This window comes from the organism of the source record quoted next, unplaced genomic scaffold (assembly GCF_019419815.1).
Source record: "Pyrus x bretschneideri cultivar Hongxiangsu unplaced genomic scaffold, Pyrus_bretschneideri_v1 Contig64, whole genome shotgun sequence".
Taxonomy (NCBI): Eukaryota; Viridiplantae; Streptophyta; class Magnoliopsida; order Rosales; family Rosaceae; genus Pyrus; species Pyrus x bretschneideri.
In genome coordinates this window covers 677838-749926 of record NW_025999803.1, presented here as the reverse complement: position 1 = coordinate 749926, position 72089 = coordinate 677838, and the positions used below count along the sequence as shown (strand labels likewise).

At 38.1% G+C, this 72089-nt stretch overlaps 3 protein-coding genes across 4 annotated transcripts; 1 reads left to right on the top strand and 2 right to left on the bottom strand.

The window, feature by feature from the left end:
- Nucleotides 1-27253: 27253 nt before the first annotated feature.
- On the bottom strand, nucleotides 27254-30325 carry LOC103942771 (pollen-specific leucine-rich repeat extensin-like protein 4). The gene has a single exon (XM_048573219.1). The coding sequence runs from the start codon at nucleotides 30198-30200 to the stop codon at nucleotides 27510-27512; it is 2691 nt and encodes an 896-aa protein (XP_048429176.1). The 5' UTR covers nucleotides 30201-30325; the 3' UTR covers nucleotides 27254-27509.
- Nucleotides 30326-50410: 20085 nt separating this feature from the next.
- On the top strand, nucleotides 50411-60227 carry LOC125472121. 2 transcript variants are annotated; one of them, XM_048573192.1, is made up of 15 exons: nucleotides 50417-50878; nucleotides 51240-51645; nucleotides 51743-51920; nucleotides 52015-52154; nucleotides 52594-53443; nucleotides 53601-53701; nucleotides 54254-54398; nucleotides 54495-54563; nucleotides 54663-54708; nucleotides 55690-56054; nucleotides 57112-57191; nucleotides 57895-58030; nucleotides 58795-58969; nucleotides 59589-59671; nucleotides 59766-60227. In XM_048573192.1, exons 1-15 carry the CDS (start codon nucleotides 50779-50781, stop codon nucleotides 59889-59891), a joined length of 3000 nt encoding a protein of 999 aa, XP_048429149.1. In that variant the 5' UTR covers nucleotides 50417-50778; the 3' UTR covers nucleotides 59892-60227. The 2 variants fall into 2 exon arrangements, with proteins under 2 accessions (XP_048429151.1, XP_048429149.1); XM_048573194.1 differs by lacking the exons at nucleotides 58795-58969; nucleotides 59589-59671; nucleotides 59766-60227 and adding an exon at nucleotides 56532-56590 and having other exon boundaries at nucleotides 50411-50878.
- A 4969-nt stretch (nucleotides 60228-65196) lies between these two features.
- LOC125472137 lies at nucleotides 65197-67582 on the bottom strand. The gene is made up of 4 exons (XM_048573221.1): nucleotides 67302-67582; nucleotides 66524-66876; nucleotides 65848-65955; nucleotides 65197-65755 (listed from the first exon to the last, which is right to left on the bottom strand). The coding sequence occupies exons 1-4, from the start codon at nucleotides 67309-67311 to the stop codon at nucleotides 65477-65479; spliced, it is 750 nt and encodes a 249-aa protein (XP_048429178.1). The 5' UTR covers nucleotides 67312-67582; the 3' UTR covers nucleotides 65197-65476.
- Between the last annotated feature and the right edge of the window lie 4507 nt (nucleotides 67583-72089).

The window sequence follows — 72089 nt, the reverse complement described above, 5'->3', positions numbered from 1 at the left end:
AGAGAATAAGGAAACCCTGCTGTCAAAATGGCTTCGGTCAAAACCAGTCTTGAAACTATTGTTTAGTGCTTGACGAAGATCATCAGGGACAAAGGAAATATTTGGGCCATGAGTAGCCCACCAATCTGGAAACCATGCTGGGAATATCAATCTAAAACTTTTATCAAAGGTCACGAACCATGAATGACTAAAATCTTCCGTCTGATGAAGAATAATATTAGTCCAAGCTTGAATGTAATCATAATAATTATAATTGTTGTTCGGTATGAGAACATGCTGGGTGTGAAGGGGTTTGGTATGATAAAGTGGGAGACCCCAATCTTGTTCAATGAGAAATTTTCCAATATGAAGTGAATGGTATAAAATTTTATTTTGGTTAGTGGTGCTATAGATTGGCTTAATAGCAATGCTTTCGGTCTCAGAGAGAATGGCCTGGTAGTATTTGAGGCTTTTGTATGGTGCTGCTGGGAGATAATAAGAATTTGGGGGCAGAAGCAATTTAGCAATGCGTTCTGGAGGTTGATTTTTATCAATGTCAAGAGGTATGCAAAAAAGCTTTTCAGTAGTGGGGTTTTGGATATATGGAGAGGTTTTAGCATAGCTAGGTGTTTTGGGTTGTGAAGGTGTTGGAGAGCGTACTGAAGAGTAAGGATCAAAAGGAGTAGCTAAAGCTGTTTGGTAATTTGGTCGGATATTTCCTAGTGTGGATCCTAATGGAGTGAATCTGTTTGTAATGGCGAGGGCCGATGAAGAGTCGGGAATAGACTCTTGTTTTACTAGTGCTGGGGTTTGGGTGAGAGTGGCTGGAAGCCTTCTATGATTAGGATTGGAACCCATTCTTCCCCTGCAAAAATTCTCTGGTCAGAAAATCTGGTATGCAATTCTGGCTGCCTTTAATGTATTCAATTTCAAAATAAAAAATACTTAATATGGCTTGCCAGCGTGCAAAAATTTGTTTTGATGCAATATTTTGAACATCCTTTTGTAAAACATGTTTTGCAGATTTGCAATCAACACGAACTAAAAATTTTTGATTTAATAAATCATCTTGGAATTTGCTAATGCATAATACAATTGATAAAATCTCTTTTTTAATAGTACTATAGTTACTTTGAGCCGGATTCCAAATTCCTGAATGGAAACGAACAATTTGTTCAGGAGATTCGGAAGAAGTTTTTTGTTTGAGGATACCTCCATAACCGATATCAGAAGCATCGGTCTCGACTATTTTGAGAGAGTCGGGAGTTGGAATGCCAAGGCAAGGTAAAGTCTTGACATGATTTTTTATCTGTTTAACAATGGAAGTATGATTTTGAGACCATGATGGAGGATTCTCCTTGAGACGATCAAACAAAGGTTTACATTGTTGACGAAGATGAGGATAAAATTCTGAAACATAATTGAGAGAACCAAGGAATCTCTGAAGCTGGGTTTTATCAATAATTTGATCTGGAAATTTATCAGCAAACTGGATGACTCGATCAATTGGCTGAATGGTAGACCTGTAAATATGGTATCCTAAAAATCTAACTTTGGTTTGAAATAACTTAATCTTAGATGCCGAGACTACTAACCCATTAGACTTAATGATCCTAGCAAATGCATGCAAATGCTTCCAATGCTCATCTATTGATTTTGAGAAAATTAATACATCATCAATATAAACAATCGAAAAATGGCTGTATTGATTAAAAATCTCATTCATGATATTTTGAAATTCACTTGGTGCGTTTTTCAAGCCGAAAGGCATTACATTCCATTCATAGTGTCCGAAAGGAGTTACAAAAGCAGTTTTGTACTTATCAGATTCATGAATTTGAATTTGCCAAAAGCCTGATTTCATGTCAAATTTGGAAAAAAAAGTTGCTTGAGAAAGTCATTTTATCAAATCTCTTTTGTTGGGAATTGGATATCGGATCCATTCTAAAACATCATTCAAAGGTTTGTAGTTAATAACTAATCGTGGAACACCGCGTTCTAATTCTGCATTTTTCTGGACATAAAAAGCAGGGCAAGACCATGGAGATTTGCTTTTACGGATAATTCCCTTTTCTAAAAGTTGATTAATTTCAGTTTTACAAAACTCTAAAACTTCTTGGTTCATTTGAATTGGTCGTGCTTTGGTGGGGATTTTTGATTCAACAAAATCTTTAATATAAGGGAGTTTAACAATATGCTGTTTTCTATGCCAAAAAGCATTTGGAAGATCTGAACAAATTTCTTTGGTAAGCTTATCAGAAAAGTGGCGAATAGAATCTAATAAAGATTTGTTTGTTAACTGTTCTTCAATTCTTTTGTGAAGAATTTCTTCCTGTAAAAAAGCAATTTGTTGGGATTTTACAGTAATCTGGTTGAGAGTTTTTGAAACACTATCCTTTTGTAGTTGTTTTAACTTTTTAAGATCTGTTTCTATGCAAAATTCAAAAGTAATTTTTTGGCCAAAAACCTTTGTTGAAATACAGTTGTGATGAACTTTAAAAGGATAAATTAATGCAATGAAAGGGAGTCCCAAAATAACTGGATCAGAAATATTTTTAATTAAAACGAATGAGTTACTACACGTTACTACACTTAGCAACGTTCTTCTTCAAAGGACCTTGTTTTAAGTTTTTTAGACAAAATTAGAATTAGAAAATGATATTCTAAAATCAAAATAATAATTGACGATTTTTCTTTAGAAACCATCGCTTTAGTTGATTTAGGCGCAGATTTAAATTGCATTCAAGAAGGGTTAATACCTACAAAGTATTATCACAAATCAACTGAGGTACTTAGCGCTGCTAATCAATCCCCAATGAATTTAAAATATGAGATCCCCAAAGCCCATGTTTGTCAACAAAATGTTTGTTTTAAAACTCCATTCGTTTTAGTTAAAAATATTTCTGATCCAGTTATTTTGGGACTCCCTTTCATTGCATTAATTTATCCTTTTAAAGTTCATCACAACTGTATTTCAACAAAGGTTTTTGGCCAAAAAATTACTTTTGAATTTTGCATAGAAACAGATCTTAAAAAGTTAAAACAACTACAAAAGGATAGTGTTTCAAAAACTCTCAACCAGATTACTGCAAAATCCCAACAAATTGCTTTTTTACAGGAAGAAATTCTTCACAAAAGAATTGAAGAACAGTTAACAAACAAATCTTTATTAGATTCTATTCGCCACTTTTCTGATAAGCTTACCAAAGAAATTTGTTCAGATCTTCCAAATGCTTTTTGGCATAGAAAACAGCATATTGTTAAACTCCCTTATATTGAAGATTTTGTTGAATCAAAAATCCCCACCAAAGCACGACCGATTCAAATGAACCAAGAAGTTTTAGAGTTTTGTAAAACTGAAATTAATCAACTTTTAGAAAAGGGAATTATCCGTAAAAGCAAATCTCCATGGTCTTGCCCTGATTTTTATGTCCAGAAAAATGCAGAATTAGAACGCGGTGTTCCACGATTAGTTATTAACTACAAACCTTTGAATGATGTTTTAGAATGGATCCGATATCCAATTCCCAACAAAAGAGATTTGATAAAAAGACTTTCTCAAGCAACTGTTTTTTCCAAATTTGACATGAAATCAGGCTGTTGGCAAATTCAAATTCATGAATCTGATAAGTACAAAACTGCTTTTGTAACTCCTTTCGGACACTATGAATGGAATGTAATGCCTTTCGGCTTGAAAAACGCACCAAGTGAATTTCAAAATATCATGAATGAGATTTTTAATCAATACAGCCATTTTTCGATTGTTTATATTGATGATGTATTAATTTTCTCAAAATCAATAGATGAGCATTGGAAGCATTTGCATGCATTTGCTAGGATCAGTAAGTCTAATGGGTTAGTAGTCTCGGCATCTAAGATTAAGTTATTTCAAACCAAAGTTAGATTTTTAGGATACCATATTTACAGGTTTACCATTCAGCCAATTGATCGAGTCATCCAGTTTGCTGATAAATTTCCAGATCAAATTATTGATAAAACCCAGCTTCAGAGATTCCTTGGTTCTCTCAATTATGTTTCAGAAGATTATTGATCTAGTTCATGCAGAATTTCCCCAGAATTCGTCCCCAGCAATTGCTGCATCTTCTTCGCAGGCCTTGCCAGACACTCAGCAATTCCCTGAACTCCCGAAAGCTCAAGAACCAGTTCAGTCTCTATCAGACATTAGTCCATCCTCCTCCCTCAAAGGAAAGTCCAAGTCAGCCAAATCCTCTAGCTCGAAAAAAGAAAAATCTGCAAAAACTACCCAGCTTCTGGATATGGCCCAACTGCTCATGGCCGAAGCAGCAATGTTCCAGAAAAAGAAAGCTTCCGATTCGGACTCTGACGCTTCTGATGCAGGATCTCAACCTCCCGCCAATTGGGCTGATCAAGTGGACCTTCAAGACGCACAAGATCCGTTTGATTTTTGAAACTGCTTTATTTGCCCATGTGATTGTGTTAGCCCAACAACATCATCAGCAGTAGCTGCTTTCATCTCTTCCGTAAAAGACAAGGCATTATTCTCCAATAGTGAAAAACAAAAATATCACTATTCATCCAGCTTTTGTAAAAGAATCAAAGCATCTTCACTATTCATTTAACTTTTGTAAAAGAATCAAAGCATCTTCACTATTCACTCAACTTTTGGAAGAGAAAGAACGTGACTCTACAGTAAGGATTCTTCAGTCAGCCAGCTTTGCCAGCTTTCTCCTCATGCCAGCGGGATTCCCGGATTAAATTTGCAGTCCTCAATCATTCTCCTCCTTCTATAAAAGAGGAATTCATCTTCAGAAGAAAAACACGAGTTTTTTAACTCAATAGCTCAGTATCATCTCTCTGCTTATCCACAAAGGACAGAGAATATTTTCCAAACACTTGTAATACATATATTATTCAGGATGCCTGCGAGCTCCACCTTGTTTACTTGTTTCATCTGCCATTAGGCAATACCTGTTTGTAATCTGCATTGCAGTAAGTTTTCAATAAAACTTATTTTCAAAAATATATTTGCATCATTACATTTAATTCATTATTTTCTTTATATGCTTTACTTCCGCACTCTAAATTATATGGAAGGCTATGCCTCCTGCTGTTCTTTTTAATTCAATATATTGATATGTTTCTTTGTTTTTATATGCTTTACTTCCGCACTCTGAATTATATGGAAGGCTATGCCTCCTACCTATAGTTCCACCCCATTTGGTATCAGAGCCAAGTGGTTGGTAATTGCATTAGCATCTATTTGATCTATTTCTGATTCATACATTCTTATATTCTATCTGCATTTCTTAATCGTCAGTCCTCAGTTCTTCTTTCTTCCAACCAAACAGTAAGGCGTGGTTCAAACATTAAGTCCCAGGAGAGGCATGAGCGGAGCGCATGAGCGGGGGAAGAGTTTAGACATACGAGGAAGGTGAATCTTTTAAGTGTTGCATATAGCATATTGTTTTTGTGTGCATCATGAGTAGATTATTTAGATCTAATTCAATAGCCAGCACTAGCTCTAGATCCAACTTAGGAACTATACCTGACATTGTCAATGAAGAACAAAAATTGGATTTTCAAACAGACGAAAGTATTGATTTTTCTGAGTGGAACATTCCAAAGGTTTCAACCCAAAATATTTACAAGAAAAAATGGTCTTTGACCTCTTTTAAATCCGAACATCACGTCAAAACAGTTGAGAAGGCTTATGCTCTTAGCAAAGAACATGAGACTTTTCAATTATTTTCTCCGGAACAAATCAAAGCGCATCGCAAAAATGGTCATAATTATCTTCATATTGGTTTAGTTCAGATCGCAGTTAAACCATTAACTCGAAAAGGTCTTAACACTTCTATCCTTTTATGTCTTCGTGACGCTAGATTTACTGATTTCAACGATAGTATACTCGGAATGATCGAATCTAGTCTTTACAACGGACCTATCCATTTTGATTGTTTTCCCGATCTCACAATAAGTCTTTCAGATCCACATGTTTTAAAAGCTCTTACTCTTAATATCAAAACCTCCGGGTACCAAGTCCTGGAAGGAACACAACCTTTGGCACTTATTTTTAGAATTTATTACAAAGTCACTGGCACAAACATGAATTTTCAAGCTTTGAACAAAAGTCCTCGCGACTATACTCTTTTGATCCAAACAACCCAAGAAAGCGCAAACATAAGAGTACCAAGAACCATTAGGTGGTCAGACATCAGTCTCCCTTCAGATTGGTGTTTAATTAATGAAAGTAAGCCGGTTTCCGTCCAAAACAGTCTTGTTAATCTTGACAACATTGAACAATATTTTGACGGCACTGTAAAAATCAATTTTGATAGACCAGCAAGAAAATCTTGTGAATCAGTACATTCACATAAATCTTTTACTCCAAGCAGACAGTCTTTTTCTGGATCCACGTCAACCGATAGACTGGGTCGAGATCAAGATTTAATCAAATCTTTGGTGAACAAAAAGTTAAAAGAGCAGGAAACTGCACAACAAGATTTAATCAATGATTTGCTTAAATTAAAGTCTGTCGACACTTCTTCACAAGTTGCACATCCTGTTTATCATCCTCCAAACCAAGAAGAACCCACTTCTCTAACTGCTTCTGATTTTGAAACAACATCGGTGAATCACCAATTACTTGTTTTAAACAAACCACATAAAATCCGATGGAGGAAGCTTAAAGCTGACATCGCTTCTGAGGAAAACATCCCCAGAAGAAATATTTTTAGAAAAAAAGTATTGTGATGATGAAAAGCTAGCCATTTATGCCGAGTGGAAAGCTTTTGTAGAACAATACCAATTTGAAATATCTTTCTTTGATTTCATTGAAAAACATTATGAGACCAAAAATAAAGTTACGGTTGTTACCAAAGAAAATTGGGTTAAGGAAGACAAAACTTTGGTTTCCTCTAGTCATCCTCCCAAAGAAACTATTTTAATTTCCACTGGTAATACCAACATCCCCGCAACTCCTTTCAAAATTGCAAAAGAAGATTTTGGTTTTAAACCTGTCATCGAACAGAACAATTTTACAAACCAAAGTCTTCACACCATTGGAAAACAGTTAGACAAAATTGAAACCAAAATCGACAATTTGTCTCAACCAATTTCTTCTCCAAAAGAAAAACCTTTAGTAAATTTTACTAATACTTCTTCAAGCTCTACTGCTTTAAAATCTATGACTACTTTACAAAAAATTGATCATATGCTCACTGAGCTCAAAAAAGAGAAAGTTGTCAATGTTTTGCAAAACAATGATGTTTCTGTTGAAGAAGAAAACACATCTGGCCCAGATTCTTCTCAGGACACGGAAACTAGTTCTGCTATCCAAAATATTGAAAATGCTTTTCAAAACATTGATCTTCAGCCAACTTTTGATTTAAAACGCATTCATACTCGTCCTGTCAACCCTACTTCTCTTACAAAAAATTGGTATCCTAGGCCAACTCCCCCTGATCTTCAGTTTGAAGAAAGAAATATCCAAAATCAATTTTCAGTCTCTGTTGACAAACTCTATGAATGGAATATAGATGGATTGTCAGAACAAGAACTTTTGAACAAACTCCAACATATGTCCATGGTTGCTAATAGCTACATTTCAAATCACAATTTTACACAAACACAAATCGTTGATCTTCTCGTCACTGGTTTCACTGGAATGCTTCATTCTTGGTGGGAGAAGCACTTAACTTCTCAGTCCTGAGATGAAATACGTTTTGCGATCAAAAAAGATGAGGAAGGACTTCCCATCTTTGATGAAACGAAAGGACAGGGAATACCCGACGGAGTAAATACTTTACTTTATACGATTATAGAACACTTTATAGGAACACCCAGCAACGTTACTACACGTATTCACGACCAACTGAGTAATTTAAGGTGTCCAACCTTAAGTGATTTCAGATGGTATAAAGATGTTTTCATATCCAGAGTTATGCTTAGGGAAGATAGTAATCAACCTTTTTGGAAAGAAAAATTTATCAATGGTTTACCAAATCTTTTTGCTCACAAAATCTGAAATGTTTTAGTTAACGACGAAGGTGTCATACCTTATCATACCCTTACTTATGGTAGCATAGTTAATGTTATACAAAAGGAAGGATTGAAAATGTGTATTGACATGAAGATTTCAAAACAAGTTAATAAGGATAAATCTATTGCTAAATACGAACTTGGAACATTTTGTGAACAATATGGTTTACCTCCAATAGCTCCTTCAAGTAAAAAGAAAAAAGCCCAACAAACAAGCAGGTTTTCTAAATATCAATCCAGATTTTATAAAAACAAAAGATCTTCCAACAAACCTTTTCAAACAAATAAATTTTATGAAAAACCAGCTCCAAACAAAAACCCTTTTCGAAAACCCAAAAAGCATTTTCAAAATAAAAAGGGAAAATGCTACAAATGTGGCAAATTTGGTCATTATGCAAATAAATGTAGAGTTAAAAAAGTTATTAACCAACTAAAAATCTCTGAAGAAGAGAAGGTTCAACTTATTCAGGCTTTAGAAATTAGAAATACCGACTCTAGTCAATCTGATAAAAATCCCGATTTTTCCGTCTCTGACTCTAGCAGTTCTAGCGACGTCTCCTCGCCAAACATTAAGTTTGGGTGCACGGACACTTGTTGTAATAAAATTTCAGTGCTTAATAAGCAAGAAGAACAAGAAGAGTTTTTAATGGAATTAATTAGTAAAGTCGATGACCCTGATTTAAAATCTTTTTATTTGAAAAAACTCAAAAATTTGATTTCTTCTCATGAACCTGGCACTAGTCAGACTTCTTCTCAAAAGATTTCTCTCAGCACCACTTAGGAACAGTTTAATAAACCAAAAAAGGATTTAACCATCCAGGATTTACAAAAAGAAATTAATCAAATTAAATCAGAAATTAAGTTTTTAAAATCTGAAAATACCGAAATTCGTTCACAACTCAGTAGAACACGTACACAAGCGCTTGTAGAAGAACCAGGTAATTCTTCCTCAAACTCTGATTCCGACGCTCACTCAAAAAAATCTTCTTCTTCAAAGGACCTTGTTTTAAGTCTTTTAGACAAAATTAGAATTAGAAAATGGTATTCTAAAATCAAAATAATAATTGACGATTTTTCTTTAGAAACCATCGCTTTAATTGATTCAGGCGCAGATTTAAATTGCATTCAAGAAGGGTTAATACCTACAAAGTATTATCACAAATCAACTGAGGTACTTAGCGCTGCTAATCAATCCCCAATGAATTTAAAATATGAGATCCCCAAAGCCCATGTTTGTCAACAAAATGTTTGTTTTAAAACTCCATTCGTTTTAATTAAAAATATTTCTGATCCAGTTATTTTGGGACTCCCTTTCATTGCATTAATTTATCCTTTTAAAGTTCATCACAACTGTATTTCAACAAAGGTTTTTGGCCAAAAAATTACTTTTGAATTTTGCATAGAAACAGATCTTAAAAAGTTAAAACAACTACAAAAGGATAGTGTTTCAAAAACTCTCAACCAGATTACTGCAAAATCCCAACAAATTGCTTTTTTACAGGAAGAAATTCTTCACAAAAGAATTGAAGAACAGTTAACAAACAAATCTTTATTAGATTCTATTCGCCACTTTTCTGATAAGCTTACTAAAGAAATTTGTTCAGATCTTCCAAATGCTTTTTGGCATAGAAAATAGCATATTGTCAAACTCCCTTATATTAAAGATTTTGTTGAATCAAAAATCCCCACCAAGGCACAACCGATTCAAATGAACCAAGAAGTTTTAGAGTTTTGTAAAACCGAAATTAATCAACTTTTAGAAAAAGGAATTATCCGTAAAAGCAAATCTCCATGGTCTTGCCCTGCTTTTTATGTCCAGAAAAATGCAGAATTAGAACGCGGCGTTCCACGATTAGTTATTAACTACAAACCTTTGAATGATGTTTTAGAATGGATCCGATATCCAATCCCCAACAAAAGAGATTTGATAAAAAGACTTTCTCAAGCAACTGTTTTTTCCAAATTTGACATGAAATCAGGCTTTTGGCAAATTCAAATTCATGAATCTGATAAGTACAAAACTGCTTTTGTAACTCCTTTCGGACATTATGAATGGAATGTAATGCCTTTCGGCTTGAAAAACGCACCAAGTGAATTTCAAAATATCATGAATGAGATTTTTAATCAATACAGCCATTTTTCGATTGTTTATATTGATGATGTATTAATTTTCTCAAAATCAATAGATGAGCATTGGAAGCATTTGCATGCATTTGCTAGGATCATTAAGTCTAATGGGTTAGTAGTCTCGGCATCTAAGATTAAGTTATTTCAAACCAAAGTTAGATTTTTAGGATACCATATTTACAGGTCTACCATTCAGCCAATTGATCGAGTCATCCAGTTTGCTGATAAATTTCCAGATCAAATTATTGATAAAACCCAGCTTCAGAGATTCCTTGGTTCTCTCAATTATGTTTCAGAATTTTATCCTCATCTTCGTCAACAATGTAAACCTTTGTTTGATCGTCTCAAGGAGAATCCTCCATCCTGGTCTCAAAATCATACTTCCATTGTTAAACAGATAAAAAATCATGTCAAGACTTTACCTTGCCTTGGCATTCCAACTCCTGACTCTCTCAAAATAGTCGAGACCGATGCTTCTGATATCGGTTATGGAGGTATCCTCAAACAAAAAACTTCTTCCGAATCTCCTGAACAAATTGTTTGTTTCCATTCAGGAATTTGGAATCCGGCTCAAAGTAACTATAGTACTATTAAAAAAGAGATTTTATCAATTGTATTATGCATTAGCAAATTCCAAGATGATTTATTAAATCAAAAAATTTTAGTTCGTGTTGATTGCAAATCTACAAAACATGTTTTACAAAAGGATGTTCAAAATATTGCATCAAAACAAATTTTTGCACGCTGGCAAGCCATATTAAGTATTTTTGATTTTGAAATTGAATACATTAAAGGTAGCCAGAATTGCATACCAGATTTCCTGACCAGAGAATTTTTGCAGGGGAAAAATGACTACTAATCCTACTCAGCAACGAAGGCTCCCAGCCACGCTTTCCCAAACCCCAGCACCAGTAAAACAAGAGTCTATTCCTGACTCTTCATCGGCCCTCGCCATTACAAATAGGTTTACTCCCTTAGGATCAACAGTAGGAAATATCCGACCAAATTACCAAACGACCTTAGCCACCCCTTATGATCCTTACTCTTCAGTACGTTCTCCAACACCCTCACAACCTAAAACACCTAGCTATGCTAAAACATCCCCATATGTCCAAAACCCCAATTCAGAAAAGCTTTTTAGCATCCCTCTTCACATCGACAAAAACCAACCCCCAGAGCGCATTGCCAAATTACTCCTTCCACCAAATTTTCATTTCTTACCAACTGAATCCTATAAAAGCCTAAAATATTACCAGGCCATCCTTTCAGAAACAGAAAGCATTGCTATTAAGCCAATTTACAGCACCACTCATCAAAACAAAATATTGTATCATTCACTCCATATTGGAAAATTCCTTACCGAACTCGAATGGGGAATTCCCCTTTATCACACAAAATCCATTCATACTCAGCATGTTCTCATCCCAAACAACCATTACAATTACTATGATTATATCCAAGCATGGACCAACATTTTCCTCCACCAGACAGAAGATTTTAGTCATTCATGGTTCATAACCTTTGATAAGAATTTCAGATTGCGGTTTCCTGCATGGTTTCCAGATTGGTGGGCTTCCCATGGCCCAAGCTCTTCTATCATTCCAGATGACCTTCGTCGTGTGCTCACAAATAATTTCCAACCCAGTTTTGACAGAAGTCGTTTCGACAACAGAGTTACTATTTTTTCACTGCTCATGGCCAAGTACAAGATTCCATGGATTCTCAAATGGAACTTTGAAGTGGACACTGGTGGTATTTACAGAACCCAATGGGTAAAATGGTGGGATAAATTCAACCACCAAAAAATTATTGATCTTGTAAAAATGGAATTTCCCCAGGCACCTTCTCAGGCATTACCAACTAAAGTTTCAACTTCGTCCTCACAAGCTTTGCCAGTTCATCAACAATTTCCTGAGTTGCTAAAAACCCAGGAGCCAATTCAATCCCTTTCAGACATTAGTCCGTCATCTTCCCTCAAAGGAAAACCTTCTAAGTCCTCCAGCTCAAAGAAAAAGGAGAAAGTTGATCAGTCCTCCCAGCTTCTGGACTTGGCTCAACAGCTCATGGCTGAAGCAGCAAGGCCACAGAAAAAGAAAGGTTCCGACTCGGACTCTGACGCTTCTGATGCAGGGTCTCAGCCTCCAGCCAATTGGGCTGATCAAGTGGACCTCCAAGATGCTCAAGATCCGTTTGATTATTGAACTGCATTATTTGCCCATATGATTGTGTCAGCCCAACAACATCATCAGCAGTAGCTGCTATCATCCCTTCCGCAAAAGACAAGGCATTATTCTTCAATAGTGAAAAACAAAAAGGTCACTATTCATTTAACTTTTGTAAAAGAATCAAAGCATCTTCACTATTCATTCAACTTTTGAAAAAGAAACAACGTGATTACACAGCTTTGCCAGCCTTCTTCAGAAGACAGCGGGATTCCCGGATCTATTTGGCAAGCCTCATTCAGTCTCCTCGCTCTATATAAGGAGGACTCGTCTTCAGAGGAAACATATAAGTTTTTAACTCAAGCTTTCCAGTTCAAGAATACATCTCTCTGAGATTATATTCCAAACACCTGTAATACATATATTATTCAGGATGCCTACGAGCTCCACTTTGTTTACTTGTTTCATCTGCCATTAGGCAATACCTGTTTGTAATATGCATTGCAGTAAGTTTTCAATAAAACTTATTTTCCAAATATATTTGCATCATTACGTTTAATTCGTAATTTTGATATGCTACTCTGTTTTTATATGTTTTATTTCTGCACTTTAAATTCTATGGACGGCTATATATATATATATATATATAGGATTGCACAGTCACTACACTACCGTTGCACATGCGGGCCAGTTTCATTTGGGAGACCATTATATATATATATATATATATAGGATTGCATAGTGACCGCACAATCGTTGCACATGCGAACTAGTTTCATTTGCTTCTCTGGAGACCATTACACACACACACACACACATACACACACACACACACACACCATTACATTACTTATTGTCTTGCATCACGACTGCATGCATTGCTTCCTCGTTGGAATTGGTGGTGTAGAGAGTGGCTGCGAGTCCAGGTTTGAAGTATGAAAGTTATAGCTATCCCTGGAGGAGACAATTCGAACCATGCTCGTTCTCGTCGAAGTGGTGCCCTCGGTTTATGCTCTTCGTCCATGCCAAGAAGGAAAGGAGCAGTTGGTGCCATGTCTTCAACCGACGTCTCTGGTGGTCTTTCAGAGGGAGCACAGTCATAACGGCACTGAGCAATGCACAACCAGCCCAGCAAGCTGATTCGCAAGCCCTCTAGTGGGTATTTCTTGTAACATATATTTGTTGTACCTCTCCCACGAAGTTAGAAAATGTTATGGCCTTTAGAAAAGTCTGAACTTTTTGCAGCGGATAAAGACAGCAAAAGTAACTCGTCCTCGTTGTCCTTCCACCTGCGCTGTTCCAGGAACCATTATTCGCTTATGCCGTGATGTCGTGTTAAAGATTCATTCCAAGACATAACGATGACCCTAGCACTACTCTACTACTGCATCTATTTCTCTGAATCAACACAACATGTCCAAGCTGCTTAAGTGCATAAGGAAAAAATAAGGCCCCGGCCCGAAGTTGACGACCCAGTGGCACTATTGTGATGAAGCCCTGAAGTTGCAGTGCGTCACTTTTTACCCTATGGTGCTATGTAAAAGACTGTAACAAGGTTTCGTTATATAATGCCTTTTGGTCACAATTTTCCCTTAGTGGTGCGCTGCCATGTGGTGCTGTGCAAAAGACTGCAGCGGGATTTTCCTGTGTAGTGCCTTTTGGTTATAGTTTTCTCTTGGTGGTGATGTTGTCATGTGGTGCTGTGCAAAAATTGCAGCAAGGTTTAGCTGTGTAATGCCTTATGGTCATAGTTTTCCCTCGATGGTGCGTTACCGGTAGTGCTATGAAAAAGACTGTAGCGGGGTTTTGCAGTGTAGTGCATTTTGGTCACAGTTTTCCCTCGGTGGTGATGTTGTCGTGTGGTGCTGTGCAAACGATTGCAGCGGGGTTTCGCAGAAGCTATCGATGTCGTCTATATTGTGGGGCATGATGTGGTCCGTGAGGAAGTGGGAAGGGAGATGGAAGCATCATAATTTCAAGGTGTTCTCTCGACGTAAGAAGCTACACTTTCTCAACATCAAGAGGAGATTTTACGCATAGAGCAAGGGAAAGGTGCGGCCATGGAAGTGCCCACCTTGTCTCTCACCAATATAGAGACTTTGAAGACTTTGGAAGGCTTGCTTGAAGATTGTCGCCGTATTTTTAGGGACATAGCCTTCAAATGGTCTTTTCCATTTTTTTCTACAAGCCTTCTTTGTTTTTTTTTTTATTTATATTTTGTTTATCATATATATATATATATATTGTTCCTTTTGTAATAAGGCTTTGTAGCCAAATACTACCTTTAAAGAAATAAAGCATTCACATTTCGAATTTGCTCTCTATTCTTCAAAGTGTTTGTGTTTTTTGTTGATGGTGTGACTGTACTTGAAGTTTTGAAGTTTCAAGTTGCCTACGTACCCTCGGTTAAGGAGGGATCAACTCATGACGTAGTTCAAATGAATGATGGATTTTTTTTTATTTATTTATTTTGTCGTGCACAATTTATGCTTTTGCATGCCAAGATCGTGGTGCATTTGTTTTATAGGTAGTAGCGCTTCAAGAATCTACCATTGATGGGGCCAATCTTCAAGTGTTGCTAAGCTTCAAGTCTTCCCTTATCCAGTGCTTCCAGCTCTTGAAGACACAACTTTGCATTCTTTTTATCAGTCAAGCCTTCTTGTATAGCCATCCTTAGTGAGGGGATTTGATTTTTGAGTGGTAAAACAGCTTCCACGCCATATACAAGAGAATAAGGCATAGCTTGGGTAGGAGTCCTATGTGTCGTCCTATATGCCCAAAGTTCTTCACTTATTTTTCGTGCCAGTCTCTCTTTGTTCGGCCAATCACCTTCTTTAGAAGGTTGCACAATGTTTTGTTAAATGCTTCTACAAGATCGTTGGCCAGAGCATGATACATGGAAGATTTATGTTACTTGAACTTGTATTTTTCGCAAAGCTTGTCCACGAGTCGGTTGGGGAACTGTTTTCCGTTCTCGGTGATAATGTAGTGAGGCACACCATATCGGTGGATGATATGCTTCTTGATGAAACGGGCAACAGTTTCCTTCTTGACTCCCCTTTGGGGTATAGCTTCAGCCCACTTGGAGAAGTAATTCGTTACAGCTAGGATGTAAGCTTCTCTTGCAGATAAGTTTGGTGTAGTTGATCCTATGACGTCCAATCCCTTTACATTAAACTGCCATGAAGCAGTTGTAGGTGTAATGGTTCAAGTGGTTGATGTATGAAGTTGGCATGGAATTGGCAGGCTTGGCACCTTTTGGCATGTTCCAGGCAGTTATTCACCATGTTTTGCCAATAGTAACCCATTCTTTTGAGTTGGAAATGTAGCTTCGGTCCAGACTGAGCGGGATCAGCCATCTTTGTCAAACTGGCACATCTGCAGCTTCGTCTTCTCCTAAGTTATACTCAAGGCTAGGTTGGCGGAAACGTTTGCCATTTGATTTTCATTTCTTGGCACATGTTCTAGTGTTACGGCCTCAAACTTTTGCAGCAGTGGAGTTGCCAGCTGAAAATATGAGACGAGATCATCTTTCCTTACCTTATATTCAGTCAAGAGTTGATTGATTATGAGTTTGGAGTCGCCATATACCTCAAAGACTGTGATTTCCATGTTGATCGCCATTTGGAGCCCGATGATCAGTGCTTGGTACTTAGCGGCGTTGTTGAAGCATAATTCACTTAGTTGGAAAGAATAAGGTAGTATTTGCCTTTGTGGCGACATGAATACTACTCTTGCCCGCACTCCGTACTCGTGCGGATCCGTCGAAGAACATTGTCCATGATGGGAAGATGTCGATGTAGAACACCTCCTTGTCAGGCAAGTCGTCTAAGATTTTCCAATCAGCTGGGATTGGGTGATCGACAAGGAAGTCTACTAGTGCTTGTCCCTTAACGACTTTAGCTGGGACGTAGATGATCTCATACTAATTAAGAAGCAATGCCCATTTAGCGAGTCGCCCTGTCAAGACTGGTTTAAACATGAAGTATTTGACCGGGTCAGGCTTAACAACCAGGTGGATGGTGTAAGCATACATGTAATGCCTGAGTTTCTGGATGGCAAACACCAAGGTGAGACACATCTTTTTTATTGGGGAGTAGTTCAACTCAGCCCCGGTGAGAGTTCAACTGAGGTAGTAGAACGCTCATTCCTTCTGGGATTCATTTTCTTGTGCCAAAGATGCTCCAACTGAACTTTCCTAAGTGGCGATGTACAATATGAGCAGCTTCCCGGGCACAGGCACCTCTAGGACAGGTGAACTTGATGAATACTTTTTTGTGCTTTCAAAAGCATTATGACATGCTTCATCCCATATGAACGAAACATCCTTTTTCATGAGTCAACTGAACGGTTGACAACACCCTTCAAGGTTGAAGATGAAGTGTCTGATGAAGGCTAGCTATCCTTGTAGACTTTTCAGCTCGTGCAGGTCTCTTGCCTCAGGCATGCTTTGAATGGCCTTGATCTTTGATTGGTCCACTTCAATGCCATGGTGCATGACAATGAAGTTGAGGAACTTTCTAGAGGTGACGCCAAATGCACACTTTAACGGGTTCATCTTGAGGTTGTATTTTCGCAGCCTTCCGAACATTATTCATAAATCCTTCAAGTGATCTGATCTTTTCTTTGTCTTGACCACCACATCATCTACGTAACATTCTACGTTTTTGTGTAGCCATGTCATTGAAGATTTTTTGCATTGCACGTTGATATGTAGCTTTAGCGTTCTTCAGACCAAAGGGCATCAACTTGTAGCAATAGATACCTTTTGGAGTGCAGAAGGCTGTTAGTTCCTCGTCTTCGAGAGCTATGTGAATTTGATTGTATCCAAAAGAACCGTTCATGAATGACAGTGCCTCGTGGCAAGTGGTTGCGTCCACCATCATTTCGATGATTGGCAAGGGGAAGTTGTCCTTCGGGCAATCATCGTTGAGGTCCTGGAAGTCTACGCAAACACGTATTTATCCATATTTCTTAAGGACAATGACGATGTTGGAGATACACTTGCACCTCTTGAATGAAGCCTGCTTCGATTAGCTTGTCAATCTCGGCCTTAATTTGTGGGATGAGCTTGGATTGATAAGGTCTTTGAGTTTGCTTTATCGGTCACATTCCAGGCTTGACTGCAAGATGATGCACATCGATGATAGGGACAAGGGCGGGAATTTCTTTGTAGTTCCAAGCAAAGATGTCTTTGTACTCTAATAGTATTTGGTAATACTCATTTATCTTGTCCGCACTTAGTAGTGCACTTACAATGATAGGCTTTGGTTCTTCGCTTATGCCTAAGTTGAGTTCCTTGAGATCATTAATCATGGCTTGCCCTTTATCTTCGAGCTGTGGTGGCGCAGCAGTGACATCTTCCTCGGGGATTTCGTCTTCTTTGCCTTCTTGGATCATGATATGGAAGACACCTTGGACCTCTTTTTCAGTGTTGTCTTCTCGAGCTTGTTGGCATAAAGATTGTCCAGTGTGGATGATGGTGTGCTTTCTTACTTTCAGTGGTCTATTTGTGTCAACCTCCAAGATTGTTTGGTGTTTCGTCCTTGAAAAAATCGAGCTTTGAACGTCGCCTTTTTCTGCTAACACTTCAAGTTTTTCTTCCTTTAGCGTTGTCTCCCTTTTTCTAGAAGGTTTTTTATTGTCTTCAAGTATTTCCAAAGCTAACCATCGCGGAGAAGAGCTAGCCGTGTTACTTTGTTTCTTAGGTTTTGACAACCTTTCAAAAACAGAGCTTTGGGATGTTGGCATATTAAGCTTCTTGAAGACGGAGGTTCGGTCTTGACCACTAATACGATCAAGTGCCAAAATTCTGGGTCTTGAAGGATTCATCTTATCGAAAACTGACGTCCGAGGGGTGGGTTTAGGCTTCTCTTGATCTTGTTCAGTGGTCACCCTGATGTGTTGAGCGTTAGCGTTTTTCGCTTTGCTTGAAATCTTCACGAGTGCATTTGGTGTGAAGCCAAGGTCAGCTTTGTTGTTGTCAACTCCATAACTATGCTTCTTCAGCTTCTTTTAAGTCTCGGTGAGGTTACGGTCTTTATTGTTGATGATGTTTGCAACCTTTTTTCCAGGATTTGAAGAGGAAGCGAAGTCGTACCTAGCATTCGATATGAGTTTGTAGGCGTTTGGATCAAAACCTTCTTTGGTCCTTTTGGTTGAAAGAAAGCTTAGTTCCACCCCCTTTGGTAGGAGCGTTTATGGAGCTTTGTGGTGGTCATGCAACCTTAGCGTCGCCTAGCTATGTCAGAGGCAAAACTACATTCGTCTTGAGCAACTTTACATCATTTTTATGACACTGTGTGTCGGCTTTGCTTGCTCCAATTTCGAATAGGGATTGACCATTTGTTCCTCTCAACAACAAGATGTATCGGAAAATGGGTGTGTTCGGTCCTTTTGAAGACGTACTACTCCCTTTGGTTGTTACAAGTTTAGCAGGCTCATCATCATTTTTGCTTGAAGATGGCACGACTTCTCCTTCATGCTTCTTGGGCACGGCTTGCCACTCTTGCTTTTTAGGTGTTGCTTTGCCCGTAGATTTGATTTCTTTTGGAAATGCTTCAAGCACCATGTCTTTCTCCATATAGAACTTAGCATCTACGAAGTGTGATTCGACTTTGGTGAATGGTATCACCTTGGATCACTTTCACTCCTTCCTGGTAGAATGGGTGGATGGCATTACTCCATTCTCGTGGATCCAAGGCCTTCCTAAGAGCAAGCTGTAGGAAGTTCTTGCATCAATCACGTAGAATATTGTGCTTGATTTGAGTTTACCAATAGTCATCTTCATTCAGATCATGCCCATCGTTCTTTGTCCTCCTTAGTTAAAACCCTAGATTAGCAGACGGCTTAGGGATAGTTCATCCACCTTGATGCCGATTATGGTCATTGTTGATTTTGGCATGATGTTTATGGTTGATCCACCATCCACAAGTATTCGATTGACTATGCTCCCTTATGTACCCCGAGACAAAAAGATGACTGCATCATGGGCAGCACAACATGTGGCATATTCATATGGCTAAAGCTTCAAGCCTTCATCCTTGCTTTCTTGTACCTCATGGTCGTCGGGACTCGCCAAGACCGTTATTAGTGCTTTTCGCATCTCTTTGGGCAATCGTAATGCTTCCTCGATGCTAATGTGTGTCGGCAGGCCTTCTTTGGGCGTGAAGGTATTTTCTTCCTCGATAGCGATATCTTTACTTTTTTAGGGTTCTTCCATCTCTATTTTGACCATGTGACATGCAGCGGTAATGCACTATTGGAAGAAGTCCTTCGGGAAGTAGTCATGCAAGGAGACATGAATGCATGGCTCTTGCTCCATAGGTTCCCCAGCGTACATTGGCTTAGCAGCTTTTTAAGTTTCTTTTAGGTTTCCTACTGTTTCAGTTGCGATGCTTTCTCCATTACTCCCCATTTGGCCTTATAGCTTGTGGTCCTGGTTTCCTCGTCTTTTTGTAGGTCACCAATGTCCACCCTTTTTCATTGTCGATAGGTGCATCTTGGTTGCTTGCCCCTAGGGATGGTTATCCAGAAGGTGTCGTGTTACTTGAACATTGGCGGGAATGGTCATGCATCATTCAAAGAAGCACAGGATTGAAGGATCCAAATGCAATCGTAGTAGTGTGTGTTATGGCCGTGTATTCTAGGTCGAGTTCGATTTTCCCTTGTTGTGCCAGCCTCATGATGAGTTCCTTAAGGATGAAGCACTTGCCAACAGGATAACTTACGATAAGACGGTACCTACAGTACCTAGGATCGTTAATGTGATTCATCTCTTCTAGACGTTTGCATTCAGGCAGCTCGATCACCTTTTTCTTTAATAGGTCGTCTAGCATTGCGTCCATGTCAGAGTCCGGAAAAGAGTATGTCTTCTGCTCCAGTTCCCTCAAGATGTTTTTGTACCTATCTTGGGTGTAAGAAGGCTTAACTCTCTTTATCTCCTTTGCTTTGTTCTTGGAGGAGATTTTGACAAGTGCGGATGAGGTCTTGGTAGGGGTAGTGTTATTGGTAAAAACTTCATTAGCAGTTTCTTCCCATGATTTTCCACTTTGGGAGCAAACACCTTGTCCTTCTTGAAGTCAGTGATTGGATCTTTTTTTCCATGATGGGCGATGCTCAACTCTATGTCGTGGGCGTGGGTGGCTAATTCCTCGAAGGTCCGTGGTTTGATGCCTTAAAGGATATAGTGTAATCCCCATTGTATGCCTTGGATGCACATCTCGATCGAGGAGATCTCTAAAAGTCCGTCTTTGCAATCGAGGCTTAGAGTGCACCACTAGTTGATGTAGTTAACGACTGGCTCGTACTTGTCAGCTCTAGCATGCTTACAGTGCGGTGAGTGCTATATAAACGGTTCAAGAAATCACGCTCTAATTGCTCCTAGTTGTTGATGGATTCAGGCTCTAGGTCTGTGTACCAGTCGAATGCATTCCCCTTCAGAGAGCGGACAAACTGCTTCGCGAGGCAGTTTTCTTCCGTCCTTACGTGGTTGCATGTTGTGACGAAATGGGCAACATACTGCTTTGGGTTTTCCTTTCCATCAAATTGTATGAACTTTGGTGGTTGATAACCCCTCAACATCTTGAAGGCGTCAATCTTCTTGGAGTAGGGCTTCGAGTACAACACGGAGGTATGCGAGCTCCCTTCGTACTGCGCCTTGATGGTGTTGGCGATTATCTGCTGCAGCTACTTGATAGAGAGAGATCCCATAAGCGCCGCTGCTTGGTCTAGCTCCAACTTCTCTTCGACTTTTTTCACCAGCAGCTTCTCTTCTTCGTCGGCTTCTCTTTTTAGTAGATCAACCTTTGGGTCGACTTTCTCGTGCTGCACCTCTAGTTGGTTAACGAGTGTGGCGATTTGCAAGTCTTTCTCCTCCACAGTCCGTGTGAGTTTTGGGATCGCTTCATTCATTTGAGCCAGCTACTCCTCGATTGAAGTCGCTCTGATGGTCATGACTTGCATAGCTGTGCTACAATATCGGAAAGTAGGGACTCGGAGTACTTCCTCGGGCTTTCTTCCTTTAGTGCCCTTAGCGAGGCTAGGGTAATCACAGGCTCGTGCCTCGGGTGCTCTTGTTCCTCCGACAGAGTTAATGCAAGGGTAAAAATGTTGTAGAAAGAGCTCTTGCCTTGCTGAGAGTTGTGATGGCCGAAATGCCACAACTTACATCGATGACGCTCTTATTCTTCGCGTTGGTTGTGGGAACAGCTTGAACCTTCATTGATGCCATTTGTGCCTTTTTTTTTGCATATTTGAAGAAAGAGATGAGAGGTAAAGATGGTCCTATTGGGCATGCCAAATTTGTAAACACGAATACTTTTGCAACGAAAGACACAAGAACACGTGTACAAAATAATATTTTGTATTAATTTTGGGGCTACAATCTATTTTACAATTTGATCCTTTGATTTTATCATCGTAAGGTGTAGATTTATGGATGGTTTGTTGATCCAAAGGGTCGTCGGGGCTTGATCTTAGGATAAAAGAGGATGAAAGGATCTTCCAGGGCCTTCAGGGCTTGATCTTGATGAACAATTGTGTGGATTCCTTCAAGGGGCCATTGGGCTTGATCTTGATGAAAGAGCATGAATGGATCTTCAAGGGCCTTCGGGGCTTCATCTTGATGAACAGTTGTGTGGATTTCTTCAAGGTTTGTTAGGCTTGATCTTGATGAACGAGGATGAACGGATCTTCAAGGGCCTTTGAGGCTTGATCTTGATTAACGATGTACAGATCTTCAAGGGCCTTTAGGCTTGATCTTGATGAACGATGTACGGATCTTCAAGGGCCTTTGGGCTTAACCTTGATGAACGAGGATGAACAGATCTTCAAGGGCCTTCGGGGCTTGATCTTGATGAACGATGTACGAATCTTCAAAGGCCTTTGGGCTTGATCTTGATGAACGAGGATGTTCTTCAAGTGCCTTTGAGGCTTGATCTTGATGAACAGTTGTGTGAATTTCTTCAAGGATTTGATGAAGAACGAAGAGAGCTTTCTTGATCCTTCGGGGATTCTTGAGAACTCCCCAAATCCTTGAAGCTATGGAATTTTGGTAAAAGTCAGAATTTATAAATTAACAGGCACCAATTCTCTTGTTTGGATTCATAAGCATAGAAATTTAGAATTTCCGCATGGAAAAAAAACTTGGAATTTGGGACCTCTAAATCCCAAGTTCAAATTCCATGTAAATAGGTGTCATTTCTCAATTTCTATGATTGAGAGTTTAAAAATAACAAATTCTGTATTCAATTCCATTGTTCTTTTAGGTTAACCAAACAAGAAAATTTACAAATTCTAGAAAATAAAATCTCGTCATTTCAATTTCCGTCATTTTTAAATTCCTTAGTAATCTTAAATTTCTTCACCCAAACATAGTGTTAGAGTTTCATAGCTTCAAGGATTTGGGGAATTCTCTTCCAATTTGGAAGTAGAGAAATGTATATGTGAATTGGTCTTTTGAAATGGATGAAATGGCCTTGTATTTATAGAAATTTTCAAGGCCTAATTTTGAATATAATATTCAGATGAAATAATTCATTTATGCCAGGTGTTGACACGTGTCCTATTTGATGATTGTTTTGATTTTTTTTTTATTTTTCGTTGAGTCACACGTTACGTGTAAAATTTACATGACACATGAACGTTGAAATTTTAATACATTGGTCATCATTTATTTCACCGAAATTTCGATGTGTATAATAAAGTCTTCATCTTTGTCACCCCCGCAACTCTCTCATGTACTTCATACAGTACCTCATTCCCATCCCTAAACTGCTCCCTTAAGAAACAAGTCAAACCCTTCAATTCCTTCACTTGAAACTTTTCAAACATAAATCGTGTGTACCATTTGGCCATTTGAGCTTCCACTAGGGTGCAAAGCTGCAATAGAGGGGTACGATTTTCATCATTATGGTCACCAACCACCTCTATTTGACGTTGTTGTCTAAGGACTTGATTAAATCTAATGATGAATTCAATCAAATAGTGCTTTTTATGCACATATTGCTTAAAAAAGGAATGACAACTCTCAGCACTTTGACTATTTGACATTCTGGCTAAAAAAGCGTGCCTGCAAAATGCCGGAACCCAATTTGCATGCAACTCATAAATGTCCTTAAGCCTCGTTTTATCAACCAACTCATGTTCTTCTGCCAACACCTTCCACCTTACCTCACATTCTTCTTTGCTTTCAATATCCCATATGTAATCATGCAAATCCTTGAAAACCCAACCATTGAACTTGTTAATCATGTGTCATATGCAGTACTAATGAAAGGTGGTTGGTACTTTGCTGCCAATAACCTTTGCTATGGCTTCATCTTGATTCATAATTATGACTTTTGGTGGCTCACCCGTCATTGTTTTAAGCATTTCTTCAAATAACCACTCAAAGCTCTCGATTTTTTCATTTTTTATGAATGCACAACCCAATACAATGGTTTGACCGTGGTTATTAAATTCTAACAAATGAGGAAACATTATCCCGTATACATTGGTATTGAAAGTAGTGTCAAGCACAATCACATCACCAAAATGGTCGTAAGCATGTCGTGACTTAGCATCTGCCCAAAAGAAATTCCCTAGTGTTCCACCTTTGTCAATCTCCATCTTGAAATGAAATGAATCTTTTTCTCTTGCTCATCTTAAAATGCTCTTTCAACATTTCCGCATCATGCCCGATTTGATGAGCTTGCAATTGATGTTCGGCGTTATACATCCCCTTGGAGGTGCAACTAATATTTTTAATTCCTCCACTTTGCACCTCTAGTAAACCCACATGTTTACTTATTAAAATATTGGCCTACACACATTGTTCAATCATCATCTTCTTTGACTCTGAAACTCAACAATGTCATCTAAATAAGTATGATGCAATTGACATAGGGTAGTTATGTCCTTCATTGAAAACTATTACAACAAATGTTTCACAACCAATTCCTTTATTCAGCGCAAGTTTTGCCTTACACTTAGTTCTAGCATCTCCCATCTTACCTTTCTTTTTAGGTCTAGGATTAGCATCCACCATCTTCTTCTTATTTGCAATAAACAAATTATTTCCTTAACCAACATTCACCATCACTGGACTACTATGCTCCCGAATCCCAAACCCCACTGTAAGTGCATAATTGTTGTAAAAAGCATACTCTTTATCCAACGGCTCAAACTCCATTTTTAAGTTCTGTTTCAACTTATCATTAATCGTTAGAAAAACTATTCAACCTTCCCTGCACCAGATTAAGCCCCTGTATCTACATCCTCTATTTGCACCATATTTTCGTTTGTTTCTATTCATTCCCCCATCAAATTACACTTCTATGTCTACCTGTTACAAATCTACAAAACTACAACAGAATTTATCACAAGTTTTGCACCTATATATCTAAAGTCCAATTTCACAATTTTAACCAAGTAAAATCCTAGAATTACACATACCGAAATGGAATGGAAATGCATCAGAACAAAGGTTCTGGATTTTTTCGGAGACTCACCTTCACAAACTTAGTTTATTCATAGATTTTGGATGAACGTCCCACTGGGCATGCCAAAATGTTGACCCTAAAACCTACCAAGCCTACATGACATGTAGGCTGAATAGCTAATGAGTTAACTATGTCCTTCGATTGAACGCGGGGCGTGCCAACTTGACAACCGAGCTTGATCGGTAAGTGAATGAATGTGGTGATAGTGGTGTTGAACGTGCTGCTGATTTTTGTCTTATGATCGCGGCCAAGGAAGGAATTCGTCTCAACCTCTAGGTTCCAGAGCTTGAAGATAAGGCTGCTAGTTTCTTTGAAGTTTAAGAATCATCGGCACCGGGCTCGGCCATTGTGATTATATTTGTGCAAATATAAGTGCACTGAATCGCTATCAAATTGTATGGACATAAATACTGAAAAGAGATAAGCGTCTTGATTGTAAATGTGGTTCGGTCATCAGAATGCCGAACTCTGAAATGTACTTATGAATATCCACTCATAAAATAAACTCGGCTTTTGATGTGTTGAGCGATGTAACCTGATAACACCTCACTTCGTCGAGAAGGCTAATGAAGTGACATTTCCCATAAGGACTCAAAAACTCCCTACTGGCCGAGACTTGGATAAATAATCAGTCAATCTCGAAGCAGTGCTATTAAGACTAACTGAAGATGCTCCTCAGTCGCCAGATTCTACGGCTCCAGTATTGTTAAGACTAACTAAAGGTGTTGTCGATTGTTAACCATAGTATTGTTAAGACTAACTAAAGGTGTGCTTGATGAAGTTAGAAAGGTGAATGTTTTCTCAAGAATGAGAGGGTTTACGCAGGGCATATTTGTTTGTATGTTAGAAGGAGCTTTGAATGATTCATTCCCTTCTCTATTTATAGTAATAATTCCCCACATAGCTGAAGTAGAATCCTACTCGGATTATAATTCTTCAATTTCTCCTTCATCCATTCTGAATGGGCTTTGGCCAATCCTAGTGTATTTAGGACTTTGAATCCAGCCTTATTATCATCAAGTTTTAATCCTTGATCCTCAGCATATGCTCCTTGAGTCAAGGCATCACTGATATCTGAAGACTCCTTATAGTATCAAGACTTGGCCAAAATCCTATCCAAGTTTGATGAGAATAACTCCTGGTAAGACAGAACAACTCCTGGTAGGACACGTCCTATCCTCATTGGGCTAGGCTTTCCTTGGGAATATCCCAAGGCACCATTGGCTTTTCCTGTGGGCCGAGCCTATAACTTCTCTCGTCCCAAAATTGTTAATTGGGTCCAAACACCTATACAACTAAAATAGTCAGTACAGTCCAAGGTGTCAAACGAGGCCACATAGTCTTCTTATTGACTAATAACGAGAGAAGAATGTTGAATTTGAAGTTTAACAAAACTATGAAGTTACTGATCCTTAAATCATAATTATATTAGTTATTAAACTACTTTAATAAATTTGAAAATGTTGCCTTGATCCCAATACTCAGATGTTAGATGGTCAGATAGAAAGAAAGATAAATGTCCACTTCTCATAGAAATCCATAACTAAATGAATTGGCAGTGAAGTTTGATGACATGTTGGAAATGTGAAATCCATAACTAAATGAATTGGCAATGAAGTTTGATGACATGTTGGAAATGTGTAGTAAATTATATACACTTTTTTGTTGTTGTAATTGGACTGAGGAAGTTGAAAGAAATGTAAAAGAAAAGGTAATTAGGTTTAGGCCTAAACCACCGGACCATACAGTTGTTTTCTTACCTATTTTTGTCAAATTTGAACCAATTTTGATTGTGAGTTGGAGTAAAGCCGATAAAACTGAATTGTGCCTATCCCTATACACATTTGTACCTCTTTTCTATGTTTGCCCGAATCCTCAGTTTTAGGGGTAAGTGTATGGGAAATTGATTGTATTGATACTTCTACAACTCCTATTGTGTTTTTTAGCATTTAATGAATATAATATTTTCAACTTGTAAAAATGTCGAACTTGTACTTCAATTTGCTTACATCCTCATCTCCTTTCTACCTCCACCCTCACACTATGTTTAACGGATCGATCTATTTTCCTTGAAATCCCACTTTACTCTTGCTCTTTATCCCACAACAGCAACACCCCCCCTTCCCCAAAACCCAAATTTTAAATAGAATCATAAGCAATTTCATGTCTCGTTTAGATCAACAATTTTAATGTTTGTAAAGGTGTGACATTTCTATTCAAATAACTAAAAGCATGTTTGATAATGTTTTGAAAAATATAGTTAAACATATTGTTTGAATTTTGCAGTTTTAAGTGAAATTTTGTAAAACTATATGTGCTTTCTTAGGAAGTGCATTTTCATAAAGCACTTGAATTTCAAAAATAAATGATGATGTGCTTAGTAAATGAAAGAACTTATAAGCAAAACTGACTTGCATATATACAAACTTCCCAAACAAGCCTTTATTGACAATGCAAACATTAATTTTGTTCATGATCAACCACAACTTTCAATCATGTTTTCTCATTTTTCTGTTTTATTTCTTTAGCAATATATCCTCGATGAGTTAACACATATTAAGTATAAAGTTACATTAGAAAAAGAGAGAACCAATCAAGTTGCATGGAAGGTATTGAAATTGTAAATCTCACTGTATTTGGTAAGATTCTCAAGTTACAAGTGAACGTGTAGAAGGTGTTTTGTAACTAGAGAAGAAAATACAAAATGAGGCAAACATGTGAAATGATAAACTACTACTCAATAGCCTGGGAACATTGGTGGTGGTGGCGATGAGTATAGTGCTCCAATGTTTGGTGGTAGCACAAAGTCTGGTTGGGTTGGTGGTGGAGACTCCACAGGAGGAGGCAAAGGAGGAGATGGAGTTGGAGCTGGGGGAGGAGGTGATTCGATTGGCGGTGGTGGGGATTCAACTGGTGGTGGTGGGGATTCAACTGGCGGTGGTGGGGATTGGACCGGCGGTGGTGGGGATTGGATCGGCGGCGGGGGAGATTCGATTGGTGGTGGTGGGGATTCAACTGGCGGTGGTGGGGATTGGACCGGCGGTGGTGGGGATTGGATCGGCGGCGGGGGAGATTCGACTGGTGGTGGTGGGGATTCAACCGGCGGCGGTGGGGATTCAACTGGCGGCGGTGGGGATTCAACCGGTGGTGGCGGGGATTCGACTGGCGGTGGTGGGGATTCGATTGGCGGTGGTGGGGATTCAACTGGTGGTGGGGGGGATTCCACTGGTGGTGGGGGTGATTCAACAGGCGGTGGTGGAGATTGAATTGGTGGTGGTGATGGAGACTGGACAGGCGGTGGTGGAGACTGAATTGGAGGTGGAGGGGATTGGACAGGTGGCGGTGGTGACTGCACAGGCTCTGGAGATGGTTCTGGTGTTGGAGATAGTGATGGAGGAGATTGTACAGGCTCTGGCGTTACTGGTGGTTGAACTGGATACAATGGAGGACCTTTAGGGCTACGGCCAATCGGGCTTGGTGCAGGTGCGAGTATTGGTGGCTCAACCTCTGGTGCTTTAGGAGGCTCCACCTCCGGTGTTGGAGGTAGCTCAGCTTTAGGAGTTGGTGGTTGCTCGACCTTTGGTGTTGGAGGTGGCCCAACCTTTGGTGCAGGAGGTGGCTCAACCTCAGGTGCTTGGGGTGGCACAATCTCAGGTGTTTGGGGTGGCTCAGCCTCTAGTGTTTGGGGTGGCTCAACCTTTGGCATTGGCGGTGGCTCAACTTTTGGTGTTTGAGGAGGTTCCGACTTAGCTGCTGGAGGTGGCTCCGCTGTAGGTGCGGGAGGTGGCTCAACTTTAGGTGCAGGAGGTAGCTCAGCTTTAGGTGTAAGAGGTGGCTCGGCTTTTGGCTCAGGTGGTGGCTCAGCCTTTGGCGTAGGAGGTGGCTCAGCCTTTGGCGTCATAGGTGGTTCAACCTTTGGTGTAGGTGGTGGCTCAGCCTTAGGGGTGGGTGGTGGCTCAACCTTAGGGGTGGGAGGCGGCTCTGCCTTTGGAGTGGGTGGTGGCTCAACCTTTGGCATGGATGGTGGCTCTGCCTTTGGAGTTGGTGGTAGCTCAACATTAGGAGTGGGTGGTGGCTCGGCCTTTGGTGTGGAAGGTGGCGGCTTAGTCTTTGGTGTTGATGGTGGGGGCTCGGCCTTCGGTGTGGGTGGCGGCTCTGCCTTTGGTGTCGGTGGTGGACTAACCTTTGGCGTTGGAGGCTTTGATGTCTTAGGTTTCTCTGGTGTAGAAGAACCACCACAATTCTTGCTGCAATCCACAGGCTTAGTTACCACAGGGAAACATGTCTTTGTGTTCTTTTGCTTGGGCCTTCCTGGCATACAATTGCCTGAGTCATCCAACACTATTTTCGATTTAGGATTTGGCATACAGTTTTGAGCCTCGCCACTAAAATAGTTGTAAGCAAATGTGAAATTTGCCAACTTAGGCAACGTGCAAATCTTATCAGTCACAAACCCTGTCAACCTGTTGTACCCAATATCCAATTCCTCAATGCTCTGCAGCCCGACAAAGCTTTTTGGCAAAGAACCTATAAATCCATTGTAGCACACATCAAAAACCTGCAAGTTTCCTAGGTTTCCAATCTCAGGAGGGAAGCACCCACCAAGCTGGTTGTTCATGAAGATTAGCTCATTCACGTTGTGCATGTTTCCAACGCTGTGCGGAATGCAACCACTGAAGTTGTTAAATGCAAATGACACAACAGAAACCTTGGAGTTTCCAATCGTCTCTGGAATCACCGACGTGAATCGGTTGTGGTTCAAGAAAATGGCATCAAACTCCTTGAAGAAAAGCTCTGGAGGAAGCTCGCCTTCGAAGCCATTGAACCTGAGGTCAAGGTACTTGCAATTAGGCCAGTGAAGGACGACTCCAGGAAAACGACCAACGAATCGGTTGTTGCTGATGTCGAACTCATACATGAGCGTCAGCCTCCTGAAGCTCTCTGGGATGATGCCACAGAACCTATTGGAGTTGATGTGGAAGAGTGCAAGGTCAGTAAGGAGCCCCATTTCGACAACGAGATGTCCTGCAATGTCTGCATGGTTAAGGTCTATGCCGGCCACCACATTCAAGCTCGAGTCATCGAGTGCTGGAGCGCAGAACACCCCTTTGTAGGCGCACACATTCTCCCCTTCCCAGTTGGCAGTGAATTTAAAAGGGTCGGAAAAAATAGCGCTCTTTTGTGCCTGGAGAGCGACATAAGCCCTCTTGAGCCTATCATTTTCAAACTTTAGTTTGACGTCGACTTGAACCTCGTAGTTGTCAGGGAGGTCACCATTCTCCGGGAGAGAAATGAGCTGGCGGTGGGCTATGTGAGCAGCTTCAGCATCGGTTAGGGCAAAGGAGAGAGCGGGAAACGAAGAGATGAGGAAGGAGAGGAGAAGAAAGCAGCACCCTGTGACCGTAGACGAGAGGAGAGGTGGAGCCATGGCTGAAGTGTGCTATCTTGGCTTGGCCCAAGGCTGTTTATAAAGATGAGGGGTAGAGTGGTGGAGGGAAGCTGTTATATGGTGTTGACATGTGATTGAATGGTGGAAAAAAGACGACGTCCTGGCGTTGTTTTAGCACCGAAAATTGCGGTGGTCTTCTCATTATTTACATGCACACCCACAAAATCTGGAGGTACGTTCAAAGTTTTAGACATAAAAATAGACGGTTGACAGGATCGTTGTTTTGGTGATAAACTGTCAATGTGGATTATTGAATTTAGTCTAATAAATAACTTGATGCATGGTTTAGGGTTTCCAGCATGCACAACGTTTTCTTGCTTTAAATAGCATGATATTTATGTTGACACTTTGGCATATTCTTTGGGCAGAAAATTAAAGAATAAAAAGAACTTAAAACTGGATGTAATTAAGGACTGAAAAGACCGTCAATAGGTTTTCCGATTTCTTATCGTATATGCCATTTTCCAGGTTATGTGAAGAAATAACATTGAATCAAAAGAGAAGATGATATGCTTCTGGTCAGAATCCAAAGTGAAGCGTGTAACTTGATAAAAATACGATATTATAAGAATTGGTATAAAGATGATAGGGCGCACAGGGGCGGCTTGGCCTCGGTAAAACCTTGACGGGGCAGCCAACGTTAGAATAATTCTTTTGATTTGTAGGGAGAAGGAATGAGGTCGTCATCAAGATCATTTAGAACTTAATTAATGAAGCTTGCTGCTGTTGGTTTCTACCGATCTAAACTGTCAAACTGTTTTTATTGTTTGGAGACTTGGAAGGTTAAGCATATTGCCATGTCTGCGTCCCTAATGAGATTATGTGCTACCTTAATTATGCTTTATGACTTTTGTCTGTCTCAAACATCATTACGCTAAAAAGACACTTGGTGATAGTCTAATGCTATATTTTTTTTTTTTTTAAGAACAAAAGCAATGACCCTGTTTTTCACTTTAAACCATATTCCTTTTGGTGTGTCCATTTGCTGACTTTCGTCTATTACGTACTTGGAGTGCGGTGATATACATGGAAGTTAGCAATTCAACTTGCTTCCCAAACAAAATCTTGTACGATGACCAAATTGAAAAAAATAAAACTACCGCGACAAAAATTAAAATCGAAACAAAACTCACTGACCAAAAGTACGTGCATGTTATTCTACAAAAAGTCTGAACTGATATAAAATGAATTCAAGGAGGGCTAGTGTTATAGTGGAACTCAAGCACCCTGACCCTCTCACCCAGATTCGAGGTTCCCACTTAGTGGCGAAGTCAAGAATTGTTGATAAGAGGGGCGGAATTTTAAAGGGTAAACGGTCCAAAAAACAATTTAGACAGCCAAATCTTTTTTTGTTTTTTTTTTGAACAAACGATATTATCTACATTAATTAGGGGGAGGGGGGATGGGTTTAGCCTCATAATGGGCTAGCAACAATGTCGTTCAAATTCGTTTTTAGCGAGAATCGAATCTAAGATCTCCCATTTACAAGTAAAGAAGAATGCCACTAAACTATAGTACAAAGTGGCTGTTATAGTCCGTACCTAAAATTAATGTATTTTATTGTGAAATGTCCATAATGCCCCTAGTGAGGGGGTCTTGAATAAATATGGAGCTCTGAGTTTAAATTCAATTTCTCATGTCTTCTTATTTTACTAAATTAGTTTTCGTACTCACGAGTGTGGGTGAAAGCAGAATCGAATTCCAAGTTACGGCGGTTGAGTTGTTATTTTTAAGTAGCGCAAAATGATAATTTTCCATGGGGGAAAATTTGGGAGTGGGCTCGACTAACTCTCGGTCTCACTCTCTCTCATTCTCCATTTTCTTGCTCGACTCCCTCTGCAACTCTCTCTTCCTCTTATTTCCATCGAGAACCAATCTCAACCAAATCGTGGTCTTAAGCCACGTTATCCTTTTTCTGTGTGTTGTGGGGATCGCTGAAGTGGTCTTGCATGCGAGTTTTGGTGACCGGAACACGTTGAACTCGAGTGTGGAGTTCACCTCTCTAGCTTCACCCCTGCCTTGATGTTTTTAAGTTTTCTTTGGCGTATTTGACATCATTTTCAAGATGAAAAATCATTTCTCTTTTATGACATGTGTACATAAATTTTTCATTTTATAGTTTTAGTAAGATATTTTGGTGGGGAATACTAGGGAGACTAAATTTGTAGATAAATTTTTTTAAATCAAATGGCACATAAATTGATGATCGGATTATGACTTAAGCGTTGATAAACGTGCTCATTCTTGTCGGTGACACATCATTTAGATTGCAAATTTTATCCACAAATTTAGTCTCCCTAGCATTACCCTATTTTGGTAAATGTCAAATTGTCTTGGCAGTTGAAAGAGTCATTGCTCCCAAGCAGCGTCCCTCATTTAATCACTGACCCAATGTCCATCATGTAAGAGTATTATTATTTTCATCTCAATGTCTTATCTCTTTACTCACTTTTTAATGAAAATTTTAATTACAAGTTTGTCTATTTGTAAAATGACAGACAAAGAGTTTAAATAATAATAATAATAATAGGTTTTGGCATGAGAAAGGTAACAGGAACCCTAGACTTAAATTGGGTTGTGAAAGAAATAGACAATTTGTAAGCCGATTTTAATAAAAAGACATAAAGAATGAGAATAAAAGAAATTTTAAAACGAAAAAATATGGATACCCTTTCTAAATGGGGTTTTGAGGTTGTGTGATTCAATACTTTCCTCTATTCACATGGCTTTGGTGCCTTATCTCTCCCTTCCAACCACAAGTCCAGGACAACTGCACGAACCCATCAAAATTTGAATCCACCAATTAATCTCAACCGTATTTTCCACTTCCACCCTCAAATTCCTCACAAACCCACATCAAAGATCGCATCTTTCTCTGCTATGGCGATAACTCACAACCTCAAACCTAGGGGTGGGCATAGTGCAGTTCGGTGTTGTTTCATTCCTAAATCGGAACCGGAACAGGAAAATATCAACGGTTCGGTTCGGTGCAGTTCTGTTTATATTTATTAGTAGAACCGTACGATTCAGTATACACCGGTTCCGATTCGGTTTTAGCCGGTTTACGGTTCCAAATACTGAATTATTTGAACACCAAATCATCATGCATTCAACTACTTCTTTTAAAACTGATTATATAAAATTGCATACCACACATCTTGTTTAATGCAAATGTCTTTGGTAGTGGCACCAAGTCAACAAAAAGAGACAACTAAAAGAAATATGCATTGGTCAGTCAGTCAACAAACAAAAAAATGAAGAAGCAAACTGCAGGTTTATTTTAGAGAGCAAGCAGAATCAAACAACTTATTTCAAAGAGCAAGCAGAATCAAGCAACTTATTTCAGAGAGGAAGCATGGGCTTCCCCAGTTTTAAAAGTTTGAAGTAGCAAACTACAAGTTTAACAATTAAACAGAATTTGCTGACAAATATACCCACTTTTTCTGTATAATCATATCATGTAAAAGTGAAAGATAAAGGACAAAACCCAGCTGAGCTCCAATGCTAAACCTATTCTCCAAAGCTACAAGCTGGATGCCCCAAAAACCTCTCACTCGAACAATTTAACTATCTCATCCCATATGATCTCCTTCATGTATCAGTTAATTATATATCTTATTCGTTGAATTCAAACTTATATATCTGTTTGGGCCCAAAATAATAGCAGCAAGATGTGCTCGGCCCAAGGTAATGACAAATGCTATGGGCCGAATAATAAAACCCGGGCCAGCTGGCAGGGTCGGCCAAATCCTATCCTAAGAAGTCCAGATGAGTAGAAAAGGTCGAGGAAGTCCTGGTGCGACCAGGATTCTCAACCAGCAAGAAATAAAGCCTCAAAAGGAGGAAAATTCAGAATCCCAGAAAGGGTAGGATTGTTCGAGCTAGAGGAAAAATGGGACAAGGACTCTCAATCCAAATCCAAATGGGTTTCAGGGAACGAGGTGCTATAAATACCAGAAATTACGCAATAGAAATGACCTTCACAACTCAGCATACAATTGCCCTGCGCAAAACCTCTCAAACACCTTGAGATTTTTTCCTTTTCTTTTCCCTACCGACACACCTTCAGTTTGGATAAACAACACTGTGGAAGCACCCGGCGAGCATCTTCAGTTTGGATAAACAGCACTGCTGCCGCAGAATCAGCCGACCGAGGAGCACCTTCAGTTTGGATAAACAGCACTGCGTCGAGGTCGACCGATTATCTATCTAAGTCTCGGCCGAGAAGGGTTTTCGAGCCCTTGTTGGTAGAGGTCATCTTACTAAGCCTTTCCGGCGTAGTGGGGTGTTACGAATTACATTGCTCGGCGCATTGGACGTCGAGTGGTTTTATGATTGGATACTCGCAAGTAAGCTTCAGGGTTCGGCATTCCGACGGCCGAACTACGTTTACCATCAAGACATATATCACATTCGAGTACCTGTGCCCATATAGTTTGGTCTCGATTCGGCGTGCTTATACTCTTACGAATATAATCACAGTGACCAAATCAGGGTCCGACGACTTGTGAACTCCGTAGAATTAGTAGCCTTGTCTTCAAGCTATAGAACCCAGAGGCCGAGAGCGTTCCTTCCTCGGTCGCAATCGCAAGATACAGAAGTCAACAGCGCACCCAACGCGACAACATCAAATTTTACTCCTCGGCCGAGCTCGGCCGACGAGTTGGCACGCCCCGCATTCAACCGAAGGACGTAGTTAGCTCATTAGTTACTCGGCCTGCGCGCCACGTAGGTTTTGTAATTTTTATAGTCAACAATATCTTACAAATCAATTTAATAAGGAATGTGCTAAAAAATTAAAGTTACATACATACCATCACTAGTAAACAATGTTCTAAAAGTCGGTCTAGGTGGCCGCTTAGGAGCTAGGCGTTTGGTTGCCGCTGCGATTAGCTTCTAATCGGGCATAAAATCAAAAATATATTAGGCAAACGCCTAGGCGGGATTAGGCGGGACTAGGTGGAGTTATGCCGGTCTGGGGGGTGTAGGGCAAAGGCTAGGCGGGCGTATGTAGAGCACGTCGGAATTTGGAAAAATTTGTTGCAGAGTCACCGTGCAACTCAGCTCGAGGAAGATGAAGATGATGTTTTGCTTTATTTTCTTTCTCCTTGGTTCCTGTGCTAGTTAATTAGTTTATCTATTTTTTCTCCTTGTTTCCTGTGTTGTTTAATTTGTTTATTTGTTTTTTTATCTTGGGAAGCATAAGGCTAATTTGTTTATTACGACTATAACATATTTATTTTGTTTTTAATATTATTTCAATTTTTGTCTAGTTGTAAACATGGATCATTATTCAATTTGCATGATTCAATTAAGATGGTCCCACCATCTTTTATCTAGGAAAAACATCTATTGCAGCCTGCACGTTTTCTTTTAATGGTCCCTATCATTTTTTCTTACTATTTTTTATACCCTTTTCTTTTTCCACTCTTAATCCCATTATTACTTTTCATTCTTTTTTTTATTTTTTTGTTGTAATGTTTTATTTCTTTTTTTTAAGACCATACTGTTGTTGGAAGTATGCCCACAAAGCCACTCATTTGATGTAATAGCTTTTTGGAATACTTATTGTGTTAAACTTTTATATGTTTAATAGAAGGGCAAAGCTTATTGTTAATCACTATTTATAGTATCTTGTGTTTAAGCAATAAGGGAATCCAAGGAATGTATTTGATCTAAGAGACAAGTGATTTAAGTTAGTTAAATTGACGAGACCTTTCTCTTATGTTCATTCCTAAAACGTTCCTAGCCATAGGATTGCCAATTGGGCATTGACAATCCGCTAAGGTTAGTATGTGTTATGTCGACTCAAAGCGTGAGTATGAACTAGTCTCAAGTCATTTGGTGTTGGACACTAAGGCAAACACATAGGTGCTCGAAAGAGTAATCGAGTACACTGAACTACGATCAAACAAGAGTTCGAACATACATGTCATGTAAGAACTCAATAGTTGCAATATGCAAAGTAGTCCTTTGACCTGAGGCATCATTGATGTCTAATGGTTAGGTCCTTGATCTTTGATTATGTCAACGGCATTCCATTGGAGTGTCCACGGCATTGTTGGGGTCAAGCTATCTAGTCATGTAGGCATATGAATGTACAACAAGGGATCTCTAACCTTCCATGATGGAAGGAGAATACTCTAAGATATGATTCGAGAGTCTTTGGCCAAAGCATATGAATATGACTAAGGAAGATGTTCCAAATCTTATTCGATTGAATCATATAAAGAAGTATCACATTGGATAGTAGACATGAAACAAACTATCACTCAAACAATGTGATTAAGAGTATTGTATTAGAGAAGGACCGTATTGCATTGTAGTTGTAACTGGATAGGTTCTCCAACCACTTCTACTTAGCTTGGGTAACCATGACATGCTGCTAGGCGTCACCCATGGTTTGTGGAAGCCCTAAAGATTAGCAAACACTAATTTAAGGGAGAATTGAAATGTGGTTTCAATTCACAATCGATAGTTAAGAGTAACATCGCCCACTGCCTCGCTAATTGGAACCTAATGGATCGTACACCGAGTAAAGATATAAGTGAAGAAATTATATGAAATGGATATGCAATTAAATGGTTTAATTGAAGAATGGTCAAGATTAATTAAATAGTTAATTAATTATATGAAACGTTCGTATTGGGCGTTTAAGTTAGTTTTGGGCTTCGGGGCACAAAAACGTTTTGGGCCACAAGGCCCATTATGTTTAAGTTGTATGACAACTAAAACAAAATGGGCAATTAAGCCCAATAACAACTAATGGCCGGCCATAACCTTAAGGGTAGTGAACTTGGCTTAATTGCAAGTTTGCCACTCCATTGTGAGGTGGTATAAATACATCTTTATAGCCATTTCACCTTAAGGGGTTTCTAATTGAATTTGGGTGAAACCTATTCTCTCATTACCTTAGGTGAGGAACATCTAGCAATCTTTCTTACCTAAGTCATCCATTTCATCTTCACACAAAATCTTTGGTGTGGAGACTTAGAGACACCAAACTTTTGGTGTTTTGGAGAACAAATCCTCAAATCCTCAAAGAAGAAAAGGAGCACTAAAAGGGAGGAAATCACAAGGAAGATTCAAGGAGCAAGGAGGTGACTTGAAGGCCCTCCACTTGGGTGAATCCCTTGTGTAATCAAGGATGAGCTTCAAGGGTAAAGAATCTCTAAATTCTTATTCTCTTTAATTTTGTTAAAGAGTCTTATGGTTCACCATATACTAGGCTTTGAAAGTCATGGGTTTTATGAATTGTTTTTGAATGCATGCCTACTTTAAAGAGTTATTAGTTTGCATATGTATTCAAATGTTCTTACATGTTCTTAGCTAGGACAAAATTTTTCCTTCAAGTGGTATCAAGAGCCTAGGCCTAGTTTATGGTGGATCCTTTTGGGTTTTGTGATTTTTCATATTTTGTGATTTAAGTGTTGTAAATGTTACAAGCTTTGTTCTTGCTTTGAATATAAATTTTACTTGAAAATTTAGCATCTCAAATGTTGTAGATGTATTTCATTAAAGCATGAATAATGGAACTAAAAGTTGGTGCCAAGTGTTTTGGGAATTTCGGCCAAATCCAAAGGGTGATTTTTTGGGTTCATGTTAGGCTTGTTAAAATGGTTTTAAAGTGCTTTTTGGAACCCCTAAGTACCCTAGGATATTAACCCTCTTTTGAGTTGTGAAAATTTGAGTTTTTGATGAAAGAAAACATCCATGGAGCTATTATGAGTTTTCATGTATGTTCTTCATATTTCTTGAAGTTCTTATCAAGAACAAAAAGTTTTGAAGTTTTGATTCAAAAGTTTTATGTTTTACATAAAGTTTTGATTATTAGTTGATGGGTGATGATTATGTCAAAGATATATATTTTTTTGAATATTAGTTAATGGATGATGTTTGTTGGTAAGAAATGATTAAATGGTTTTAATTATATCAAAGGTATATTTTCTTTTCAAACCATCCCCACTATCTTTAATCTCACCCACCAAAATCCACTTACAAAATTTTATTGTATCAAAAACTAAATATATCTATGAATGGCCGGCCACCCCTCTAGTGGGGGGCTTTTGTGCAATTAAATAAAGTTTTGATACTTTTGTGTATTTGTATTATGGCCCAAAAGTTTGTGTATTTGCAAAATGGCCCAAATAGAATGAGAACAAAAATTGTTTTGTCTCTTTAATGAGAATTGGATTTTCATTATATTTAGTTCCATTTAAATCAATTCTATGGATCCAAAAACCAATTGTTTAAAGTTGCTTTCTTAGTTAATTTAGTTAATTGAGAAAAGGGTGATTATGAACCAAAGGCCTCGATAATTGAGCTATGTGATTGGCCGATTTACATTATGAATGCTTGGGTTTTAAGTAATGTAGATATGAATGTAATTTGATTAGTTCAAGTTGTTGTAAAGGGCATAAGCCCATTATTTGTGTTGTAAAAGGGCATAAGCCCTTCTTATTATTTCATGTATTCCTCTTTGATTATATGTATGCAAATTGGAATAGTTGGGTCCAACGCCCAATAGGAAATAACGGTTTAATTGGATTAAACGCGTAACTAAAATCAACAACTATCTACCTTAAACCCAAGGTCCAACACAAGGCTCGTGTTGGATCAAATCAAACGGTTCATAATCATCCTAAAACCTAATATGACTATATAGTCCATATGAGGATGCAATGCGTTCGTTAGTAGTTCCATATAGTCTCGCTTATTTCAACGAAACAGTGGGAGTATTATATGCTACTAAATCATATTAACTTGGACCAATAGTTATGATAGGGCCATGTTCTTTTAATATGATTAAAATGTTTTGATGTAGCCCAAAACTACTCCCTCAAACGAATATTAAGTTGATAAACGAGAGATGTTTTGAACATTTCTTCGTAGGCCTTCCACCGTGGTGGGCTCCAATCGTTTGTGACTTGTACACCGGCTTCACCCTATCATGGGGGAGTACAAAGTGCATGCTTACACTCAGGAGGAGTCCATAAACATATGATGAGGTAAGTGTAGGCAACGAGGATAGCCAACATCGTATCATCGTGAGGTTATTCTTGAACCCCTACATGAACTAAGCATGGTGGGAATAACTTAACTAAGTGCAATAATGCCAACATCGTATCATCGTGAGGCAACATTCTCTAGAGGCCAAACAAGATGGGTAATTACAAACGTTGTAAATGAGTAATGCGTTATTCTCTCATCATTATTTTTGCTAACCAACATCGTATCATCGTGAGGTGGGCTTGGTAATGGTGAGTCTCCCATACCCCGCTAAGAGTTCAATATAACTCTCGAATTCCATTGAGGGATGTGGAGTTTGCCAAAAATAGTGGGTGATACTATTTGATTCAAGACCCAATCAAGTAGATTAATCAACAATCTAATACGATTTCTGTTATGTTATGTAGTTAACGACATGCCTAAAATACTACCCACCATTATACTTGACAAAATGGCCCAAGACTTTTTCCTTGCATATCTCTCGGATGATTTCACTAAGTTTATTGTAAACTATAAAGTGAATAGATTCGATCATACTTTTAACGAGATGATTGACATGTGCTGTAAATTTGAAAAAGGTTTCAAAAAGGACAGTGGGAGTGAGAATGCAAAAACAAGGAAAAGGTTTCTTAAGAAGAAGGCAAAGAAATCCAAAGGAACATGCTTTCATTGTGGAAGGGATGAACGTTGGAAGAAGAAATACAGGGTGCGCATTGCGAGCCTTATGACACGAACTTTTGAAGAGACTATTTCGGTCATAGAAAGTGCTTTTACAGTGAGCTCCAATTCCTGGATATTTGATTCAGGCGCTAGTCAACATATCTGTAATACGATGCAGGGACTAGTAGGGAGCAAGACACTGCGCAATGGGGAGATAGTTGTGCGAGTTGGGAACGGCGCCAAAATCTCTGCAAAAGCAATAGGCACCTACATGCTTAACCTACCCTCTGGGGAAGTCCTGGAACTTAAAAATTGTTTATATTTTCCTTCATGTATAAAGAATTTGATTTCTATCTCTAAGCTTTTACGAGATGGGCACTCAGTATTGTTTGACAAAATGAGTTGCACTTTATACTTGAACGGTCGTATTATCTCTCATGGAAATATGATAGAGGGACTTTTTCACCTAGAGACGAATAGTGGGATGCACTGTATTGAAAGCGGGAATACCTCAAAACCCAAAAGGGCTAGAGAAGAAGTTAACCAAGAAAGGATGTGGCATCTTAAACTTGGACATGTGAACCTTGAAAAGATTCGCAAGATGTCGAAAGACGGATATGTCCGCCCATTAGGTAATGACCAGATGGGTACTTGTGAATGCTGTTTGAAAGGGAAGATGACCAAATCTCCATTCACTGGGAAAGGAGAGCGTGCCACTGAAATTCTAGGGTTAATCCACACTGACGTATGTGGACCTATGTCTACTACGTCGAGAGGAAGCTTCTCCTACTATATCACATTCACCGACGATCACTCTCGGTTTGGCTATGTGTATCTTATGAAGTACAAGTCAGAATCCTTTGAAAGGTTCAAAGAATTCAAGAATGAAGTTGAGAAGCAAACTGGGAAACAGATAAAGATCCTAAGATCAGATCGAGGGGGTGAATATCTGAGTAATGAGTTCCTAGATTATCTCAAAGAGTGTGGAATAAAATCACAGTGGACTCCACCGGGAACTCCACAACTTAATGGAGTTTCTGAAAGGAGAAATCGAACCTTGATGAACATGGTTCGTTCTATGATGAGTTCCGCTGATCTACCAGTAACATTCTGGGGATACGCTCTATATACAGCAGCTTACTTGCTTAATAGAGTACCTTCCAAATCAGTTTCACAAACGCCCTATGAGATATGGCATGGAAGAAAGCCAAGTCTTAATCACATTAAGATTTGGGGTTGTGAAGCATATGTCAAGAAGCTTGAAGCTACTAAGCTTGAAGCGAGATCAGAAAGGTGCTATTTTGTGGGATATCCTAGAGAAACTATGGGATATGAGTTCTACCATCCTGACGACCAGAAAGTCTTTGTCGCCAGAACTGCTAAGTTTCTAGAGGACGAATTTGTTCTCAAAGAAACTATAAGTAAAACGATGGAAATTAATGAGATTAATGATGAACCACAAACAAGCACTCGACATGTTGACAACCCTGTTCCTGAACCCCTAGCTCCACGTAGATCTGAACGGGTCAATAAGCCACCTAGGAGGTATGGCTTAGACAATGACTTTGCGGAATTGCACCTTCTAGGTGACAATGACACAAAGGAGGACCCTAGAGACTACAATGAAGCAATGTCCGACATTGATTCAAAGAGATGGCATGAGGCCATGAAATCCGAGATGGATTCCATGTATCAAAATCAAGTCTGGACTCTTGTAGACCCTCCAGAAGGTATAGTACCTGTTGGAAATAAATGGGCATTCAAGAGGAAGATAGGCGTTGATGGGAACGTGGAGACTTATAAGGCTAGACTAGTAGCCAAGGGTTACAGGCAACGAGAAGGGATTGACTATGAAGAAACTTTCTCTCCTGTAGCCATGATTAAGTCCATTCGGATTTTACTTGCTATAGCTGCGTACCATGATTATGAAATCTGGCAAATGGACGTGAAGACAGCCTTTCTGAACGGCTACCTAGAGGAAGAGCTTTATATGGCTCAACCCGAAGGTTTCGTGTCCAAGTCTGAAAAGACTAAGGTATGCAAGCTTCAGAGGTCCATTTATGGACTTAAGCAAGCCTCCAGGAGCTGGAACATTCGTTTTGATACTGAAATCAAATCGTTTGGTTTTACTCAAAACGAAGACGACAATTGTGTTTATCAAAAAGTCGTTGGGGAAGCAGTTGTATTCCTAGTGTTATATGTAGATGACATATGGACAAGGCCTGATATCGCATATGCTGTGAGCATTACTAGTCGATATCAATCTAACCCAGGATCAGAACACTGGGCAGCTGTCAAGACGGTCCTTAAGTACTTAAGAAGAACTAAGGACATGTTCCTCGTTTATGGAGGAGCATCAGAGTTGCGAGTGGAAGGTTATACAGACGCAGATTTCCAATCTGACGTCGATGATAGAAGTTCCAACTCCGGATATGTATTCACTCTGAATGGTGGGGCTGTCAGCTGGAAAAGCAAGAAACAAAGTGTAATTGCTGATTCCACGACAGAGGCTGAATATGTCGCTGCAGCTGAAGCCGGCAAAGAAGCGTTCTGGATGCAGAAGTTCATCACTGAACTTGGAGTGGTTCCAACCATTACGTCACCAGTAACTTTGTACTGTGATAATAATGGGGCGATAGCTCAAGCCAAGGAACCCAGGGCACATCAAAAGAACAAGCATTTTGATAGGCGCTTCAATATCATTAGATGATATGCTGCCGAGGGGAAAGTAAACATCCTCAAAGTTGCTTCGGCCGATAACGTAGCAGATCCACTAACGAAGCCAATGTCTCAAATCCAACTTGACCGCCATATGGAAAAGATGGGTATTAGATACATGGGAGGATGGCTTTGAGTGCAAGTGGGAGATTGTTGGAAGTATGCCCACAAAGCCACTCATTTGATGTAATAGCTTTTTGGAATACTTATTGTGTTAAACTTTTATATGTTTAATAGAAGGGCAAAGCTTATTGTTAATCACTATTTATAGTATCTTGTGTTTAAGCAATAAGGGAATCCAAGGAATGTATTTGATCTAAGAGACAAGTGATTTAAGTTAGTTAAATTGACGAGACCTTTCTCTTATGTTCATTCCTAAAACGTTCCTAGCCATAGGATTGCCAATTGGGCATTGACAATCCGCTAAGGTTAGTATGTGTTATGTCGACTCAAAGCGTGAGTATGAACTAGTCTCAAGTCATTTGGTGTTGGACACTAAGGCAAACACATAGGTGCTCGAAAGAGTAATCGAGTACACTGAACTACGATCAAACAAGAGTTCGAACATACATGTCATGTAAGAACTCAATAGTTGCAATATGCAAAGTAGTCCTTTGACCTGAGGCATCATTGATGTCTAATGGTTAGGTCCTTGATCTTTGATTATGTCAACGGCATTCCATTGGAGTGTCCACGGCATTGTTGGGGTCAAGCTATCTAGTCATGTAGGCATATGAATGTACAACAAGGGATCTCTAACCTTCCATGATGGAAGGAGAATACTCTAAGATATGATTCGAGAGTCTTTGGCCAAAGCATATGAATATGACTAAGGAAGATGTTCCAAATCTTATTCGATTGAATCATATAAAGAAGTATCACATTGGATAGTAGACATGAAACAAACTATCACTCAAACAATGTGATTAAGAGTATTGTATTAGAGAAGGACCGTATTGCATTGTAGTTGTAACTGGATAGGTTCTCCAACCACTTCTACTTAGCTTGGGTAACCATGACATGCTGCTAGGCGTCACCCATGGTTTGTGGAAGCCCTAAAGATTAGCAAACACTAATTTAAGGGAGAATTGAAATGTGGTTTCAATTCACAATCGATAGTTAAGAGTAACATCGCCCACTGCCTCGCTAATTGGAACCTAATGGATCGTACACCGAGTAAAGATATAAGTGAAGAAATTATATGAAATGGATATGCAATTAAATGGTTTAATTGAAGAATGGTCAAGATTAATTAAATAGTTAATTAATTATATGAAACGTTCGTATTGGGCGTTTAAGTTAGTTTTGGGCTTCGGGGCACAAAAACGTTTTGGGCCACAAGGCCCATTATGTTTAAGTTGTATGACAACTAAAACAAAATGGGCAATTAAGCCCAATAACAACTAATGGCCGGCCATAACCTTAAGGGTAGTGAACTTGGCTTAATTGCAAGTTTGCCACTCCATTGTGAGGTGGTATAAATACATCTTTATAGCCATTTCACCTTAAGGGGTTTCTAATTGAATTTGGGTGAAACCTATTCTCTCATTACCTTAGGTGAGGAACATCTAGCAATCTTTCTTACCTAAGTCATCCATTTCATCTTCACACAAAATCTTTGGTGTGGAGACTTAGAGACACCAAACTTTTGGTGTTTTGGAGAACAAATCCTCAAATCCTCAAAGAAGAAAAGGAGCACTAAAAGGGAGGAAATCACAAGGAAGATTCAAGGAGCAAGGAGGTGACTTGAAGGCCCTCCACTTGGGTGAATCCCTTGTGTAATCAAGGATGAGCTTCAAGGGTAAAGAATCTCTAAATTCTTATTCTCTTTAATTTTGTTAAAGAGTCTTATGGTTCACCATATACTAGGCTTTGAAAGTCATGGGTTTTATGAATTGTTTTTGAATGCATGCCTACTTTAAAGAGTTATTAGTTTGCATATGTATTCAAATGTTCTTACATGTTCTTAGCTAGGACAAAATTTTTCCTTCAACTGTCACATCCCGGCCCGGGCGGCACCACTTCCCCGGCCCGCTCCACCAGTATAGCACGATATTGTCCGTTTTGGGCCCTGACCACGCCCTCATGGTTTTGTTTCTGGGAACTCACACAAGAACTTCCTGATGGGTCACCCATCCTGGGAGTGCTCTCGCACGCTACTCGCTTAACTTCGGAGTTCCCATGGAACCCGAAGCCAGTGAGCTCCCAAAAGGCCTCGTGCTAAGTAGAGATGGGATATACATATAAGGATCACCCCCTGGGCGATGTGGGATGTCACACATACCATATGTATTTTTATTATGTACTTAAAATGCTTAAGCTCTCGCTTAAAAAAATAACATATTATTTAATGTTTAAATTTGATTATCTTATAATTCTAAATGAAATTATGTATATTTTAGATATGAACAAACACTTATTTATACGATATAGAATAAATTTACTTAAATCCGCTAAATATGTGGTTTTAAATTGTGAGCTTGTTGTACATGTGTTATCGTATAATACTCCTCACTATGGTTATATGGCATATATGTTTAATATGTTTTTAAATTTTTGACTTATTGGATACTTTTTTTGCATTTTATCATTCTTTTATTATCTTATTCATGGATTTCATACAAGTATAATTTTTTGTAAGTGTCAATATGCATTTATTTACAAGATATACAAGAAATTTACCTAAATTCGCCTAGGCCGTCTAGGCGCCCGCCTAGACCCTGCCTAGCCGCCTAGGCGTTAGGCACTAGCCTACCACCTTACTAGCGCCTAACCTTTTTTAGAACTAGCGCCTAGCGTTTTTTAGAACTAGCGCCTAGCGTTTTTTAGAACCTTGCTAGTAAAAGGTGATAAGTTAGGACTGAATAGCTTATGAATCCCCAATGCTAGATGTGCCACCATTTCTTTTTTCTAGAACATATAAAAATCAAGAACTCATTCGAAAATAAGAAAGTATGCAACAAAACAAGAGAAAAAACAAAAACAAAGTAATGAAAAGTAAATATTCATACATGTTTCAAGTGCTTCATAAAACTCTATATCTTTCAAGATTGTCTCATCGTCTAAATGAGCACGCCAAATTGGCGGTGTCCCAAACCTAAAATTTGTCCCCAAGTGTTTTACCTTCCCACATGTCAATGTGCCTTTGACATTTTCCAATAATATACGATAACAACCAGTTTGCATAGTTAATGTAGGTAATTATATTGCAGAATACATATGTTTCGGTGAAGTCGGTGACCCAAAAGAGCAATCAGCTTTAGAATAGTATGCATAAGATGTACATGTATATATGCAAAGTGCATATGCACAGATGACCCAGAAACGCACATCCTTACAATTTCACCAAGTATTTTTAGCATCTGCATTGACACTATCAATAAGGATTTTTCCCTAATATTTTAAGCATCGCAATATTTTCTTCCTCAATTTGGACTGCTGTAATGATGACCAGAGATGCTTGTAACATCCATTTATTTTAACTCCTTCATCATGGTTATCTTTTTCAAACAGTTCCACTAGATTGTAATTTTATTACATCTTCAAATATATAAGAACAAATGAATTAGTTCTGGAATCATATTCAAGTGTATGGTAACAAAACAAGGAGAGTTAAAAACAAAGAAAAAACAAGACTTTGAAAGTTATGGTACCTCAATCTAGTGGTTCATCAAGTAAACCATGTGAGTGAATCCAAAGGTGTAGAGATTTTGTATATTTAGTGCAAAGGATACAAGTGGGTGATGAACTAAGTAGAACTTATGTTTCCTCTGTTTCTAAATTAGACACCGACAAGGAATCCATCTGCAAGACGAGAGTCAAGGACTCAATTAGACAGTGTTAATCACATATATATATAGCGCAGGTAAAAGAGAATGAACAACCAGTGGAACTCAACCATGTTCCTAATCTCAAATATGAGAATAGATAGAGAAAATACCAAGGAGGGAGGACGGACTAACGGAGGATGAAGTGTTGTGAGTTGTCGCGAAGGAAGGATGATGAGGGCCGTCGCAGTTAAGGTTGTGGGCTGAATCGCTTATTTTTTGGATGAGAGGTCGTGAGTGGGTGGTCGCCGGTCGGCTGTGTGAAATGGGGGAATTAGGAATGGGGTGTGAGTGAAGCTGTGTGTGTGAGTGAGGTGAGGGTGAGGTAAGTGAGAGTGAACCCTAATTGGGATGGGATCCACTACTTTGCAATTTGGTGAAACCAATTTTTCAACCTATTATACCATCACATGTGTGTGTGTGTGTGTATATATAATTTATTTATTTATTATTAATAAAACGGTTTGGTTCAGTTCCGGCCGATTCTTGGTCATTCGAAACCAGAACCGGAACCGGCTTGAACGGTCCGGTTTGGTTTTTAAGTCGAAGTTGACTTTTCAGGTCAACACGGTTATTTTCGATTTTTTTTCATATGATTCGGTGCGACTTTGCGGTTTAGCGGTTTTTATGCCCACCTGGCTCAAACCCCCTATTGGAAAGGGCAGTCACACATCATCAAAGATCGCATTGTTAGAGAAGACTTAATTATATATATGTATGTATGTATGTATGTATGTATGTTTGTATGTATGTATGTATATAAGCACTGAATAATATGTAATTTTTTAAAAGAAGAATGAATATGTATAATGTGACTGTTAATATTTATGTTGGTGTGATACAAAATATGGTTGGTCTTAAATAAAAATAAATAAATAAAATAAAAAACAAAGAAATAAGTTTAATAAAATATGATGCTACTTAGTACTAAGATCTAATGATATTTCTTGTCACTTGTAAATAAGTAGTTTTAGGTTTGATTTTTACCAAAGACAAATTTGAACTATATTATTGTTAACCCATTATAAGGCTGAACCCACCTCCCTGCATTTAAGATAGATAAAATCGTTTGTTCGTAATTTTAATACAATATGGTTGGGTCTTAAAATGTGGTGGAATACAAATTAATCGTTAAAAAAAATAATAAGGATAATAAAGCAAGTTTGAAGATGGTGGCCAGGGATCTGCTGTTCTGAACTTTGTGCCTCCTGCCATGTCTCCTTCTAATTATGTCATTTAACTTAACTCCCAATTTAACGGTGTCAACTTTTCTTAATTAATACTAGCATATGGGCACACACAAAATGTGTGAGAAAATTTTTTATTTTTGTTTTTGAAATAGAAGGAGAGATGAAGAGAGTGATAGAGAATATGAGAGTGAGAAGTTTTTTTTCTTTTAATTTTTTTTTATTAGAGATATGTTAAGATTACATGTAGGTGAGGTTTTGAAAAAAAAAATAGCAAAATTTAAACATTTTGTTTTTGCCCACTCACCCTTCTGTTTTGCGCCCCTCCAGGTCCTATGTAGCTGTACATCTTGGTGGCTCACGAGGACTTCTCTGCGGTTTTGACGATCTACTAAATAAGTGTAGGAATCTTTCTCCCTGTTTTGTATAACTAGCACTGAGTTGGTTTGACCGAACTGTTTTTATTTATCACTTTCACACAATTACTTATTATCACTAGATAAATTAGTTTAGGTTGGTTTTTATTTATTCGCATTTACCTATTACTATATCACTTCTGTTGCGCACTTGGCTATGTCACCCTCACGTGACGGCCAACACATCGCGACTTTGGTCGAGGTCTGTCATTCTTTCAATTAGGTTTAAAATGGTGTAATTATAATTTTATTGGTTTTTGGTTGACAAACAGAGTTTAGATTTGCTCATTCACTTATTTTTTTTTTGGCACTTTAAAAAAAAAAAAAAAATTCAACACTTGCATCAGCAATCAACGTAGGATGATTTGTAGCCTTTGTAATTTTTAGAGTCAATATTTTGACATGCCCAAAGTAACACATTGCTAAAAAAAATAGAAAAAAATATATTCTCCAATTTTCCAAAAAAAAAAATAGAAAAAAAAATGAGAAGACATATTATTAGATTGAAAACCAATGACAAACTGTCCTTTATGAACATTTATTGACGACTTAGTACTGGTTTGGTATTGAGGTGCTTTTATAAAAAGTGGGTATAAAAAAATGCTAAGCTAAAAAAGATGTTTGGTAAACACTTAAAAACAATTTATTTTTACAGTTTTGGGTTAAAAAAAGCTGAAAATGTGAAGCAGCAAAAATGAGCTTATTCTCATACCACAACAGAAGTAATTTTTTTTCAAAGCACAACAATACCAAACCAGCCCTTAATCAAACCAATATAAGCAAAGATGTTAAAAGCATTATTTGAACTCACTCAATTTATGGCATACTCCAAAACAATGACAAATAGGCCAAAAGTGCTTTGAGACCAGACAACATCCATCGCTAATGTTCCCCACATGCTCATTTTTTATTAAACAAAATAAAAACTGTAATGCTACACTTACCATGTAATTGTACCATTATTTGTACTATTTTTCTAATGGAGGTAGAGCCCTCTAACGCATGTGGGTCCTGTCCCTATTAGAGAGATGATACAAATAGGTGGCAAGAGTAGTATTTTTGAAACAAAAACAATTTGGAGATTAATAGATTTTTTTTATTGTTGGAGAAATAATTAATATTTCTTTTTTGTTTGGAGAAATAATTAAGGGAACATTTTTGCTTACCACCATAAACTATGGTGTATGCTCATCATACACCTAATTATCCGTCACGTGTCATTTTACTTAGCCTTGGTTAAATATTTTCAAAATTGATAACATAAAAAATAAAATTTTCCACCACTTATATAATAACACGTGGTATATCATTTGTGTTACGGGCACAAGAAAAAATTTCTCCAATCTGACACCCAAGCTCAAGAAATTGGATGGAGAGCTACATTTATTATTGTAGCTATGTGAAAAAAGTGAGGAAATTTTAATTTGGTAATTGAAAACAGCTTTTTAAATATAATTACTGAGAACATAATCTTCTCAAGGTTTTGATCTAAAGAGTCACTTCTGGGTTCATCGTTTTCGGCACAATGGGTGCTTTTACAGGACCAAAAAGGATCTAAGTTTCAAACCTTGTGAAACTTTACCAAGAGTAAACACTATTTATAAAACTTCACCAATAAGTAGACACTATTCATGAAACTGAACCAATAAGTAGACACTATTTATGAAACGAAAAGAAGAATTAGGCATTATTTCCAAAACTAAACCAATAGGTGAAAACTATTTATGAAACTGGACTATACACTATTTATGAAACTAGAGTAAGAACTAGACAATATTTATGAAACATGACCAAGAATTAAGCACTATTTATGAAAGTGGACCAATAATCGACACTATTTATGAAACCAGACTAAGAAAGAGACACTATTAATGAAACTGTACTAATTACTATACATTATTTATAAACTTGGACCCAATAACTAAGCATTATTTACGAAACGTGACAAAGAACTAGACACTATTTATGAAAGTGGAAAAAAAAAACTAGGCACTATTTATGAAATAGGACCCAATAAATAGTATAGTACCGTTCAGTTTCATAAACAGTGTATAGGTTCCTGGGCGAGCGTTAGGTTATTTTTTATTTTATTTTATTCTTTAAATTGTGTCATTTTCATTAAAATTATGTTTTTTTTTTGTCCTTTTTATTAAAATTTCATTCTTTTTCATTAAATAAAATTATAACATGATTTCTGGTTAAAATAAACTTAGCACAAGCCTTTTTTATGAAAATTCTCTTAATAAAATGCATGAAAGGGGCCCACACTTGGTTTGTCCCACTAATTGCTTGTATCGTGGCAACAAGGATAGCACAGAGAAGCCAAAACCGGTCCAGGACGGTTACACACATACGGCCCAACGGTTAACGAACTAACCAAGCTCAGATAACACATATTTTGATAGAAAAGAGAGAAAATTCAAAACAGAATTAAAACAGCTGACCAAAATCGATAACAAAATTATAGAACGAAACAAAAATCCCAGGTTAGTCTTTCTTCTTCGTCGTCGTCGTCGTCGTCTTCTTCTTATTCTCTCTGTAACTCCGTAAGCAATTTCTGAAAGCTCGGCAAACCAGACAAAACCCTATCAGCCAGGGTCCACGCTCGTCCTTGCTTGGCGCTGAAGCTTTGAATTTTCAAGGGATTTGACTCGGATTTTGCGGTAATTTGATTTTGGTTGGAGTTTCGTTGTGCTTTTAGTGGATTAGGGTTGGGATTCTAGGGTTTCCGGGAGCAAAGATGAAGGCCTTGAATAGCATAGAGGATCTGATCGAGGAGATTAAGCTTCGAGTGGTTTGGTGGGCCCTGTTTGTCTTCTGTGTTGCATACTTTCTTTCCTGTAAGTGCTCCAATTTAATAGAAATTTGGGTTTCTGGATTCTGTGTTTATATTTTTCTACAAATTTGATGTAATTTATGAAATTTGATGCTTTCTCGAGAAGGGAGGGGGAGGAGTTTGATGATTTCTGATTGTATGGAAGTTGTGTGGTTCAAAAAGATGATAGCTTTTTGTTCCAATAATTAGGAATCAGTTAGTTTCGCTTCGAAGAGAAAAAAATTAAGTGAAAATGCATTGATTTTGGTTATATTTTTCCTGATTTCTTCAACATGTATATAGTAAACTTAGCGAACTCAATGTGGTTGGTTTTTCATTCTCAGAAGCGTTTTTCCTGACTCCATTTCTTTTGTCCTTCATTGCAGATTCGAGTAAATCAATGTGGATGAATTTACCCGTATCAATTTTATTGGTTTCGATGCTACGTATTCTAATGAATAACGTGGAATTCCGTTGGAAGAGTCAAAAACTTGTTCGTCCACAGTCATATTTGTCTCATTTGGAGAAGAAACAGTTGTCATTGAATGATCCACGACTCTCTACTGGGGCTCCACCACCAAAATGGAAAAGGAAAATTGGTTCTCCAATCGTAGAGGATGCGGTTAAAGATTTCATTGACAAACTTTTGAAGGATTTTGTGATTGATTTGTGGTATTCAGATATTACTCCGGACAAGGAGGCGCCAGAGCAGATACGCGCGATAATCATGGATGCTCTGGGTGAAGTATCCGGAAGAGTTAAAGAGATAAACCTTGTTGACTTGCTAACAAGGTACCCCTTCTGTTTCTTGTAGAAGTGAACCATTTGCAGGTTGTTATGAAGCTTTTATCGTTAAAGCAACATAATTAATGGTTGTTTTATGTTTCAGGGATATTATTGATTTAATAGGGGATCATATAGAACTTTTTAGAAAAAACCAAGCTGCTATAGGTGTTGATGTTATGAAAACGTTGTCTTCAGAGGAGAGAGATGAAAGGTTAAAACATCATCTCATGGCTTCGAAGGAGCTCCATCCTGCATTGATTTCACCCGAGAGCGAGTACAAGGTGTGAGTGGATTGTTCTAACAGAAATTAGTTTTGTTTTTGGATTTTATCTCTTGCATATGTCTTCCATAGGCTGATGTTTATATATTCAATAGGTTCTTCAGCGGCTAATGGGTGGGGTATTAGCTGTGGTGCTAAGACCACGAGAAGCACAATGTCCAGTGGTTAGATCTATTGCCAGAGAACTTCTAACAAGCTTAGTAATTCAACCTGTTTTGAATTTTGCAAGCCCTGGGTATGTTATATTATATTTATGATCGAGTTATCATTCTTTTGTTGTGTTTTATTATTATTTTTTCCTAGAGGGTGTTAAATTCTTTTAAAGGGATTGTCAAGCATCGAACTGACCTTTTGTATCTAGCATTTAGTATCTATTGAGACGATGGCCTGGGTTAATCCTTATTTCTTGTCCTGGTTTTTCAAAATATGTTACAAAACTGTGGTACAAATCTTGTAGTGTAATATTATTGTTGTTATTATTCTCCGAATCTATTTATGTAATTGTTTAGAGCTTACGGAACATGTGCATACCAATGGTTGTGCATGCGCAGAAACATTGTAATAATGAAATTCGCCATCAATTTAATTGGATGAAATGTTACATATGTTTACATTTATCTTCTCTCTGTTAAAGAAACGTAAGCCATTTTAACTTACAGTTTCTCTTTAATCAGGTATATCAACGAATTGATTGAACACATTTTGCTAGCCATTAAAGAGGAAATCAGTAAAGTGGTAAGTGGGGACCGATCAGCTGCAGGGGTTGTACATGATCAAGATTCTTCACTGAGGAAATATGCAACCTTTAACCAAAGCACTGTTATGACATTGGCTAAAGGTGACCATCAGAGAGAAGCGTATTCAGATTATAATAAATTCGAGGAAGATCCCTTGCAGTCACGGCCTGCTGATTGGGCACGAGTTTTAGAGGCTGCAACACAGAGAAGGACTGAAGTTCTTGCTCCTGAAAATCTTGAAAATATGTGGACAAAAGGGAGAAATTACAAAAAAAAAGAGCACACGAAAAAGATAAGAAGAGTTCAGGAACCTATATCTGAGTGTTCTGGAATAGATAGTGCTGTACCTGCTAAAAATCTGGGCAACGAAATGGTAGCCGACAGGCATGAAATTTCTACAGGAAAGGAAGATGGATCTATTGTGAAGCTGAGAAGTGAATTAAGTTTAGATACTCAATTAAGTGGTGGGACCAAAATGGAACTACACTTCTCTTTAGATCCCAGTGAAGAATCATATGCGGATCAAGGGCATCTTGTTAATAAATTGGAGGACATTGGAAACCTTGCTGCCGATGGAAATAAAAGTAGGCTTAAAAGATCAAATAGCACTTCTGCTTTGAAAATCCAGCCGGACACAAAAAGAACATTGACAGAAGGTGGAGGGTCTATCATATCAGAATTCTATAGCCCTGAGTTTGGCAGGCATAAAGAAGACCATATTAGTAAGAGTGCCTCCGATATGTTAGTCCACTGTGTGGGACAACAAGTTCCCAAGCTCAGGTGCCGGGTAAGCATTTTACATTTATGTAAATTTTAAAATGTTTAGTAGATATCGTAGGTTTTCATGATGCCAACCATTGCAGCTTCTTCAGTGCTGGAATATGTTGAATCACACGTTTTCTTTGAATCTGAGTTGACTTTTTGTTCAATATGTATGTCTATAGGTTATGGGAGCCTACTTTGAGAAACTTGGGTCAAAATCTTTTGCAGTTTATTCAATTGCAGTTACAGATTCGGAAAACAGAACTTGGTTTGTGAAAAGAAGGTTTCATTCTCATCTATTTTTATTTTTTTCAATTTTCATTTTATTACGCAGAGTCACATGTCTGCACAACACATGCATGCACTCACTTTTACAAAAACAAATTACGGACACATAGTTGGTATACAGAATTCATCTTTGATGAGGATGTCCTCATTTAGAGAAAAGTAAGGACCAAATTATTGAGACCCCACCTTGCAGTGTAATCCCATGATGCAAACACGTACTTCCTATACAGAATCTTTTAGACCTTCGATCATCGTGTTCATTTCTGTATTCACAAGGAATACTGTCTTCGAATATTTGATTGACGACAATTAGATGGCTAAAGGGATTTATAATTGTTAATTTATCCTTGCTTGGATGGGTACCATTATTTGGTCCTTATTTTTTTATAAAGTGAAGGCATCCTCACTAGAGAAAGACGAGGGTCTGTTCTTACATAGGTTAAGAAAGTTCTTGAAGTCTCTATTTCTACTTGGTCCATATTCCAATTCCATATATGAATTTTTCTTGTTTATCCTTTGATTTTTTATTTTTTATTTCTCTCTACAGATATAGGAATTTTGAACGACTGCATCGCCATCTTAAAGACATTCCAAATTACACTTTACATCTACCACCCAAAAGAATATTCTCGTCAAGCACAGAGGATGCTTTTGTTCATCAGCGATGTATTCAGCTAGACAAATATCTACAGGTATGATGTAGGTTCTTCACTGTATTTTTTCTATCCCTCCCCCATTTCTCACTGTCTTTTCTCTTGTTGTTGCTTTAATTTGCTGTATTTTCCCAGGATCTGTTGTCAATAGCTAATGTTGCCGAACAACATGAAGTCTGGGATTTTTTAAGTGGTTCATCAAAGGTATGCATCTTCTTGACATAGAATTTTAGTGTAGATGATCGTCTCTCTCTCTCTCTCTCTCTCTCAGCAGTATCTTTTTTTCTTTTATGTTGCTTTTAGAATTACTCTTTTGGAAAATCTCCTTCAGTGATGAGAACTCTTGCAGGTATGTGGTTTTTTTTAATTTTTTTTTTTGCATACGACATTCTTATTTTTTGGGGTTGTCTCTTTTTACTCTCAAATTTGTACCCACTACAACCACATTCATATACACAATTCACACACCCACACCCATATTGTGGCTGGCAATGTAAGTTATCAACTAAATTTGATTCTTGATACAATATAATTATTTTTAGTTTTTGGATGCTCCCTGTCAATTTCTGCTAGTTGGATCAGAGATACAGAAATTTGTTCACCTTTTCTTTTTCAAACATTAAAAGTTATTGAATTAATTAATGATTGCCAGCTTGAGGCACATTAAGAAATTAAGCGACGTCCCAAAGAAAAAATATTGTTGACGAGTTATACCCAGTTACATTATGATAGATTGTTAGTAGTTAGTCCCAGTATAATAACTAAGTTGTGCTTTGATACACACACACACACACACACACACACACACATATATATATAGGACTTATAAAGCTGTGCATAATTTGAGAGAGAGGTATCGTGCTTTGTAATATATGGTTACTTAGGCCGCAAGGGTAATCTTGCTGAAAGGTGTTTCAAGTTATCTTGTGGAGGAAGGTTGGTAGTGGGAATTAGTGATCGAGTATAGAACGTAAATCAGGCTTTAATGGGGCTTAATCAGGAGGACTTTACATGGATGGAGATCTGAAGTGAACAATATTCTTTAGAAGGCAATTGTTCGAACTTTTTCTCTTCTATTAACTAGGAACAAAAGTCTCCATTACCAAAGTACAAATCAGAAAGCAATATATGACATATGTTAAAGAACTTCAACAAGGCATTTTCTAAGATTCCAAAAACCTTTGGTCAACACTCCAAAATGCTTATGGTCCTAGATCGTAATATTTGTGCTTGTTTTTTTTTAGCAGTTTTGTTAATACTATTGAGATTTCTCATATTTTCTTATTGCTTTGGAAATTTTTTAAGTTCATTAGTTATTTGATTCAAGCAGTCAACGTGGATGACGCTGTGGATGACATTGTACGCCAGTTCAAAGGGGTTTCAGATGGGTTAATGCGTAAGGTTGTTGGTTCTCCCACATCTGAGGCCTCGTCTTTATTTCCTGGATGGAACTTATCCGGGAATGCAGATGAGACAGGTGTCCTTGCTTTTAGCCAAAATACAGCAGAGTCAACAAATAGCTTTTCAGATAACGAGGAAGGTACCCTAGAAATTGGGTGGCATTCAGACAATGAATTGAACTATAAGGGTTATCCACCTCGGGTTGTACATACAAGGACCTTAGGTTTGGAGAAGAAAGCTGATTTAGTTGGCAAGGGTGGCTTTCTGGAGGATCCAATTGGAATGCCACCTGAGGTATTACTAATGTCATCCGAGTTCATTCTATTTAAGCATTATAGTCACTATCATGATACTTGATATCTGAATATACTTTAGTTGATTACAGTATGTAATTTCTTATTGATTCAAGTTTCTTTTGGTATGTAAGCCACTAGAGTGCTAATATTATTTGATAAGGCTGAATGTTAAGGTATAACATAGATCAGGTTAAAATCACCTTGAAGTATGCCGGAGTTGACTTAATTTGTTAGGAAAAAAGCTCCGGTTATATGCAATAGGATTGGCCTTATGTCTGACCTTTTTCATCACTCTCGATATCTTGTATCTCATTCTCCTATTTTCATCATCTCCTCTTCATGGCATGTTGCATTTTCCTTTTCACACAAGTTACTCATAGCTTCAATCATTTTATACCATGAATTATTTACTAGGTTTATTTTGTTATCCACTTTTTCACTTTGTTAATTTTTTTGAACAATGTTCTCTATGCAGACTTTGGATCCTCCTGTTTCCAGCTTAACACATTCTCTATCTTTGGTTAGAAAGTATAGGTCTCATTCTCCTATTTTAACACATTCTCTATCTTTGGTTATAATGTAAATAGCTAGGACACGTTTATACTGAATGAATATTAAATATACCAAGAAATTTAGCCCAGTAGATAACAGATTGAATCTAACAGCTAGACAAGTTTTTCACAGCTTGACCTGAATAATTAATCCAGTTCACCAAGATTCTCAAAGTTTCCAACCTTGAGATGGGTTCAACCATGCTCAAGGTTCTAACGGACGATTGCCCATGGAAATTCAGTATAAAGATGAAGTTAGAAATGCGATTCAGTAAATTTATATGGACATGTAAATCATAAGAAAATAATATCTTGACTAGTGAAAGTTGCTGTCAAAGTAATTGTGAATTGCATGTATTAATTTTAGATCTTTCAGTGAAAGCTACTGGTTTATCTGACGATCACAGTTATATTCAATATTTTTTTTAATTAAATATCACAGCTCTTTTTGGAGACATCTTTGATTCTCTCTGATATTGATCTTTACAACTTGTTTTCTTTCAGTGGACTCCACCCAATGTTAGCGTGCCTCTGTTGAATCTAGTGGACAAGGTATTTCAACTTAAGAGAAGGGGCTGGCTGAGGTGAGCTGTTCATACTTTGATGGTTTAGGGAATATCCTGATGATGCATGATTCTGTATTCATTATTGACTCAATTAATGCTTTTGATATTTTTTTAGTTTGCCTGATTGTACTTCAGGTATGTCATCGGCTCTTGTAACTGGATCTTGGATAAAAGATTAGGAACATGCATGATTGTTATCCAGTTTTTCGGCCATCCAGTCTGTTTTCTTGAAAATGTTGAAAGTAACCAACACCATCTGCCATCCGGGCAAAGTTTTTGTAGATTGGTTATTCGATGTGCCATTTCTCTTTATTGTGCTTATATTTATTTCGGTTGCTCATCTCACCCAATTATTTCCTCATTTATCGAATTTGTTCTTTGAAGTTAACGACTTTTTGCTTTCTTGTTAGTGTATGAACAATTTTCTATAATTCTTTAGTATGTTCTATTCCTGAGTTTGTTCTAGTTTGGTTCTTCTTTAATTTTACTTTTCTCTTTCTCTTTTATTCAATAACTATGGTTTGCTGAACGTATTATATTCTTTTCCCTGTGTATGTATGAGTAGCTGTTTATAGCTTTATAAGCTTATTTTCTTTATTCCTTTTAGTATGTGGACAATGTCCCAATTACGGGTGGAATTTTATATAAACAGTAGTGCTGGAACGTGTGTAATTAGATTAAATAACTGGTCTTTCACACATGCTTACTTTTGTCCATGCAGACGACAGGTCTTTTGGATGTCAAAACAAATATTGCAGTTAATGATGGACGATGCTATTGATGACTGGCTCATGAGGCAGATTCATTGGCTTCGAAGGGAGGATATTATTGCTTCGGGAATTTATTGGCTTAAAGATGTAAGGACTGAACCAATTATAAACATCTTCATTTTACTGAAAAAGAATAGACAACCTTAGTGGTGTAACGGTTCAAATCTTAAATGAATACTGCAATAGAATAGTTATACAAATCATTTGTTGGTGCTTATTTGTCTACCACATTATATCATGGTAACTGTGTTTCATATGTGAATGGAGTCGCCTTTTCTTGGGCATTCCTCAGTATGTTTCTGAAGGGGAGGGGTGAGGCCCGTTGGGTGATTCCGTTCTTCAAGTTCAGTCCCTGTGCAAAACTATGCCCCCACTATTAATTATTTATATTGTATTTTGGTTGTATGTGACGTAAGAACCTGACAGAAAATAAATCTATATTGCTTAAAGGGACTATTGCTGAGATTAAAAGACAACTCCTACTGAAAGTCCGTTTTTGTTTTAAATTTACCTACTGAAAGTCTGCACAAATCACACATAGAGGTGTTAATTTTTTTCTTTGTTTCTTTAGAATTGTCTTTCTCGAAGCTTGAAGACTTTTTGCTTACATTTGAAATGAGGGACATAATGTACTCTTGTTTGTTCAGTTTTAATTTCTGTGAATTCTGAGTTCTTAATCATCATCATAACTTTGGCATATCTTTCCTAGATTTCTTTTCAATGTATAATTATCCTTGCAGTCAAAGGGAAAAACAATATTTAGAAATTTGAAAGGAAAAGAGTTGCTTATTTTTGCTTTCTAATCATGTGTTTTTTCTGACAAAAAAAATAAAACCATGTGTTTTTTTTAGGGTCTATGGCCAAATGGCACATTCTTCCTTAGAGTCGGCAATGTTCAAGACGGCAATCAAAACCCTCTTCAAAATATAAGTCAATTTGGCGGCAGCAAGGCTGGTAAACAGGGGTCTTTTGAGCACCAGCTTGAGGCTGCTCGCAGAGCTAGTGATATCAAGAAAATGCTCTTTGGTGAGTAGTTGGCGTTATCTATTTTCTTGTTAGTGTTCCTGTGTTTTAGTTTGAAGTGGCTACCTTAGTCTTCCTGGTAATGTTACTGCCTTGTGTTTTTTTAGTCAAACATCTGTGTTCCAGAAGTTGGTACTTAATTTTTAGGCTCAAGTAAACTATTTTTCTGTGATTACATAATCAAAGGTAAGTACTATCTGTTTTTTTCTCTGTAACTTATTGTACTATATTTATTTTAAATAGCAGCCCCTTTGTACGCTTAAAACTTCGGATTATAAGAGTTGTATGGTTTGAGATTTCGACCCTGTTTTTTCAACTGAGAAATATTGGTGTTGCTTTTAGATGTAAATTTATCATCACTTTCCATGCGAAACTTACAATTTGACACAACTCATGAATCTTCTGTTACTTTCTCAGTATATACATACATACATGCATTTTTTCTGGCTTGATTCAGGTGTACATGCATTTTTCACCCACCCACACACACACAAACATATTTATAGTATTCCATGATTGTTCGACTAGTGTGAATACTATAGAATTATGTGTGTAATTAATTATCTAATAAATTCCTTTAACTAATAAATGAAAAACAACAAACTGATCCCCACTTTAACAGATGGAACTCCGGCGCCCTTGGTTAGCTTAATTGGGCATAAGCAGTACAGACGTTGTGCAAGAGACATCTATTATTTCATTCAGGTTAGTCTCTCATCCTCTTATATTGTCTGCTGAAATTTAGTTTGTCATTTCTTTCAAGCCAAACGTGTTGATTCCAAATTATTCTGGCGTGCAGTCTACCATCTGCATAAAGCAACTTGCTTACGCAATACTTGAACTGTCACTCGTTTCAATTTTTCCTGAGCTGCGGGATCTTATTGTTGATGTTCATGAAAAGATGGGTGTTGATCAAACTGTATAGTGGATCGATATATTTGTGTCATCCTTGCTCTTGATGGTAGCTGGTTATCTTCCCAATGATCACAAACCTCAAACACCGAGGTATATTTCAAGATACGCAAGACTCAATTTTCTCAGGCGTTGCCTGTAGTATTGGTTTTTGTAGAACTTCCAAAAATTCTTTTCGGAATGTGAGAAATAGTGGTGTTTTCACTTTCTCTCGCATTTCAACTGTACAAAATTGTAGTTGTAGGGTGTGTACAGGCGTCGTCTTCTTTGTGTATATTTTGTGTGTGAAGAAAATATGACCAGTGATGGTGCATTCATCATTACATAATGCAGCAGTGAGTATTGATCATTGAACTTGTCATTTTACGTTACTATTTAAGTAATCCAATTTTCACCCAACTGTCAACTACATCGAATATAAACAATATTAAAAACAAGGAACGCATCGAAATATAGTGTTTGTATTTTTTTTGGTCGATAGATATAGTGTTTGTATAACTATACTCCAACAACATCAGGAATGACATATAAAGTTGATCAGTCTTGTTATCAATAGATTCGACGAAGGACGACAAGAAGAACCGTAGACCCCTTGACAAGAAGACTCCGTATTGCCTGCTCAGTCCCAATTCCTTTGACACCCTTGTGCAACCCACAACAGTACTATTTGTTTCTGAGGGTGAAACAGAAGAATGAATGCAGGTGCTAAACAGAATGCAGCCACATTCATGTATGCGATTGCCTCTGTATTCACATTGCAATCAGGGAAGTGATTTGTTTCGCATTTGGCATCACTCCCGCCAACAACAGAATCTCAAAACCCCACTTCTCCAAAGTCCAAGCCGAAAGATAAAAACTGAAATGGAGACAAGATTGATAATTTGAAAATGGGACTAAGCAATACTGTTTTAATGATATATATATATATATATATGAGTGCTAAGGCTGCAATGTTTAGCAGCTGTGACCCTCATTCCTTCTTTCTCTACACTGATTTCTTGTTCTCTGTTTGCCAAATTTCTTGCACAGAAACACACAAAATAAAAACTTTAACATAGCGTCAAAGCCTAGGTTCGATTAAGAACAGCAAGGCATTTGTGAAAGCTGTTTTTCAGGGGACATTTTCAAGAACTTGAAACCCCAGAAACTGATTTAAGACTTCAAGGATGTTTAATGGAGAAAACTATGATTTTCGGAGGATAAGGATGACAACCATCTTCAAGTCCCACGTTCTCTGGAAAATGGTTCAAGATGGATATGAATTGTCAGAGTCGGATGATGAAACACAGGAAGAACTCTCAGTTGCTCAGAAAATCTCACTGAGAGAGAATGTGATGAGAGATGCCAAAGCTCTGGGAATAATGCAAGGAGCAGTTTCGGATGCAATTTTTCCCAGATATCAAACAAAGAAACAGCTGAAGCTGCTTGGTAAGTTCTGCAAAGAGAATGCAGAGGTGACGAGAAGGAGACTGAAGTAAAACTCCAATCTCTTAGACGTGATTTTGAAGATACACACATGAGAGAGGATGAACCCCTCAAATATTACTTTACTAGACTGTTTGATATTGTGAATCAAATGAAAACTCTTTTGGAAGAACTACCTAGGAGAGATTAGTACACACACTTTTAATTAGTTTGACAAGACCCTACGATTCAATAGTGAATATGATAGAAGAAACTAAAGACACAGACACACTTGATGCACAAGAAGTGATGGTTTCCCTGAAAACTTCTGAACAAAGACTAGAAAGGCATGTCGATGCAGCCACAGAAAGGGCTTTTCAGTCTCTCAGCACCAATCCTAGAGAGGCCAACTCAAACAATTAGTCTAGTAATTTCAAAGTGGATGTGAAAAGGAAAGGGTAAAAAGTGGGAAGAAATACCAAGCTTGCCTGCAAGAAACAATGGTGTTGTAAATAATAGTGTAGAAGGTACAAAACCTCTCTGCAAAATCTATGATAAAGTCATCTTGGTATTTGTTGGTTCAGGGGAAAAACCAAATATCACAAGTATAGCAGATTTGGTCATTTGTCCAAAAACTCTGGTTCTAAAGCAAGTCAACTCATGAACTATGCGCGCAAGGCTGAGGAGGAGACGAATGTGTTCTATGCCTGCAACATCACTACAATTGAGAAGAACAAGGATATGTGGTTCATTGATAGTGGGGGCAGCAATCACATGACTGCACATGAGTCTTTACTCATCAATATTGACAGAGACTTCCCTGGTAGAGTTAAAATGGGTAATGAACAACTTGTGAGAACCACTGGCAGAGGCACCTTGGTGATTGAAACAAAGAAAGGCAAGAGATACATAAAAGAAGTCATGTGATACCTGGACTTGATGAGAATTTGTTGAGTGTACGCCAAATGATACTGCATGGCTTCTTACTCTTTTGTGATTTAATGGTTGAAATCTTCGATGCCAGAAGCTTGGAAAACTTAGTCACTAGAGTTGAAATGACTGAAAATAGGAGCTTCCCACTGGTAGTAAGTTATCATAATTCTATCTCAGTGAGAGCAAGTGTCACAGAGACCACTTGGCTGTGGCATAGAAGATATGGTCTTTTAAATTTCCAAAGCTTGAGAGATCTAGAGAAAATAGAAATGGTTTAAGGAATACCAGAACTGCAAAAAGACATGGAAATTTGTGATAGACGTGCTTTAGGCAAGCACCACAGAGATGGCTTTGAGATAGGAATATCTTGGAGAGCTAGACAACCTTTTCAAAACATTTACACAAATATCTGTGGTCCAATACAAACTGCAATAGTCACTGGAAACAGATATGTCCTACCCTTCATAGGTGATCATTCTAGGATGTGTTGGGTATATTCATGAGGTATAGGTATGGGCTGTTCAACATTTTAAGAAGTAGATGAGTATTGTCAAGCCTCGATCTTGAGAAACCTCCAAGACCGACATGTGACGTCAGTACCTATTTAACTATTATGCCTCACTTCCGAGACATGATAAAAACAACCCAAGGCTTCAAAAGCGTAGTAACTTTTGCTTCATTTCATGGTTGCATCTAACCTTTATATTAGACTACATATGTACGCCAATACGAGATCAAGCCATTCATAGTTCACCCTTTGTTAAACTCTGACATTTCTTATGGTGCTTCGTAGCAAAAGAACATAGAGTTCTAGATTCACTCAATAGAACTCGACAAGCATGGTTCTAGACTAGTTGACGAAACCATTTAACAATCAGGATTGCCATTTCATCTTTCACATATATCACACTATTTTCCAATGACAATTTCATAACCACAACAAATAATCGATTCAATAAATCAAAGATGCACAAACATTTAACTATGTTAATCAACCATTAAGATCAAATATCATTTCACTAAGTTAAATAAACCTAAACTCCCCTAAGGCTTGCCGTAATTCTCTATCAGGATTCCAATTAATATCATTATAACCTTAAGTTACACACATAAGCGTAGCCTTGAGCAATTTCTACTCACAACAACCTAGGGTTCCATACCAACTCAACAAAACCAATAGGAAATGGGATTCCAAACCAATTCAACGGAATTGAATCAAAGATAGGGTTCCGAACTACTCAACGTAAACTAAATAGGGAAATGATTCTAGACCACTCAAAAGAATTGAACATGGAAAGGGATCCTGGTCCAGTCAACGAAATCGAACAAGATAGGTTTCAGACCACTGAATGGAACCGAATAGGGAAAGGGATTCCAGACCACTTAACATAATCCAATGAAGATAGGTTCCAAACCGCTCAACTGAATTCGAACAAAACAATGTTCCACTCAACATAACCGAATAGGGAAAGGGATCCCAGACCACTTAACGGAATCTGAATAGAATACGGTTCTGGACCACTCAATGGAACTGGATAGGAAAAGGAATTTGGACCACTCAATGGAATCTGAACATAACACGGTTCCAGACCGCTAAACGGAACCATGTAGAAATAGGGATTCTGAACCACTCAACAACGGAATCTAGGCAAAAGCGGAAGACGGTTCTTGACCACTCAACGGAACCGACTAGCATTCTAAAAACCTAAATTTGAACAACTCAAAGGAACTAGATAGAGTAGAGTTTGGTGTCACAACTCTCCATAACCATGGGTTAATAGTCCTTTACTAGCCCTCTCGTTTCACAAACATTTTAATTATCCATAGCAAAACACATTTATAAATTTTTGCACAAAGATCAAGGTGCTTATAGACAATTACCGCCTAAACAAAGTCCAAGTTCATCTTAGAATTCTATTGATAAGGCAAGTGTTATTGGCACTCCAAAAATCTCATTCTACACTCCTCACAAGTGTATTTTTCTTTTCTAATATAGAAATTTTGGAGTATAGAATGAGATTTTAGGAGTGCTAATAACAATTCTCATTGATAAAACACTTAATTCTAGGTTCTACACGTCAACTAAAACATTCAATAATGATTTTAGGATATATTGACCAAAAGTTTCAACTCTCAGTCAATGGTAGGGTCAACAACCCTACGTAATTCAATCTCGATGATCCGCACATTAAATTTATGATGCACAAGTTCCTAAGATCCTCCAATAATACACACAACAACTTAGTATAATTTCATGACGATCCAACGGTTGGAACTTCGTCTACCACGAAGGTCAAGTGAAGGACCTTTACGAAACTAGGCTTAAACAATGGAATTACGTCAAGTAGATGCCAAAAACAGCTTCAGGGCATCGAAAATAGCCTAAGAAGACAAAGTTGGTCATTGTGACCATGAGCCACCACCATGCGGCGACCGACAGCCACAACTCTCAGGAAACCGGCCAATACCAAAATTGACTCATAAGATGTAAAATGAAGCTGGTGAAGAGTACAACAATTTTTATACCTTTGCGGGAAAAACTACCTCGCATTTTTTCGTGACTCAAAAGTGTCCTCTTGTTAAACTATGTTCCGAGATGACATATTTCCTTGCAGGCAGAAAACTCTTGGTCATCATACACAGGGCTGGATGTGTTACTTGGTCCAAGGGCAGTTTTGTGGAGATTGCTTATACACGAGGTAAAGTTTTTCATAACTTACCTGTTGAAAGTAACACTTTTTTATGTTCCAATTCTTTCTTTAAACGTGCAATGAATGAAAAGATTGTACATGACAACTGACAAAAAGACCACATCAAGCACGTTAATAATATTTTGTCGGGGCATCTGCAACTGCAATTGCTGCCGTCAAGCGAAGGCTTGGGAACCCACTGGTAATTTTGTTTTTTTCCTTCAGTACATAGTTTTGGCACGGTGATTTTGGTACATAATGAAAACGAAAGACAAAGGCAACAAATTAGAATGAAGTAATGACTAAATTTGTTAACTTATCAGGTTGTAAAACTGGGTTACAAATCCCTTATCCATTAGAGCATGGAGGTTTTTGGATTCTAGGCCCTCTTTACTCGGGGAGTAGCAAGCAAGACGTCGCACATAGGTCTAACTATTTAGCGCCCAGAAACTGTGAACCGGTAAATATCTATCATACAAGCACTCAGACACCATTTGACGAAACACTTCGATACAACCACCACTTTCAAGCTTGCAAGCTTGAACCCATCACCACATATTCAGTTGCATTGTTACTGCAGAAGATTGGAGAATAGGGCATAGAGTGAGTACTTCCGAAGATTTTTCACCTCATACCAGGAGTTAAGAACTTGAAGATGCTTGTCTGTTCCTGAGAAGGTCAACTGTATGCTTAGGTTGCAGTCAAAAGATCCACCACTGCCTTGACATTTTGAATTTGGAACAGCACAATCTTCATCGTTGAGGCACACAGAATAGTCCCCGGAGCATGCCTTGCACCCGAATTTCTTCCAATACAAATTAAGAAGAGTCCCCCTTTCAAATTCAAGTACCTGCAAAACGAAACACAAGTTCAATGCTTGCTGATGCTGAGAGAGAGAGAGAGAGAGAGAGAGAGAGAGAGAGAGAGAGAGAGAGATTGTACCAAGGTGAAGCTTGTTATGGTGTGTGAGTCATCAGCAACCAATATTGGGGGTGATCTTGCTGCATACTTCCGTCCGGCAAAAGCTACCATGTACACACCAGCCTTGATCTGTAGAGGAATTTATGGAAAATCATCAAAATTAATTTGACTCGTGCAGGAGATAAAACTACCACATTCACTTTAGAGGCTATATGTATGTGTATATATATAGACACCATAAGGTGTCCCTCAAATAAAATTATGTAAGGGAACCCTCAATAGAAGGCGACTATATATGTAAATTTAGGGTTTCCAGTCTTTTCAACCTTTATAGAAGCAAGCAATATTTTACTTGAACCCAATCAAAATTGCAGGGAGGAAAATTCGAAGATTTTGACACCCCTCAGCAATTTCATAATCCATTTCCACAACCCTTATTTTAGGGCTACCATAAACCGGAAAAACTTTTCGATTCCAAACACACATATAATTACAAATTCAAAATTTGGTGTCCGATAAACTCCGAATGTGACAGAAAGCAGTTGAGATTTTTCTCAGCGCAACTATAGAAACATGAATTGTATCTCTGCTTCTGTAGCATGATCTTATAACAATAATTACCAATTAAACAAAATAAAAAGAAGCTACATATCTTAATTCTAACCAGATAATCAAGCTAAGTAGTTGGATTACACACCTGACTGAAGGTGCTGTTGTTGATGCTTAGGAAAGACATCTCATCAACTTTAGGCCTAAACACAGCAAGCTGGGCATCATTTCCGGTGAGCGAAAGCCGCTTGTCACACGGAGAAAGTTGAGTCTGATTAAAGAAGAACTTGTCTTTTTTTGAAAATGCAAGGCCAAAAGTAAACCCATCTAATCTCTGGATTTTTGCATCTGAGCATGGATCATAAACACTGTTTGTATCAGCTGCATCTCCAACAAATACATACATCGTCATCATTACCATCATCAATGGTGTGACCATGATCGTGTTCTTCTTCTTCTTCGCCATTGTTATCTTCCCCATGACGGTCAGATCTTGACCACCTTCACCAATTCAAATCGATTAAATGATGAAAATAACAGGAGGAATAATGTTGTAAAGAAATATCCATGACTTTTTCAAAGAAGGAAGACATTTGTGACGGTTAATACAACGTGCCTTGCTGTTTAATTATAGCACAGTGCTTCTAAGTCATTACACTGTTATCGTGAAAAATCCAGGATGAAAAAGACAAGAAAACTCCTAGAATTTTATATTTTTTATGGTTAACATCTGAATTTAAGATGCTTGAACACAATGATACCAAATAATGATACATTGTAAGATTCTCAAATAATAGCGGCCGAGTTGAGCCAGTTGATTAGAGCAATGTGCATGAATGTCTTTGCACCTTGAAATTCTCCTGAAAAGCATGCATGGATTACAACACTCAACAAATATATAAAAAGGACTAAATTATAAAACGTACCGATATGCATAATGGTGAAGAATGTTGTTCCAATGCCTCACAAAGTTTTGCAGCAACAATTGTAAGGAATTAAATGTGAAAAATAAACAAACATTCAAAAGTTCTCATAGGGGTTTCCACGAAGAACCTCGGATTGCGTTCCTTTGGAATTGTTTTCATTCGATACACGCCAAACGGTTATTTCGGCAGACTACCTGGATCTTGTCTAAGAAACGGTTATGGAAGTTTGGTAATGCGGCGCTGGCATACCAAAATTTAAAGAAAAAAAAAAGGGCAATTTCAAAATTTTCCCCTACAGTTTTGGGTTTTTCTTTCTTTCACTTTGGTCCTTCTTTATTTCATCCCAAGTTGGTGCTTGACTTTTTAACAAAGTATCTAATAAGAACAAAAGGCGACTTTTTTTTTTTTTGTTTTTTGATGGAACTAAAGGTGGCTTTGTTTACACAAGTTGGAACAAAAGGTGATCGACTTTTGATGGAACAAATGGCACGAATCACTTCTATATTCTTCTTGCTGATCAACAATAATTACAATATCAGGTAACCCCGTCATATATTTAATTCCGCCGATAGATGTTTGCAAATGAAATAATTGTCTCTTCAACACGGTCACTGATTCAGTAGCACAGGCTACAATAAAAGCTCGGTGTCATTATGTTAGTAAAAAATAGCTCGACGGCATGTTAACGAATTGGTACATATTTATGCTAAAAACAAACAAAATCAACCAACCAACCAACCTAAATATGCCAGTTTGGTATGAAGTTGTGTTTTATAACTGCCACTAAAACTGACTAAATTATATGATAACACGTTTCTAAATTCGAGTGGTCATTTCAGATTCACTAAACACTTTATCAACCCAGAACCCAATTATTTGTTTCATCCATCTCTTTCTCCCTCATCTCTCTTGTGGTTGGAGTAAACACTCACAGTTTGGTGCCGGTGTGAAAAGTTTCGTTGTTGATATAGTTGACACCGTACATGGTCAGTTCGCACGAAAACAACCGACTTGTAAGGTGCATGCCACTAATCATGTCAACTTTTTCGAACTTCAGGTGGGAGAAAATAGTTGGAGGATCAAAGTGGAACGAAAACTAAAATTGGACAAAATTTGTAATTAAGTCTAATAATAAGTAAATAATTGAATATATGTACTAAATAAACCTTAAAGTGATTTCCCACCCTCATTTTTTTTTTCTGCACCAGGTTCCCCTCTTTGTTTATTTTTTTCTAAGGCAATTTTTATCAATAACTTAATTTCAACGGCTTGAGAAAAATATGAGTTCATAAAGAGAAAAGAGAGTGAAAAAGTTACATCCCATACAAATAATGGATTTAACAATACTAGGAAGTGTGGTGAGTTTTTTTTTTTTTTTTTTTTTTTTTTTTTTTTGAGTACATCGATAGTTTTGAGGAGGGAGAGTTCGGCTAAACCACACAATGGGTAGTCTAATTTGGTATCGAATTCGTTATCCACGAGATTCGAACCTAAGACCTCTCACTTCCAAAGTAAGAGGAATACCACCAGACAGTAGTGTTGAGTGACAGGTAGTGTGGCGAGTTATTAATAATGGATTTAACAATAATGGGTAGTTTGGGAAGTTAATAGATTTTCCATTGTGATCGGTTCCCACTTTAACTCAAAATTTAGAAGCGGTACCTAAATCCGTTTTAGTTCATCTTTTTGAAGCATAGTGATAAACTTTCATTGATAAGAGAAGAGGTACAAAAGAACAGGCAATCCTCTGCTCAGAGTTACAGTCTTCAAACAAAACATCTACAATAAAGGGTGGTTCTTCAAACCATGAGCATGGGCTACTAGAAGAAAGACTGAACCAAACAAGGTGATGAGCGACTTCATTAGCTTGGCATCTGATATAGGTGAATAGAACTCTAGTGGTCCCTTTAGTATTCCACTGTAAGTCTAAGGAGAGACAAATCAATAGAAGAAGGTCTTAACGCTTGGGTGATCTGGAGCGAATTGCTCTTGAAAATAATATTCTGAAAATCCCTTGAAGACACCAAAGCTAAACCCTCTCTAACCGCTAAAGCCTTGTCGAAGAGGGGAGAAGAAACATGAGCAGACGATTTCGACAAACCAGCCACAAAATCACCATTTGAGTTCAGAACACCCGTTGCAACACCACCAACCAATTGCTCCGCATTCCTGGCGCCGTCCACATTTAATTTCAAAGACCCTGTCCCTGGCTTCACCCATCTCACAAGATGAGAAACCAGATCCTCACCAGCAGTGGGAGAAGAATTGAAATACAGTGGACCTTACGGTGGTTGGCTTCATTAATTTTAGTGAAGTGATAGTTGATCTTAATGGATCATTAATGTAGTTAAGTATTAATATGGTTGTTGATGCACAAAATCGGCGATGACTTTGGTACAACAGAAAGTGTCAAGTTTGTGACCTTCGCTAGGTTGCTCTAGTCATTAGTGTGGATAAGTATGTAAATGAATAGAGATAGGGAAGCAAATAACACAAGATGTACGTGGTTCACCCAGATTGGCTATGTCCACGGAATAGAGGAGTTCTCATTAGTTGTGAAGGGTTTACACAAATACATAAGTTCAAGCTCTCTTTTTGTGAGTTCTAGTGAATAGTTTAGTACAAAATGACATTAGGGATTATTGTGGGAGAATGATCCCTTTTTATAGAAGAGAGTTTCTAGTTTTGCTGTGACATTGACACGTGTCGTGTTGTGATTGGCCTCTGATACCGACACGTGTTGCACTGTGATTGGCCTCTGATACCGACACGTGTCGTGTTGTGATTGGCCTCCTAGTTGGAGGAAAAGTCTTGTGGGTTCTTGACGGTATGTTGTTGACCGGTGCTTTGTAGTTTCGGGATTGGTCAAGTATGGTACAAACAGTGTTCCCCTAAGTTCCCGAGTGAGGGAAGCTCCTCGGTTGAGGACTTGCAAGATCCGAGCCATTGAGTAATCACGAAACTTCCAAGTACCGAAGTGTGGTGTCGCCTTCACTTGCCTTTTCTATCCTGTAAGTAGATGTGGCATCTTCTCTTGGAAGTACTTTTCCTTCATCCAGGAGTGGTATCTTTGGTTGGCGTTGACGCACAAGGTAATGTATCATTTTCATTTGAAGCTTACTTGTAGTTTCGGGTTTGGTCAAGTGCGATACAAACCATATAGTAGGAGTCCCCCAAGTCTCTAAGCGAGGAGATCTGCCGAAGGAGGTGACAGACAAGGTAAGCAATCAAGGTTCCAAGCAATCAGTCTCAGATCAGTAGGTTGATCTTGGGTTTCGGCTGATTGTAATCATTCTCCCTGTCTCTCATTCAACAATAAGGATAAAGAGAAGAAACAGGGAGAAGAGATTGTTGGAAATATGCCCTGAAAGTCAATCTTTGGAAGAAACCTTTCAGGACAATGAATTGATGTATATATGACTCTTATACATCGGAAGGCAAAGATACTAATTGGGACTATCTCAATGAACGAAATATGTCCTAAATAGTGAATCCATGGACAATGGATCGATGGAAGAAGTAACCTAATGATGTTAGATTACAGAGACCTTCTTCTCATAACCATCATGTCCAAAAAGGTTCCTGGTCATAAGGATTGTCGGAGGGATACTGACAATCCATAGACTGGTACATACTATGTCCGCTTCAATTGGAAGGATGGAAAGTCTCATCCCATTCGTGTAGCGACACTAAGACAAGCATGTAGGTGCTCATTAAGGGAATGAGTTCACTGAACACAATCGAACGAGAGTACTTGCATGGAGGTCTACTCACATGTCAAGCAAGTAACTCTAATGGTTGGAATAATGTAAGTAATCCTTTGACCTGAGGCATCTCGTTGTCTTGTGGTTAAGTACTTAATCTTTGATTATGTTAAAGTCATTCCATTCGAGAGTGTCCAAGGCATCGTTGGGGTTAAGCCACTTAGCCATGAAGGCAAGTGAATGCGCAACAAGGAATCTCTAATCTTCGATAAGAGAGGATGAATACTCTAAGATATGATTCGGGAATCTTCGGCCGAAGTATCGAGCGTAATAAAGGAAAGCGTTCCTATACGTCTCAAATGAATCGTATAAGAAGGAATAATCACATTAGGGGTTTGACATTATAAATCCATACCCTAGTAATGTGATTGAGAGTATTGTTTTAGAGAAGGATCGAATTACATTGTAATTCCAACTGAATAGGTTCTCCGAATAACTTCTACATTAGCTTGGGTAGCCATGATATATGATTAGATGTCACTCATGGCTTGTGAGTTCTTCTAGATGATTAAATGTAGTCATTAAAAGGAAGGTGAATTAAAAGTAAGTTTTAAATCACTAAGTGATTGGATAATCAATTGGATTGGTGCCAATCACCTCACTGCCTTGCTAATTAGAACCTAAAAGATTGTTCACCGATACACTCTTGTAGTGAGTAACTAATGGATGAAGGAAATAATTAATTGGATTAATTAAGTGTTTTGATTAATTTAGAAAGTCTAAAGAAATCATAAAAGCGATAAAGATCGTTTTGGGCTTAAAGAAACGTTCGGGTTTAATCGGGCCCATTGGGCCAAAACCCATTGGGCTTTTATTCAAGCATTGGATGACTTGAAATAATTAAAAGCCCAAAGCCCAAATTAAACACAATAGGCCGGCCATATGAGAAGGGAGAGAAAGTAAGTCAATTGTTGATTTGTTTCTTTAAGAAATAAAAGGAACATAATATAATGAAAGTGTGTGTGAGTGTGTTAGGTGGTTCATAATACACAAAAGAAAATAAAATCATTCTCTCTCAAACTTA

Coding starts and splice junctions, on each gene's coding strand:
- LOC103942771 (XM_048573219.1), bottom strand. CDS start 30,200: ATGGCTCCACCTCTCCTCTCGTCTACGGTCACAGGGTGCTGCTTTCTT.
- LOC125472121 (XM_048573192.1), top strand. CDS start 50,779: ATGAAGGCCTTGAATAGCATAGAGGATCTGATCGAGGAGATTAAGCTT. Junction 51,646..51,742: donor CTTGTTGACTTGCTAACAAG/GTACCCCTTCTG, acceptor TTTATGTTTCAG/GGATATTATTGATTTAATAG. Junction 59,672..59,765: donor ACATCTATTATTTCATTCAG/GTTAGTCTCTCA, acceptor TCTGGCGTGCAG/TCTACCATCTGCATAAAGCA.
- LOC125472137 (XM_048573221.1), bottom strand. Junction 65,956..66,523: donor ACAACAGCACCTTCAGTCAG/GTGTGTAATCCA, acceptor ATTCCTCTACAG/ATCAAGGCTGGTGTGTACAT. Junction 65,756..65,847: donor CCATAACAAGCTTCACCTTG/GTACAATCTCTC, acceptor TTCGTTTTGCAG/GTACTTGAATTTGAAAGGGG.